The sequence below is a fragment of the Sminthopsis crassicaudata genome, chromosome 4 (assembly GCF_048593235.1).
Source record: "Sminthopsis crassicaudata isolate SCR6 chromosome 4, ASM4859323v1, whole genome shotgun sequence".
Classification (NCBI taxonomy): Eukaryota; Metazoa; Chordata; class Mammalia; order Dasyuromorphia; family Dasyuridae; genus Sminthopsis; species Sminthopsis crassicaudata.
In genome coordinates, this window is record NC_133620.1 from 28,741,173 (window position 1) to 28,808,547 (window position 67,375).

The 67,375-nt window shown below is 46.2% G+C and overlaps 2 protein-coding genes across 7 annotated transcripts; both read right to left on the minus strand.

The window, feature by feature from the left end:
- Positions 1-340: 340 nt before the first annotated feature.
- Positions 341-21,684, minus strand: NASP (nuclear autoantigenic sperm protein). 3 transcript variants are annotated; one of them, XM_074266076.1, is made up of 15 exons: positions 21,430-21,600; positions 9,753-9,803; positions 8,351-8,461; positions 7,586-7,666; positions 6,379-6,485; positions 4,710-5,693; positions 2,604-2,686; positions 2,405-2,481; positions 2,216-2,289; positions 1,762-1,950; positions 1,504-1,670; positions 1,084-1,137; positions 922-1,005; positions 600-743; positions 341-517 (listed from the first exon to the last, which is right to left on the minus strand). In XM_074266076.1, exons 1-15 carry the CDS (start codon positions 21,474-21,476, stop codon positions 461-463), a joined length of 2,310 nt encoding a protein of 769 aa, XP_074122177.1. In that variant the 5' UTR covers positions 21,477-21,600; the 3' UTR covers positions 341-460. The 3 variants fall into 3 exon arrangements, with proteins under 3 accessions (XP_074122177.1, XP_074122178.1, XP_074122176.1); XM_074266077.1 differs by lacking the exon at positions 4,710-5,693 and having other exon boundaries at positions 21,430-21,684; XM_074266075.1 differs by lacking the exons at positions 9,753-9,803; positions 21,430-21,600 and adding an exon at positions 8,818-9,718.
- Positions 21,685-44,623: 22,939 nt separating this feature from the next.
- AKR1A1 (aldo-keto reductase family 1 member A1) lies at positions 44,624-53,887 on the minus strand. Of its 4 annotated transcripts, none has more exons than XM_074266080.1 (9): positions 53,785-53,887; positions 48,496-48,582; positions 46,889-47,008; positions 46,486-46,637; positions 46,121-46,316; positions 45,679-45,878; positions 45,023-45,095; positions 44,850-44,936; positions 44,624-44,758 (listed from the first exon to the last, which is right to left on the minus strand). In XM_074266080.1, the coding sequence occupies exons 2-9, from the start codon at positions 48,574-48,576 to the stop codon at positions 44,693-44,695; spliced, it is 975 nt and encodes a 324-aa protein (XP_074122181.1). In that variant the 5' UTR covers positions 48,577-48,582; positions 53,785-53,887; the 3' UTR covers positions 44,624-44,692. The 4 variants fall into 4 exon arrangements, with proteins under 4 accessions (XP_074122181.1, XP_074122183.1, XP_074122180.1 ...); XM_074266082.1 differs by having other exon boundaries at positions 48,496-48,676; positions 53,785-53,839; XM_074266079.1 differs by lacking the exon at positions 53,785-53,887 and adding an exon at positions 51,388-51,528.
- Between the last annotated feature and the right edge of the window lie 13,488 nt (positions 53,888-67,375).

Consider the following 67,375-nt stretch of genomic DNA (forward strand, 5'->3'; position numbering starts at 1 on the left):
ATTTGTTCACCCAAGCTCTAGACAAGCACTGGAGAAAACACCCCACCCTCCACTGGCCCCTCCTCCCATAGGTCTCTACAGGTCCCATTGCTTTCACATTTCCTCCAGAGGAGACCAGACAGACAATACAGGAGTGGAAGTTGTGGCCCAAGTCAGCCAGCCTGCGATGTCCCCAGAAGGCCCGTTAGGGATCCTGAAGTACTCTCCAAGCAGAGCCAAGGCTGAAAACCCCCAATTGGGTGCCGAAATCCACTGGGAGCTTGGGTTCTGCACAACCCTCAGGATGCAGGTATGACCTTGGGCTTGGTCAAGGTTAAGGAAAAGCATCCGTGCTTCAACCTTTGCGTACAATCTTTATTGAAGTTATACAAAAAGAGTCCCCAAAAGTGAAAAAATACATTATATACAAAAGCATCGTCCTTTGAGAGAAGAGGGGTCCTCCCGCCTTCCTCAGGGAGGTTCACGCGGTGCTTTGTACAGTGGCAGCTCCGGGCTCAGCTGGTGTCTGGTTCTCAGCCTACAAGATAGGGATGAGTGAGTGGAGAGCAGCAATCTCCCTTTCCCTCCCCCCTCCCCTTCTCCCCATACAGCCCGCTTACCTCTGCCTCCATGGCTTCTGTGGCCTCCTTCTGAGTGGCAGCAGCATCCCCATCCCCACCCCCACCCCCACCATTGACAGCTGGCTCGGGCTTGAGCTTCTTAGCTTCAGCTTCTTTCCGGGGGCTCTCATCTTCAGGTTTCCTCTGAAGGCATAAGTGCAAAAACTTCAGAACCCATAGCAACAAAATGGCGCCAGGATCCCAAGGCGCAAACTTCAGGGCCCCGATTCTTCCAGCTCCCACTAAGACAGGAAGCCCCTGGTCCCCTAAGCTCTTGAGCCCCCAGGGTCTCTAGGGTCCCACTTGTGTTAGAGGAACTGACCTTTTTTCTGACTAAGTGGGAAATGTCAGTCACACAGTTGGAGGATGTTGTAGCAGCACCATCTGTGGGTCTCCGGGCCGAGATCTGTGGCAAATAAGGATTGAGTTAGGTCTGAGGGAGGCCTAGGTTAGCCCACAGCTACCAGCCAGGCCCCAGACTTACCCCTGAGGCTGAGGAGCTTCCACTGCTTGATGTGAAACCGGATGCAGCCTGAACCTGAAAAAAGGGGCCCCGTTCAACATCACGGGAGGGCACAAGGCCGAGGGCCCCCACTCAGCACAACGACAGGGCTCCCCAGCTTCACAGACCTCCCCTCCCTCAGCTCCATCCTCCATCCACCCTCACAGTGATCTTTCCAGAAAGGAAAGAAGACTATCAAGTAACTGGTCAATATCCCCCCCTTCCTACAGACCTGGCCTAAATCTCAGACCCAGAAGCTAAGCTGCTCCCACTGGTTCTTCAGAACCTTGGAACAGTGGCCATGTTACTCCATAGGCATCCTGCCAAAGGGCCCCCAATCCCCATGGGTCCCAGGCCTGGGGGAAGGTGGTCCACGGGGAGCTCTCCTTGCCATCAGCCTACCAGGGTGGCCTTCAGGGCCAGCTCGGCCACGTTCCCGCTGCTCTGGGACTCCTTGGCATCTTCAATCTTCTCCTTGATCTCGGGCAGCAGCTCCTTCAACTCCTCTACCTCCTTCTCATCCTCGGCAGAGGGTGTTTCAGTCGCCTTTATCCGCTCGCTCAGCATGGCTGCAAAGACACAGGCACGTGCCCCCTGCTGAGATGCCCCTCTCCCTACCACCTAGAGGGACCAGGGGTCTGTGGGGGAGGGGCCACTCACCCAGCCTCTTCTCAATGACATCCACAGACTTGGTGAACTGCTCCACAGCCTCCCCGTACTGGCTGTTGTAGGAGTAGGCCAGGCCCAGCTGATAGTGGGTTTCGGCCAGCAGCCGGTCGTGGGCCTCCAGGTAATTCTGTTGGAGAGCCAGGCAGGCCTGGAATTCCTCAATAGCCTGGCTGTAATTTTCTGCAGAATGGGAGAACCAACAGAAGCTAAACTTAGGGGTCATCAGGCATGAGACCTGTGACAGCCATTCTGACCACATGGTGCTCTCCTCTCCCCTTCAGCACCAGACTCTTGCCTCATTTGCGCCTCAGTGGCCAGGTGGCTCCGTAGGCATCCTGCCCTGGGCCCAGTTCTGGCTCAGTCATTCGGGTAAATGCCACAAGCCCCTAGGCCTGGGACCAAGGTGGCCCAAGACAGGGCTCTATGTGAGACGCTGCTTAATTACCTGATTCCACGCTCACTTCCCCCAGCTTCAGATGAGCTTGAGCTGCATTCAGTTGGGCTTCCTTTGTTTCCTGCCTGAAACGGGAGGAGTGAGGCCATCAGCTGGCAGAGCCTGGGATTTCCAGGAGAGGGGGCTTCCCCAGATTTCTCTGCAGATGGGAGAGAGCAGGAGGGTATGGGGGCTACTCACCTCTTAAAGATGATCTTGGCCAGGTCCAACATGTCCCAGGCAAGCTCCAGGTTTCCAATGTCCTCATCTTCATTCTCCTTAAGAGACAATGAAAGTCAGGGATGTCAAGTACAAGGGGGAGGAAAGGGGTCTGGCAGGTTCAGGCCCGGTCATTGGGCTGAAGCTTAATGCACACATCCTGGGCACCTGGAGAACCCACCTTGCTGTCCAGTTTGGAATCGCTCCCATGCTCTTCGGCCTCTCTCTCATTCTCCTTTTCCTCCTCTTCAGAGCCTTCAGTTTCTGTAGGTAAAAATCCCCTGATAATGAGAAACTGTCCCCGGGGCCAGGCCCTAGGATTCTATTCAGCCAATCAGTGGTGACCTCAAGCCCAAAGGTCATCCAATGGCAGCCACCCAAACACTTCAGCAAATTCCTTAGCTAAAATGGAGCTTACCGCTCATCATGGTTAAACTAAACTAAGGGGAGAGATTGGCCCCAAAGCTGGGGGCGCACTGGGTGTTTGGAGAAGCCTCCTGGAAGGGATGCTCCAGGGCCAGGCCTTCTGCCCTACCAGGACAGGGTGATGGACATGGCTTCAGCCCCCCTCGGGCCTACTTCCTTTGAGAAATGGCTCATCTAGGCACTGTGTCACCTACAGGCCCAGTGGGCCGGGCCCAAGGCTCCCCAGCAGGGAACACTAGTCCCCCCATAACTTCTTAGAGGGATAGGCCCCCCGCTCTATTCTGCGGAGGGGAGGAGAGGAGAGGCTAGCCTTCTGTCTCATGGTTCTAAAAGCTTGTTTCTGAGGGGCCAGGACAGAGCCCTGACTGAGGGAGAAGGGGCAGTCAGAGCCCCAATGCGTTCATTTGGGTTGACTGAACTAAGTGAGTGCAGGGCTGCTGGCTTTTTCAGCAAAGGCTCCCAGTCCTTCATTTGCAGGTGGAGCTTCTATTACTTAAGGATGTGTGTGATCAGCCACTATGGATTCTAGTCTTTGTCCCAAAGGGGTAACTGGATTTTCTTGTATTTTCTAGCTGTGAGCCCCTCTGAAGGAACCCTCACAGCTGTCCTCTGGGGAGCAGAGACCGACACTGCCCAAGTGTGAGGGAAGATCATGGTGCTTTGGGGGGGAGAGGGTCTTAAGAGAAACACACTGACAAGGTACCTGCAAGTGCCTCTGAAGGAGAGGGAAAGAGGTGTGGGGGAGGCAGGGGAAGGCCGAAGGAAGTGGCCAGAATCTCCAGCCACCAGTATTGCCACCCCCTCCCCAACTCCTACCCCAGAAATCTGAGCCAATAAGGACCCTGTCCTAAAGGCAGCAAGCTTTAGAGCTCAGGGTCAAGAGTCAGAAAAACTTAACTTGGCCACTTACTAACTGGTCCAAGTCAAGTCACTGAATCTGCCTGGCGGCTGTTTGCCCCCATTTTCCAGTTGAAAAATGTCACATGGTCACTAGGACTCTATGTGAAGCTGGCTGAGCAAGAACCATCTCCCTCTGTTCCTCTGAGGTGGCAAGGGCTAGGGACTAGGGCAGAGAGACCTGATCTAATCATTGTTCATAGGAAAAAACACTGTAACATACCCAAAATTAATGGCGGTGTTAGATGAACCATTAGACAGTAGAATCCTCAAATGACAACACACTGAAAGACCATTCCGAAGGAATGAATGTGATCTACGTACACTGTTCACTTTGCTCTTTTGCCAATTGTAAGGGTTGTACAAAACAATTCAAAAAAGAAGTTACCCAACAGCTCAAATTAAAGCGGGTGAGCAAGAGCAGGGAAAAGCAGGCAGGGAAGAAAGAGCAGCAGCAGCAGCAAAGCTCAAGGGGCTTGGGCCCCGTCGCAGGGCAGCAGTGTGCGTCTGCGCAGCCTGGCAGAGCTGGCCTTGACTCATTTGAATTCCTTCACAAAACAATACTCACTTTAAACCGCACCCGCCTATGTGCGCCCAATCTGTGGATTCTACTGTGCCGACCCTACTCCTAAAGCTGATGTTCAAGTAAATCTCAAGAACGAGAACTGTTGGGATACCCGAGGCATGCAAATGGACGTCCATTCAGCATTCTCTGCCAGCCTGTCCCTGCCGTGCCCGTGCCCTACCCCATCCCCCAGAGGGCCCAGTTGAGGCCTCAGAGCCAACCCAGGGAGTCTCTCTGCTTCCCCATTCCCCATTCTAGTGGGCCCAGAACCTGGCTTTAGCTCCCACTCCTAATCCAAAGGCAGACGGAAAATTCTGAATGGAAGGCTGAATTTCCCCGTTAGTGAGTCAGGTCCATCACGTCATCCCCCCACGGCAGTAGGCTTGGCCTCCCTGTTACCTTCTCCCTCCTCTTCCTCCTCCATGTGCTCATCTTTTTCTTCAGAGGGTGCTCCTAGAGCCTCTTGGTCTTCAGGGCCCTTCTCTGGCCCATCTCCAGCTGCTTTGGTGTCTTCTGGGGTACCCTCAGGCCCCTCCAGGGCAGGCCCATCCTCTGCTGCAGGCTTGGCCTCGGGGGCAGCCTGGTTTTCTGCAGAGTGCTCTTCTTCTGGGTCAGCGATGCTACCTTGACCCTCTTCCTGGGTGGCTGCTGGGGTCTGTTCAGGCTTCTCCTCGCCAGGCTTCTCTTCACTGGGCTTCTCCTCACCTGCTGTCTCAGGCTGGACCTCTGCAGGAGCCGCTGCCTCCTCTGCTGCAGCCTCCGCCGGCTCTTCTGTGGCCTGGGCAGCTTCTTCTCCTCCCTGTTCAGTCTCGGATGCCACTGCTGCTGGGGCCTCCTCAGCCTTTGGCTCCTCCTCTCCTACCCCATCTGTTTCTTTTCCTTCTGCCCCAACTTCAGCTCCTGTCTCTTCTGGGGTTGGGGCTGGCTGCTCTTCAGAAGCATCTTGGGGGCTTTCCTCTGTTTTGACTGCTTCTCCCTGTTTTTCCTCAACTGCTTCCTCAACTGCTTTCTCTCTGGCCTCCTCTTCTCCCTCTGGCTGCCCATCCTGGGGCACAGCAGCCGTAGCCTCTGAGCCTGTTGCTGGTTCCTCGGGAGTAGCCACAGCCTCGGACTCAGGCTCCTGGGCCATGCTTGGGGCCTTCTCAGGGCTTCTAGGGCTTGCTTCCGCCTGGTCCTCCACCTCTTCCATCTCCACGTCGGTTGTCCCACTCTTGGCTTCTATGGCACTTTCTTGAGCCTTCTCTTCGGGGTCGGCAGTAGGAGCAGCAGCCTCAGCCGCCTCCTTGACCTTTACCCCAGGGGCCTCGGCCTCGGTGTTCTGTGTTGGCGCTTGGTCCTTCGGGGCGTCAGAGGCCTGTTCTTTCAACACGCCCCTGGCTTCCTCTACATGGTGAAGGAACATTAAGCATAAACATTTCTTCCAGTTTAATGATAAAAGGCATAAATGGAAATGGAAATTACTCCCCCTTTATCCCTGGGCCTGGCTGATGAACTACAATGGAACTCTGCCCTGGACACAGTCCTAGTCAGGCAAGCTGCTCCTTAAGAAGGCCTTGCGCTAAGCTGCCGAGCCCAAGACGGCCAGGTTTTAAGCACAGGAGCCGCCACGGGATGCCAAGCCGTTCCAGGCTCAAATGAACAGTAAATGGAAAGAGTTTGGAAGCGTTAAGTGCCAAATCCATGGGCCGTTAATATGATTTATTATTACCGGTCTTACACCGTTCAGGCCCAGAGCCAACTCCTCCTTGCTCTCGCCTGCAGGACACTCAGGCTTTGAGGAGAGCGCATGGGGAGGGACCTCCCTCTATTCCGGTGCTGGTATTAAGCAGTCCCAGCTGGGGTGAGCTTTTGGATTGCAGCATTGCTCCAACAAGGAGCCACTGAGAGCCCTGGCTGGGGAGGAATTCAGGTACTTCCTCCAAAGGGAAGGGAGGCTGGTATGGCCCGCCCCAAGTGTCAGCCAAGAACGTCTGAGCATTCCCTGGATGCACAGCAGCAGAGACCCTTCAGGCAAGGCAAGAAAGCCAGTGGGGCAATTCTACCAGATGGGACGTGCAGCGCTACATACCCTCTACGTTATCAGTACTCTCTACCATAGATTGATCTTCTGCTCTCTCTCCATCTTCATCCACTGGGACTCCATCCAGGGCATTTCCTAACACACCATTCTCCATTCTAGGAGGAGAACAAACAGAGAAAGCACCAAAGAACAGTAGCTGGGTTCCTCCTCACACTTCAAGTCAGAGTGAGCTATACCCTGCCCTACGCTGAGCTCACAATACTGCAGAGCAGAATGCAAAGTGTGAAGAAAGCAAAGGGTCAATGGTCACAGAGGGGGAAGCCAGGGATGCAAAGCAACAGCAGGCGTGGATGGACTGCTGCCAGGACTTATCAAGGGGGTCAGCAGATTGTGGGCACTCCAAGGCCATGCCCACAAGCGAGCAGTACGTTTATCAAGATGTCCCTTCCCCTTTCCAGTGACACAGTGACGACCAGTATTACAGAGGCCATGTGTGTACATAATCAGGGGACTTAGAGAAAGGCTCCCAATTCTACTTTCACCGTGCCTTTTCCCTGGCTATAGTGAGGGGCATCCTTTGCATGGTAGAAATCTTAAGCTACTGCTGGGATCAACATTACAATTTACCAGAATTAAGTTGTTGGCAGATGACTTATTAGCCACCTGCAATATGAATATCCCCAGATTTCTAAGTTGTTCACTCTAACCTATTAGATTTTAAAGCCTTGCAAATTCTACAGGAGGCAGCACGGAGCGACAGACAGCCCCTGGCAGTGACAGACATCCCAGCCTGTTTGGCAGAAATCTTTCCCAGGAGTTCCCTATAACAGTGACACCCAAGGACAGCTGTCCCCAGCCTTCCAAGAAATCAAGGCTCTGGTTCTTATGGACTTGATTTTACCCCTTAATGAAGAAACCTTGACCTCTGCAGCCGCCTACTTACATCAAGTTTGTCCAGAGGGCTAAAGAAACATTTTCTTCTATTCTAGACCCATCAATTCCAATGACAGAATATGGCCAATTCTCAGCCTTCCATAAAAACACATCCACCTCTCCATTTTTATGACTGGTGTGCTCTTCTGACCCAGAACTAAGGATTTATGCTCCTGTTTGGATGCACCCACTCAAACACCCTGGCAACAACTCTGCTTGTCCCCCTAACTACCCTCTTCTCCCCAAGTGCCCCGTTGGGCGAGGACTGTCAAAGCTCCCGTGCCCTCCAAACATACCAGGTACTGGACCTTGCAAGACATACCTTGCTAACTCCAGAAGAGACTTTCCATAGTAAAAGAAGGCTTCTCCACACTCGTTAGCTGTCTCTCCATACTTCTTACCCCTAGAGCAAAGGACACAGCAGAAATGAGAGAAGCTGTCTGGCCTGGGGCTGCCCCCAACATCACCTGTGTCCCAAGCACCCATAATCTAAAGGGAACCAGAGCACCTGGGCCCTGAAGTGATGCCGAGTGTCTCGCCAGTGAGTCAATGTCTGACACTGAATTATGTGAGCTGACTTTTCAGAGTCCCTGGGCCCCTAACCTGGCTTCAATGGACATCACTGATCAAATGCCACACATAGGAAAGCCCAGAGTCACCCCAGAAAGATGGGAAACATTAAGAACATGAGGAAGAAAGGACCAAAAAGTTACATGATCAGGAGGCAAGGGCTCCGAGGGCCCTGAAAATCAGGAGCAGCAACAGAGAGAACTTGTGCTCCAGAGCTGACCCCACCACTGGGGCATCACAAAGTCTTTAAAGGCCAGGAGAGAGAAAGGATGGGCTTGGCCCTGGCCTGGAGGAAAGGAAAGGGAGCCGCCATTTACACAGAGGCAAGGACAGCTTTCCCCACTGGTCAGGGGCCTGAGTTCAGCTTTGGGTGCTCCTCTCTAATGGCCAGTCATGGGACAGGCTGGGGAAGAGAGCAGCTGGGGCAGAGCTCTTGAGACCTTCTGCCCTAGTATCCTTTGACTCGCTGCTCATGGCACATGTCCCTTTTCTACCAAAAGCAAATAGTGATACTTACAAGAGACTAGCCGCTTCCTGGAATGCATTAACGGCTGCTGGAATGTCTCCCATTACCAGATGTTTCTGCCCCAAGCCCAGCAGCTTCTTGGACTCACTGTCCACATCCAGGCTAGGGGTGGCAGTTATGGGAAGAGAAAAGAAAAATCAGAATACTATGGGTCAGAGGCAATGCACAGCCTAAAGGGCAGGATACTACAAAAGCACACAAAGTCCCCCGACCTCAGCTGTCATTTCTCAAAGCAGGACCATCCACCCCCACCCACCCCTGATCCCATGAGCCCTTCCCCCAAATCCTTAATCCTCCCCATTCTCACCCACCAATCCCCTTTACTAGCTTGCCACATTCATCAAATTTCAAGCCAAAAGCTTCTTGAAACCACCCAGCTCTGGTCACTAGGAGAGCCTGCTTAGTACAGTAGCCCAGCTCCGAGCCCTTCCCCTCTAGGGGGCAGACCCCACTCCTACCCCCAGTCTGCAGAACACACAGAGCGCAGCGCAGAGCTCTGCCCTTCCAGCTAGGTCTGTCATACAGTGCACCCCACCTCGGGAGCAGCAGCCAGAAGCTTCAGGCCTCTTCGACCCTGGCTGTGTGAATTCATGCATTTAAGACTGAATTCCTTTACTGAAGTCACCAAGTTGCATTAGGTGAACGCCAGGGCCTAGAAATTGAGCATGAAGAAAGCAGCTGTCCAATCACACTTAGAAACGACTGGACAGGGAGGACAACGTTCCACTTGACCCCTGAGACATTTAGGCAGCTGCTGACCTCTAGCTGAGACCCTGAGCCAATCACAACCTGGAACCTCTGCTTACTTACCGGACCAGGCTCACAGAGCTCTGGGGACTCCCACTACATTTGAGGCCAATGTCAGCTACGCCCTCATCTCCACAGTGGAAAGTGATTTCTCAACGGTGTTGGTAGATTTGGCATATAATTTTATTGCCCAAGATTATTAACTCCTAGTTTCCTAGGTTTTAGGGGTCAAGTTCATCCAACTATCCCTCAAAACTATTAAGTCAGAGGAAGAGATGGCAGCTCGGACTAGGGATGACCATCCTGTTCCTCTCTTCTCCTCAGTGAAATAAATAGGTTCTCAAGTTGCTATAGTTCCAGGCCAAAAGGCCTGGAGAGAAAAGCCCAATGCATGACGGGTCAGGTCTAAGTGAGAGTCTTGCACCAGTGCTAACAAAAATCCCAGACCAGCCTCAGAAAGGTCAACGTTCATTTTCCAGGCATCACCATTGCAAAAAAACTGAGGCAAGTGGCCCCCAATCTTTGGTTCCACCAAGATACACCCAGGCCTTTCCCACCAAATAGAACCAAACAAGGCATGCAGCGCTCAGGTTTCCATTCCAGCTCTAGACAGCAGCTGCCGCTTGGGAACTTTACTAAAGCTTACCTATCAGCCGTGTCTGCAGATGTGGATGGAGCTGGGGCCTCCTCTTCCCCTCTGGAAAAATTTAAGACGAGTAAAATTAGACTGGACAGTGGCTAACAGTCAACAACACTCTTAACCACTTCAAATTTACAAGAGAAAAAAGAAGTCCAGGGAAGGCAGCCACCATGAAATCTTCTGTTGAATCAATTACTTTCCAACAGAATTTGGGCATCCCCAAAGGACACTGAGTGGACAAGCACCAACATAATGAAGAAAGATGCCCAAGGTCTAGGACTTGTAGGCAAGGATAGCATACCTCCTGGGTTACAGAAGTATTTTTAAGGGCTTTTCAGCTCCAAAACTATGATCCTGTCTTCCTAAGGAGAGAGCTGCTGCTGCTGCTGGGTTTGACTGAAGGGGTAGAAAGCCAAGCCTCTCATGACTGGCTACCAATCCATCATCTGTCCCCAACTATAATCCAATTGCTCCTGCCATAGTACAAAAGCACCAACAAATCTACTCTTCACCAGACATGGTCTCTCATGAGTTGTTCTCCCTATGCACCTGCATGCCCTGGTTGACTTGGTACACCGGAGAGTCTCTTTAGTGCCTTTTCATCCATTCACTTATGAGAGCAAAGGCGAAAAAAAATAAAAATGGAGAACTGAGAGGGGAGCCTCCTATTCTTCTCAGACATCTTACTACCAGGTACCCCAGAAAAACAAATTCATGATTATTATGGAAAAATGTTTAAAAGGATTGCACATATCTAAGGAATATCAAAATTGTCCGCTGTCTCAGGAAGGGAGGGAGGAGACGAGAGGGAGAAAAATTTGGAACACAAAATCTTACAAAAATGAATGTTAAAAACTATCTTTATGTCTTTTATCTGCCATCCTGGGGAGGGAAAGAATCAAGCAGTTGTGGCCCTCCTCAGCCTAGACCTAACCAAAGCCTGTTCCTATAGTGCTGGGTGATCATGGAAAAGCAAGCTGTCTAGATTCAGCTCTAATTTATACTGAGGCCAATGCTGCTGCCTCTACCTACTCTCAGGGCTAGATGCAAACGGCTTACACCACCAGGTATTATAGCTTAGAAAGAATTTAGAGTAACACTTAGCCACCTTTACAGTTTTCTAGTAACATCAACAATCTGGAAAAGCATAGGGATGGGACCACAGCGATACCCTTAAAGCGAGGCCATTTAATTTTCAAAGAGAACCACTTTGGCTAAAATAGAGATGTACATTATGGTCCCAGAGTAAAACTGCATGCTCAAAACTGGCAATGGAAGAATGTCCATCACTGAAGGAATTGGGGTATATATGTATAACTGAGTAAGTACTATTGTATTACGATGAACAGGTTGGTTTCTGAAAAACCTGAAAACACATGAACTGATGCTGAGTGAAATGAGCAGAATCAGATCACACAGTAACAGCAACACTGGGCCCTGATCAACTTTGACAGACTTTGCCCTTCTCAGCAATGCAATGATCCAAAACAATTCTGAAACTCATTATGGAAAATGTAATCCACATTCAGAGAAACAACTATGAATCTAAATGCAGACTGTTTTTAATTTTATTTTTGCTCACGGTTTTTCCTTTTTATTCTAATTTTCTTTCATATCATGACTAGTATGAAAATGTTTAATATGAATGTGGACATATAACCTATATCAAATAGCTTGCCATCTTGGGAAGAAAATTATGTAGAACTCAAAACCTTATAAAAACAAGTAGACGGGGGCATCTAGGTAGTGCAGTGGATAGTGCACTAGCCCTAAAGTAAGCTGTGTAACCCTGGGCAAGTTACTTAATCCTAATTGTCTGAGCAAAAAAAACAAGTAGGCAATACACACCTGCTAAGAGTAAGGAGGCTCTTTAGATAATTAGGCTCACACTTTAAATAATTTTAAGTGGATTTTTCTCCAAGATATGTATGAAATTCCCAAACTTCTTCAGAGAACAGACACGTAAGACATGGCTGACAAGACATCTAAAATTAAAGTGGTCAGCCTTACTTTATCTTAATAAAGTCTGGTCTTGCCACACCCACCCTTGTTGGCTTGGATCTCTACACTACAAGATGAGGGGAAATGCAATGGCTATAGCTGACCTGTGTAAACACTTTCATATCAATCTTGTGGACAAGAAGGGGACACTTGGATTGGACAGTCAGATAATCCAACGATTTTAGAACTGGCTGGGTAGCCAGACAAGAGTTCTAGGCCAGCATGGCGTTCCATCTTGTGAAGTGAAATTCAATAGGGGCAAGAAAGCAACTTCACAATTACAAAATGGAGAAGTACAAATTGTTCCAAAAGACCTGGGAAGAGCAGTGCTACTACTGGGCTTATATCCCAAAGAAATACTAAAGAAGGGAAAAGGACCTGTATGTGCCAAAATGTTTGTGGCAGCCCTTTTTGTAGTGGCCAGAAACTGGAAAATGAATGGATGTCCATCAACTGGAGAATGGTTGGGTAAATTATGGTATATGAATGTTATGGAATATTATTGCTCTGTAAGAAATGACCAACAGGAGAAATACAGAGAGGCTTGGAGAGACTTACATGAACTGATGCTGAATGAAGTGAACAGGACCAGGAGATCACTATACACTTCAACAATACTATAGGATGATCAATTCTGATGGAAGTGGATATCTTTAACATAGAGAAGATCTAATCCAGTTCCAATTGATCAATGATGGACAGAATCAGCTACACCCAGAGAAGGAACACTGGGAAATGAGTGTAAACTGTTTTGCATTTTTATTTTTCTTCCCAGGTTATTTTTACCTTCTGAATCCAATTCTTCCTGTGCAACAAGAAATTTATTTCTGCACACATATATTGTATCTAGGATATACTTTAACACATTTAACATGCATTGGGATTACCTGCCATCTAGGGTAAGGGGTGGAGGGAAGGAGGGGAAAATTCGGAACAGAAGTGAGTGCAAGGAATAATGTAAAAAATTACCTATGCATATGTACTGTCAATATATATATATATATATATATATATATATATATATATAATATATAAAATTATAAAATTTAAAAAAAAAAAAAAGACTTGGGAAATTTAATGGCTCAGCGAGCCATGTGACAAGGCAGTCAAAAGCTAATGATCTTAGGCTAAACTATACTGATAAGCTAAAGAGTCTTGGGAAGACAGGAATAGAGCTTTGCGCTCATGAGTACCAAATCCAAGGAAATGGTCCTGTTTAGCCAAGAAAAGCCTCTGGGGCCATACAACAACTATCTTCAAGCGCTGGCCCACACTTAGGCTTGTCCAGCTCGGACTCAGAGAGCAGTGAGTGCCAGATGTAAGACAAAAAGTGAGAGCCCCAGAAGCTGATTGGCTGCCCTGCTCAGAAATCTAACCCATCTCTGGCCCAGGAAGTTTTCCTAAATATTCTTATCAACTTTGAGATAACTTCAACAGCACAAACAGAATTCCCACCAATGTGCAAGGCAGCCAGGGAGGTGTCACACTTAAGGGTGCAATCTGCATTAATAACATTTTCTCCATCTCTTTCTCAGGACCAGCCAAAGCAAAATCAAGCCCTGATTTCTGAGACATTGACATTCACACCAAAAGCTCTGTGTGCACCAACAGAGCACTGGACACAACTTGTTCTCTCTTCACTGGGAATGCTGTGATGGGGACTTTTTCCCTGGAACTGCAGATTAATTAAAATATCCCATACTTCTTTCCCAAACCCAACCCTCCTCACTTCTCGGTGTCTGTGGAGGACATGCTCATCCTTAGTCTCCCCAGGTGAACAAGCTGGGCACATTCCTTTTCCCTCAGCCCCAGAGCCAAACCGGTACCAATTTCCTCTCAATCTCTCTCAGATGCTTCCCAACAAGTCTCATGTGGGCTTCAGGTACATTACCATGCGACAATGTCACTTCTTGCCAGAATGTCAATTCTTTAAAAGTTTGCCCTTGTGTCCCCAGTGTTTCACCTACCACAGGACACAGTCAACCTGTTTTCTTGTCTTTTGACTTCATTGTGGCTACTTCTCAGGTATCAGGTAGTTTTTTTTTTTTACCTTCAGGTCTAAGCTAATGATTCTACTTCCCAAGTTCTGACCTTGTTCTTTATCTCATACTGGAGTTTTTCCTTTCCGAGTCCTGTTTGTGATAGATGTGCTTATGTGTCCCTTTTCTGAGTTTTCCTCTTGGTATTCTCTCAATTCACAGCATTTCTTCTTATTCCAGTCTCCCTTCTCAGTTCCTGCACTCTTAACACACTTTTGGACAGAGAGCAGCTAGGCCCAGGTCCAGAGCATCTCACTCTTGCAGGCCTGTGGGGAACCTACACTGTACAAGAGGGTTGCAGTTCTGGCTGGATGGTATACTTCCATCCCTATAGCAGACACATAATGAAGGAGTTGCTTAAAAGGCCCAACTGGGGCTGATTGCTTTGTTGATTTTTTGTTCATTTTCAATCATATCTAACACTTCGTGACCCCATTTGGGGTTTTCTTGACAGAGAAATTGGAGAAACTTGTCATTACTTTCACCAGCTCATTTTACACATATGAGAAAACTAAGGCAAACAGGATAAAGTGACTTGCCCAGGATCAGAGCTACTTAGCATATGAGGTCAGATTTGAATCCCTCACCTCAAGCCTGGCATTCTAACTCCTGTACCACCTAACTGCCCCAATCTAGGGGTGCAATTTCTGCCTAATCTCTTATGATCCCAGGTGGCCATCTGGAGAACAGAGAGCTAGGCACGCAGGAGCTATCAGCTTCTGCCACCATGGCAGGAAGAGAAAGAAATACAATTTTTTCAAGCAAAAGGTTATCTAAGCCATCCTTGAAACCCATTGCCTTTGAAACTGTTTTCTCCCTAGGAGCCCCAACATACTAAACAGGGCCTGGGAATAGTTCAGTGCATTACAGAAGGGGGAGGAGGGGAACACAGGGCTAGAGGACTAAGGGAAGGTATCTCCATAGCTTTTTTTTTTTTTTTTTTTTTTTTTTTCTGAGGCAATTGGTATTAAGTGACTTGTCCAAAGTCACACAGCTAGTAAGTATTAAGTGTCTGAGACCGGATTTGAACCCAGGTCCTCCTGACTTCAGGGTACAGGTCCCATTTGAAGGGCCCTTTGGGCCCAGGTTTCTGAGCCACCCATAAGTCTTATCTCTTGATACAGCCATATAGACAGCTATATCAGCTTCAGATTCCCCAAGTATAAGTGGATCAGAATATTTGCAGGTTCTATCTCTGGACTCAGTGGTCAAGTTCATTGGGGTTTTTCTTTGGAGGTAATTTTTGTTTAACCTGGGCACAATTTTTGCTTTTTTTCCAAGGTGTTCTTCAGAGGAACTGGGCATGGCTAGAGCATTTCATAATTTTTCAAGATTACCTTCATGCTGTAATCTACCTTCCTTCCAGGCTCACAGATGTTTCTTCTTCAGAATTACCCAAGAAGCATAATATTAAGGCAAGGCAAAGATCATCTAGTAGTTTATTCTAGTTTGGGATAAATCCCACCATTCTCTCAATCTAGGACTAGATAATCTCTTAAATCCCTTCTAGCTCTTTCCAAACAGTGCTATCTCTAATCTGCCAGGGCAACAAAGAGTAGTTAATTAATTTGCTCAAGGTCATACAGCTAATTAACCAGCACTGATAAGCAGTTGTAAGGTCAGCAAAACAGTTATTCCACTCAGCAGCTGATTGTCATTATTCCCACCATAACTAAGAGGTAACTATTGATATAGCAGTTTAAGTGACTGGCTCATTATTAATCACAGTTATTAAGTACTTGGGACCACTAGATGGGTGTCATAGTGCACAGAGTACCAGGAAGATCTTTCTAACCTCTGGATCCTAACCTACTAAGCTCCTACCTTAGTAACCACAGAAAAGTCATTTCACCTTGTCTGCCAGAGTTTCCTCATCTGTAAAATGAGCAGGAGTAGCAACCAGTAAATCTGTCCATTATCTTTGTCAAGAAAATTCCAAAGACATTGAAACAACTCAACAATAGAATAAACTCAGCCCAGAGTTCCTTCTATGACAGATAGCCCCATCAATTATTCTGTTCTGTTAGGCTTTAAATCAAAGTGGGAAAGTATCCAACTCATCTCCTCCTAGGCTATAGCTAAATCTACCCAGCTCATCTACATTCCCTCTCCCTTTATATTTTAAGTGCATAAAATAAGAGCCAGAGAACCTTCCCTAGTCTTCTGTCCTTTGTGCTCCAAGAGCCAGAGAACCTTCCCTAGTCTTCTATTCTTTGTGCTCCAAGGGAAAAACTACTTTTCAAGCCCTCATAATGGCTCTCATATCCAGCAAGCTAAAGACAAGTGCACTCCATCAGTTGGGCAATGCCTAAGTTTGGGTGTATGAATGTAATTGATTATTGTTCTATAGGAAAGGATCAGTAGGATGATTTCAGAAAAGTCTGGAGAGACTTATATGAACTGATGCTGAGTGAAGTGAGCAGAACCAAGAAAGCATTAAGAACAATAAGATCATGTGATTAACTGATGAATGTGGCTCTTTTTAAAAATGGTGTGATTCAGGGTAATTCTGATAAGACACATTGTGATGGAGAATATCCAGAAAGAGAACCATGGGGATGAAATGTGGATCACAACATAGTATTTTCACCTTTTTTGTCTGCTTGCTTTTTTTTCCTTTTTATTGTTTATACCCTTTTGATCTGATTTTTCTTGCACATGCATAATGAATACAGAAATATGTTCAGAAGAACTGCATGTGTTTAATTTATATTAGATTATTTGCTGTCTTGGGGAGCGGGGAGGAGAGGGAGAAAAATTAGAATGAAGTTTTACAAAGGCTAATGTTGTAAACTACTTTTGTATATATTTGGAATTACTGTTTAAGAAAATTTACTATTGGTGAAGCTGTGAACCAATCTGGAAAGCAATTTAGAACAAGCTAAGCAAGTGACTACAAAGTTCATATTTTCTTTTAACTCAAGAATTTCAAATGAGGCCAGTGAACCATAAGCATGCCATTTAATGCATTCCATAAAGATTCCAGATGGGAAGGGAACCTTTTTTTATTCACTCTCCTCGTAAGGGAAGGGCATATGGAGAAACAAAGATGATGTAAAAACAAAAGACAACAAGATTTGAAGCAAGAAAGCCCTTGAGAATTTGTGAAAGCTTTGCTCCAGCACTGGACTGTGCACAGTCCACAGAAGTTTCTTCTCTTGCTTGGAAGGGTTTTGAGGCATATAAGACAACTGACCAGTCACAAAACTGGCTTTCTAGTCAACTTGCCATTTGGTTCCTTGTCCCACTGAAACTACAGTCAAAGGTGACCACTGGCCTTGCCAGCCTTCTTCTCCAGCACACCACATTGATAAGCTCTTTCCTGGTTTGCCCACTTCCAAACTGGTCCTACCTACCTAACTCTGCCCTACTTCTAGTGTCAGTCTTTGTTATGGGCCAGAAGTTGAAACAAGGTATTAAGTGGAATTGAGGAGACAATGGTTAAATCTAGCTTAGCATTGATTGGGGCATGATGGCAGTTCAGGACTCTGATATGATCAGTCAGCAGAAAAGCAATCAGATAGTGAAAAGGGATTACAATTGGGTAGAATACAGGCTTTTTTAACCCAATAGAAGAGCAGTGCCCAGTGTGAGTAGCTCCAATGTAACTGCCAGGTGATGGGGAGAAATCTAGAAAGTGGTAAAAGAGAAGAGACTAGATCTCTACAGATGGAGAAGAAATCAGATGGGTGCCTATGAGCACCTGGAGAGACAGAAAAAGATAAAAACCTCAAAACAAAGGAGAAGATCTAATAAACATCTGACACTGCACTGAAAGAACATGGCTGATAATGATACTGTTAAAGAACTTTAAAACAAAGCAGGAATCATTAGATTCCCTGAAATGAAAAATTGTTCATTAAAACTGTTGCAGGACTTCAAAACTTGCAGGAATCATTGGATTTCCTGGCACACGAAGTAATGGACAATAGATTCCTTTTGGACTATTTCTAAGACTTATGGACATGTATAATTCCTCATGTTGATTCATGTTATTTGTTACATCACTACTAGCCTGTGTTATGTTACTATGTGCTTATGTAATTATATGTAATTCCTCCAATATTGATGAATTTATGTATACCTGGTTTAAGAGTGAGACCTTTCAGAAACCCACTAATCTGATTTGATTTCCCAAATCCTTTATTGTCTCCTTTCCAGGGGCCAGGTCAGCTTTCTTAGAGGCTTATCTCTCTCCTAGGTTATGAGTATAAACCAATAATCATAGCACTAGGAAACCATTATTTGTTGTAGGATTAAATCAATGCTAAACTAGATTTAACCATTGTCTCCTCAATTCCACTTTGTTTCAAGTTCTGGCCCATAACAGGTCTTACCAGGCTTTCTGAATCTTCCCCTCCCCGCCACAACCTTTTCCTGTCTATCCTTCCTCAGAAAACACTTTGGAAGGGTCCTCCTTCCTAGGTAAGGCCTATGATCGGAATAGCACATAAGAAAGTGTCACTTCCACAACTACGCCCATCATACATTGGATACCAGCTTTCTCCAAAGCTAGTTTGCCTCATTCTCACCTATAATCTCACACTTGAAAACCTTTATCATCACCAACAAGTGTGGCCTCATCCTTACAATCAATTAATACCCCAGTCATCTTCTTCATCCCACTTTCAGGCTTCCTTTCACCATCTTATAGTACAAAATCAACAACACTTCAGAACTGGCAGGTACATCAGTGGCCATTTAATCCTAGTAAACCTGAAGGAGAGATCCCCTGATCTATACATCATCCCTTTTATGACTAAATTCTTGAGAAAACATATATAATATATATACATATAAAATCTCACTTTCTTAACTTTGCAATATGGCTCAGCATCTCACCATCATTCACCTGAAAGCATTCTCCTCAAAACTAACAAGTTTCTCTAATCTCCAAATTCCAGTCTTTTCTCAGTTCAAACCTTTCTGCAAGGCAACTTCAGACAAAGTGAAATCTCTTATTCCTCCCCAATCTCTCTCCCTTAGGTATCCATGACATTGCTCTTACTAACTAAACAACTCATTCTCAGTTTCCTTTGTAAGAGCTTCAGCCACATTACATTCACTAGCAGTGGAGGTCTCCCAAAGTGGGAGTGGGCCACTAGGGAAAACACCTGACCACAGTGATCTTGCTTGGTGATCTTATTGAGTTCTATGGATTCAATTCATTCTCAGATTTATCTGGCCTTCATTTCTCTCCTGCCCTCTAATTTTACATCTCCAACAACCTAGTGGACATCTGGAACAGATACATGCTCACTTTAGGCATCTTAAATTCAACATGGCCAAAATATTCATTCGTTCCCTATATCCTAAACACTTTAACTTGCCAGTGTTAGTCCAGGACACCACCACCCCTCCTCTCCGGTTCGGAAGCTAGGTTCCTTTCCTCAGGACTAGCTCACCAATGTCATTTCAGCGCTCAGAAATGAACACGGGAGTCCAGGTAAGGTCCATTGAGAACCTCTCTCTTGCACAGTGACACTCCTGATACAGCTCCAGCTTCCATTTCAGTCTATGCCTCCACATTTGTGCTTAATTCTTACATTCAACTATAAGGCTTTACACGTTCACTTCTAAAGAATGTCACCTCTCTAGATTGTTTTTAGCCTATCAAGACCCTATAGCAACTTATCACCTTTTTCATCAGGTCTCCTGCTGTCAGCAGCAAAATGAGACTTACCAAGTATGCCTTTATTCAAGGCACAGCTAAAAATGTTAAAAAGCCCAGAGTCTAGCACCCAAGTCACAGAACTAAGTAACAACCACCGGAGATCTATTATCAGTTTGGAATCCAGTGAGTTAAATTATCACCCAATTCCCACCTCTCCATCACAATAAGAGTCTAAGCAGCATGCATACACACCCAGCCATCCACCCACACAACTGGATTTCTCTCATCTATCAGTAAAGATTGTTCAAAAAGAAAATGACATGGTGGTCTGCTACAAGCGCTGATTGAAGCCAGATTGGCTGCTGCTTCCTGAAGTGTTCACCATCTTCTTTACCCTCAGTCCTAGACTTTCCCCAGGAATCCAAGCTAGGCCTACAAGAGATCAGATTGCACCTTTTCTGCAAGCACTGAGGGCCCCTCAGGGCTTAGCCTCCAACAGGCTCAAGGACTTCAGACCGGCTCCTAGCAAGGTTATCACACCCTTCAGTCACCTTTGTTCTCACTTCCCTAGGGTCTTTGCAAGACAAGACTCGGAGAAAATACGACCAGAGGGCCCAGGGTCACCTGCCCCCAGCTTTAAACCCCATTTTTCTTCCAAAATAACTAAAAGGCCTCCGTGCTCCTGGCTTCCTTTGCCAGTCGCAGATGCTTCTGAACTTTGCTTATTTCTAATTTTGGAGGAATGTGATCTTTGCTTCTTTCTTTCTTTTCAAGACCAAGTCTCACTTTTCCAGATTCCCCCTCAGTCTCCAGGGGGGAATCTCCAGGACTGACTCCCCCCGGACATTTTAACTCAGGGATGGCCTTTCCGCGGAAATCAGTCCTAAAAGCCTGGGAGCCCAGTTTTCCTCTGCTGCATACACACACCTGGCGTATGGTGAGAAGGCGAGCTGAGTAGAGGCCCTGGAGAGGCACCGCCAGCTGGGGAGCCAGGGAGGGCCCTGGGGTGTCCAGACTGTAGCAGCCGGGGGGGGGGGGGGGGGGGGGGGGGCCGGCTGCGCTCGGAAACTTAGCACTCGAGCCCACGGACAAAACCACTTCTTTCTCCCGGGACGGACCGTAACTAGGCTCCTCACGCCCTCCGAGTGCCGCCGCCTCAGAGACCCCGGGGCCCTGGACTTCCTGCCCCACCCGGACATTTGTTCCACCGACAGGCCAGCCCCTCCCCGGGGCCTCAGGACACCTTAGGGGTGGCTCGGGGAAATGCCTCCTCAGAAGTCCCCCGGGGGGAGGGACCCAGCCCAGGGCCAGCCTCAGAGGCTCTGACTCCATTTCGCAGACTAGGAAACTGAGCCCCAAGGACCCGTTCCCAGGAATGCCTTTCCCTCCCACCTATAACACAGGAGAAAGCTGCCCATGCAGCTCCGTCTGAGTCGGGTCTAGCACATCTCGGGAACAGGGAAACTGAGGCTCCAAGCCCATGCGCTACAGCGCCACCTCCGCCCCCAACCGCGCACGCGCACGACATAGTATTTTCACACACACACACACACACACCCCTCCACCGCCACCCGGCAGCCCGAGACAATGGGAGTTTTCCCGCTCCCCAGCCGTCCCGCCTCCTGGCGGCACGCGCCCGCGCAAGCGCTCCATAAAACCAGGAAGCCCCACCTCCTCAGTTGCACGCGCCCGCGCAGGCGCTGGGAAGCCCCGCCCCCTCCGGGACAGCCTAGCTCCTCACGAGGGGACCTTTCTTTTGGCGCCAAATCCCCGGGAGCCGAAGGGACGAGGAACGAAGGGGGCGCGCGTGCACGTGCACGTGCCCCGCACCCCCTCCCCTCGCAGGCCTCTCCGGGACCCGGGCGGGTAAGATGGAGAAACCGCCGCAGCGACGGCAAGATGGCGGGCGACCAAAAGAAAAGCCCGAGAGAAAAAGAGATGGGAGGGAAGGCCGCCTCCGCCCACCACCCAGGTCTCTGGCTCGGACCCGGCGCAGACCCCGCCCCGCTCCCGCCCCTGACCCGCTCACTTGTCGGCTGGGGCGAGCTCGGCGATCGCAGCGGGCTCGGCGGCCATGGTCTCTCGGTGGCGGGAGGGCGCAGAGGACAGAGACGGGGAGGGGAGGAGAAAAGGGAAAGGGAGACAGGAGCCGAGGTGTCCCACGGCTCCCGAAGCAGAAAATGGCAGATTGGAGAGCCCGCGTCGCTCGGGCCGCTTTATATAGCGCGACCTTGGATCCCGCCCATCCACTTCCGTTCCGTGTTTAAAGGGCCAGCGCAGGTCCCGCCCCCTCCAGGTCCCTCTCCTCTATGGTCCCTCTATTTGGAGACTTCGAGTTCCCTGACCAAGCTTGGTGCTCCGCTGGCTAGAGGCCACCGATGGACCTCTGCCTGCCGGCCCAGGACCCTAGGGAGAAAATATGTTTCCCTGGGAAGATGCCATAGTGTTTCTAGGACTCCAACTCCCAGCAGTCTAAGCGGCCGGGCGGGTTCCGGAAGTAGGAGCCGCCGGGCTTGCTGGGAGTTGCAGTCTTTTTTTTTTGCATCCCGAGCCTTTGCCAAACGCTTCTTTAGACTACGAGGTGTAGGTGAGACGGCTCCGAAGCCTGAGCCGCCTCCTGTCTTCGCTTCCTCCATGCTGGTTCCGGATAAAGGTGTCGGCACCGACCCTAGGAGCTGTCCGCTAGGCTGCAGGGAAAGGAGGGGGAGGGAGCAGAACGGCTTCGGCCTCAGCAACGGGTGACGTAAAAGGACGCCTTTCGCCTATTGGCTAAAGCTGCTCCCGCGGCTCTCCATTCAAAGCGCCGCGGCCTCCTCCTCACGTGGGCTCACTTAGGCCCCGCCCCAAACCGTGTCCTCAGCCTATAGCCGTTCAGGCCGCTAAAACCCTCTGGTCCCTTTAACTCTGCCGCGCCTCCTTCTCGAGTTCATTCATTCCCTCCCCCTGCATTTATTCTGGCTGGACCCCCGGGCCGAGGGAGGGCGTGGAGCTGGGGCTACCAGGCTGACGTGACCCTGTCTCCGGCCCTGGACTTCAGCTTCCCGAGCAATGGGCGCTGTTGTGGAAAGTGCCCATAGCCGGGATCCTCCCGCCGGGTCCGCACGCTCCAAGCTGAGGCGAAATTACGGAGCAGCTCTGTGACCTCCCCTCTGCAGACTGGGGGCTTTCGTGTGTTTGTTAAAGGAAGCCCCCTTAAGCATCCGGACCTTCGGGGGTCCTCTTTTCCAGTGATCTCCCTCCGCCCTCACCCACACACCTTAGAGTCACCCTCCTCCCCCCTCCTTGACCGAGGCGGGCGAGCTTCCCCTTGCAGCTGCAGCAGGCACTGCATCCTCCGCTGCCCGGGCCTCTCCGGGTTCTCCCAGGCCACCGACAGTCTCCGATTTCACTATTCTCCAATAGTCGAGATCTTGAACAGGTTCATTCTTGATCCCGGGTCCTTGTCTCGCTGCTGCTCCTTTACCATCCAGCCTTCACCCTGGGTCTTTCCACCCCCTATCTGCCTTCTACCTTCCGCCTGAAATTCGGGCATCCTGGCACCAATTACAGCCTCGGGCTCAAGGAATGCCCCCCCCCCCCCCCGCCTCTCCTGAGCCCTGCCCACAAACCTCCGGGCCAGCCAAGGGTTCCGCGCCTGCTCCCCGTCTGAGGCCCCGCAGCCTTCCTTTCCTCTCGCCGCAGAAAACCCATCTCCTCTAAGGAAAATTAGGGCCCGGTGAAGATTTGAGCGCCATCATCCCCTCCCTTTCTTCCTCAGTGCCTCAAAATCTCTCTCCAGCTCAGCCTCTCCTCCTCTGCTGTAACCTTTCCTTGCCACAACCGGCCCAATCCCTCCACGGGTGGCCCTTCCGCCCACTCCGTCCCTTATTTATTAGACAGCATTTCTGAGTCTTACTACCCCGGCAGTTAAAAGCTATTAGGGAAGGAAGGAAAAGAAATGGGGCTCCTTATCCCCGGAGCATTCTCTGCTGCGAAGCAGAAGATTCTGGATAGTCAGAGTGGGGAGAGAGTTCTCACCGGCTAGGGTGGGGAGGCTAGGGACCCTCTGCGGGTCCTCCCCCTCCTGAGTCCGGAATGAGTCCCAGCATGAAAAAAGATCTCCCGTCAGCCTGGTAAGGCACGTCAAATTAAGACAAACCCCCCTGAAGAGATGTGAAGGGATGTGAAAATGATCCTCAAATATTGTTGATTATCCTATCAATAAAAGATATTTGAGTATATTACCCCAAATATGTAGAGGAAATAATTGTTAAAGAAATGAGTATGATAAGAAAAAAATCAGAAAAAGAGCTATGTCGTAAAATAGGGTACAACTATAGCAATCTAGTGTTTGACAAACCCAAAGATCCCAACTTTTGGGATAAGAATTCATTATTTGACAAAAACTGTTGGGAAAACTGGAAATTAGTATGACAGAAATTAGATGTGGATCCACACTTAACACCATATACCAAGATAAGAGCAAAATGGGTCCATGATTTAGGCATAAAGAATGAGATCATAAATAGATTAGAGGAACAGAGGATAATCTACCTCTCAGACCTGGGAGGAGGAAGGAATTTATGACCAGAGGAGAACTAGAGATCATTATTGATCACAAAATACAAGATTTTGATTACATCAAATTAAAAAGCTTTTATACAAACAAAACTAATGCAAACAAGATTAGAAGGGAAGTAACAAATTGGGAAAGTATTTTTACAGTTAAAAGGTCTCATTTCCAAAATATATAGAGAACTGACTCTAATTTAAAGAAATCAAGCCATTCTCCAATTGATAGATGGTCAAAGGATATGAATAATTTTCAGATGATGAAATTGAAACTATTTCTAGTCATATGAAAGCGTGTTCCAAATCACTACTGATCAGAGAAATGTAAATTAAGACAACTCTGAGATATCATTACACACCTGTCAGATTGGCTAAGATGGCAGGAAAAGATAATGATGAATATTGGAGGGGATGTGGGAAAACTGGGACACTGATGCATGGTTGGTGGAGTTGTGAAAGAATCCAACCATTCTGGAGAGAAATCTGGAACTATGCCTAAAAAGTTATCAAACTGTGCATACCCTTTGACCCCACAGTGCTACTACTGGGCTTATATCCCAAAGAAAACTAAAGAAGGGAAAGGACCTGTATGTGCCAAAATGTTTGTGGCAGCTCTTTTTGTAGTGGCAAGGAACTGGAAGTTGAATGGATGTCCATCAACTGGAGAATGGTTGGGTAAATTGTGGTATATGAAGGTTATGGAATATTATTGTTCTGTAAGAAATGACCAGCAGGAGGAATACAGAGAGGCCTGGAGAGACTTACATCAACTGATGCTGAGTGAAATGAGCAGGACCAGAAGATCTCTGTACACTTCAGCAATACTATATGATGATCAATCCTGATGGAAGTGGATATCTTTAACATAGAGAAGATCTAATCCATTTCCAATTGATCAATGATGGACAGAATCAGCTACACCCAGAGAAGGAACACTGGGAAATGAGTGTAAACTGTTTGCATTTCTGTCTTTCTTCCCAGGTTATTTTTACCTCCTGAATCCAATTCTTCCTGTGCAACAAGAAATTCGATTCTGCACACATATATTGTATCTAGGATATACTATAACACATTTAACATGTATGGGAATGCCTGTCATCTAGGGGAGGGAGTGGAGGGAAGGAGGGGAAAATTCAGAACAAGTGAGTGCAAGGGATAGTGTTGTAAAAAAATTACCCATGCATATGTACTGTCAAAAAAAATTATAATTATAAAATTAATTTTAAAAAAGAAAAAAAAAGCTATGTCGTGTTTATTTTTAATACGCATTGTTTTATGTTTAATGCGCATGTTGGGAGAGGAAAATCAGAAAAAGGGGAAAACCATGGGAGAGATTAAAAAAAAAAAAAGTAAACATATCATTTGATTTGTATTCAGTCTCCTTAGATCTTTTTCTGGAAGTCTATTGGGATTGTTTCATATCACTGAAGCACTGAGAAGAACCAAGCTTTTCATAGAACATCATTGCATGTTCTTGCTGTTATTGTGTACAGTATATTCCTGGTTCTGCTTGTTTTGATCAGCGTCAGTTCATGTAAATCTTTCCAGGCCTTTCTGTAATCAGTTTGTTCATTTTTTAATAGAACAATAATATTCCATGATCTTACTGATTTCAGAAAGGCCTTCAGAAAGAATGATTCAGAGACTTACACTATTACTGAGTGAGATGAGTAGAATCAAGAGAATGTTGTATATACATCGACAAGATCATGTGATGATCAATTCTGATGGTCTTGGCTCTTTTCAACAATGAATGGATTAGCACCAGTTCCTACTGACTTGTGACAGAGCCATCTGCAGGTAGAGAGGGAATTGGGACTGAGTGTAGATGACAACATAGTATTTTCACTTTGTTGTTTGCTTGTTTTATTTTTGATCAGATTTTTCTTGTGCAGCATGATAAGTTTGGACATATATTTAGAAGATTTGCACTTATTTAACCTATATTGGATTGCTTAATGTCTAGGAGAGGGGATGAGGGGAAGGGAAAAGAAAAATTTGGAACACAAGGTTTTGTAAGGTTGAATGTTGAAAACTATGTATTTTGAAGAATAAAAAGCTATTGTTTAAAAAGAGAGAGTTGGACATAGAATTCCCAATCCTTCTATTTTTGTCCACCTGTATTTCTGTTTTCCTTCACAAGCTAATTGTACACTATTTCAAAGTCTGATTCTTTTTCTACAGCAAAACAACTGTTTGGAAATGCATACATATATTGAATTTAATTTATACTTTAACATATTTAACATGTATTGGTCAACCTGCCATCTGGGGAAGGGGGTTGAGGGAAGGAAGGGAAAAATTAGAACAAAAGGTTTAGCAATTGTCAATGTTGTAAAATTACCCATGCATATATATTAAAAAGAGAGAGAGTTGGGCTCTGGTCCTGCACTGCCCCCCACTTTTTGGGCTGGGCCTTTGTGTTACAGCTGGCTTTCACTGGGCTCCAAGGTTTAGCCGCTTGCTTTCTGTGGCTTGAACTAGGTTTGGGGAAGTCCCTGTTGGTCTCCCCTGAGTGTGGGGCTTAGCTGCTATCCTGTTCCAGAGGTCTCCCTGCTGGTAGGCCCCAGGAGCAGGGCAGCAGTACTGGTCTGCCAAGGGGTCAAGGGCACTTTCCTGTGCTGTGGTGTGGCAAAGATTGCTTATTTGGCTAGGAAGCTTCTGACTTACCAGTTGGGTGGGTCTTGCAGGTGGATTGCCCCAAGGTTCGAACCTTGCTGCAAGTCCCCCATAAGGCTGATTGCTGCTGCTGCTGCTCCCCCTCAAATTCCAATGAGAGAGACCTTTTCGATCATGCTAGTACACTGCAGCCCTGCTCTCAGATCAACTATGAGGCACTTTTCTAGTTGGTACAGGGGAATTTGGAAAGCTACAGAGAATTCCTTCCTCACTCTGCCATCTTAGCACCACAAGAAATTGATTTTTTCTAACCCTCATCTGCCAAATATGTTTTTGTTGAAATTCAGATTATAAATTGTTTTATTGTTTTTTAATCCTCTCCTCACTTCCTGACAAAAAAGGGGAAAAAACAAACAAAAACCTTGGAACTAATATGTATAGTCTAGCACAATAAATTCCCATAGCAGCCATGTCCAAAAAAAAAAATCCACCAAATAAAAAATTGTGACTCACTTTGAACCTTGAATCCATCACTTCTCTGTCCGGAGGTGGATAGTATGTTTCATCATGAGTCCACTGGAATTGTGGGTGGTCATTGGGTTGATTGATTTTTCTATCCCTCTCTATAAAGAAGGAATATTCTCAAAAGCAATGATGGAGATTTAATGCAAATTCTTTCTGCTCCTCAGTCCCTCTTTCCTTTTGGTCATCAAAATCCCAGGTTTTCCTTCCTTCCTTTCTTTTCTCCCCTTTATAATCTCCCCTCGATTTCAAATTTATTTGGTTTAGGAAAAATATCTCCTTTAATCTATTTTCTTATTTCTTTCTTTTTCTTCACCTCTTTCTCCTCCTGTTATCCTTTTGAGTGAAATGTATGTCTGTAGCCAACAATGTAGTATTCTTCCCACCTTTTCAAATAAAAGTGAGGTTCTTTCTCTTCTCCTCCCATTCCATTCTTCTTTTAAGATCATCAAAACATAACAACCAAAACCAAACAAAAACTAAAAAACAACAGAAACACTCTCAGCCTGTGAGACTGCTTATGTTACCATTTATCCATATCAGACCATAAACAGTTAATCTTTTTTTAATCCCTTATGAGTTTGCTGATCTTTACTTTTTTGCTTCTCTTACCTCTCTCCGTTTTTTTTCTTTCAAAGATGTTATGTTTTAAAATTTTTATTTTAAAAATTAAGAAAAAAGAAAGATAGAAAAGGAATACAAAACAAAATAAAGCAAAACAAATAGAACATTGTCATGGGCCCAGCAGAACATCAGGGAGGATTCAAAATATATAATAGTTCAAGAAAGTATATATTAGTAGAAGAAATTATATTCATTTGCACATTTAATATATTTTGGATTACTTGATGTCTTGAGAGGTTGGGTTGAAGGGAGAGAGAAAAAAGTTTGGAACACAAGGTTTTGCAAGAGTGAATATTGAAAACTATACATATATTTTGAAAATAAAAAGCTAGAAAAATAAATTATATTCATCCTTTTCCTCATCATAAATTGTTCTTTTGTTCTCTGTTGTGCACCTTTTAAATTTTATTTTTCCCCCTTTCATCACTCCCCATCTTCAAACAAGGTATAGTTAAGAAAGGATATATTTATGTATACATAGATATATACATACACATATATATACACATCCCCTCCTCCCCGCATATACACATAGTCTTTGCTTTAATTCTGCTCCTTAATTTGTCTTGCTATTAATTTGTCTTGCTATTAGCTATTACTTAACTTCTCCTCACCCATGGATCCCTCTCTTATCTTCTTTCTGAACTCTTTCCTACTGTCTGCCCATCCTTATCCCCTTATTTCTTTATAGATTTTGGAGGGTATTATAGCTTTATGGCTATATAATATATATATATATATATTTATATATTTTTTATATTTATTATATATATTATATATATTATATATTTATATATTTATATATATTATATATATATATATTTTTCCCCCCCTGAGGCTGGGGTTAAGTGACTTGCCCGGGGTCACACAGCTAGGAAGTGTTAAGTGTCTGAGACCATATTTGAACTCTGGTCCTCCTGAATTCAAGGCTGGTGCTCTATCCACTGCCCCTATGGCATATATATTTAATGTTGCCTATTTAACCCATTCAGGATGTGAGTAGATTTCCAGAATTACCAGCCTTATTTCCTCCTCTAATGCCTCTGTGTCTGTTCTTCCTCTGCACCTCATTTGTATGACATAATTACAATTTTTATCTTAACTCTGCCCCAGTCTTTCTTTTGAGCTACCCTGTTATGGGCCAGAACTTGAAACAAGGTGCTAAGTCAGTGGAATTAATAGAGACAATAGTTATCTAATTTAGCATGGTTCAGGATGATGGATTTAATCCTACATGGAGATGTTATGGGCCAGAACTTGAAACAAGGTACAGAGTGGAATTGAGGAGACAATGATTAAATATAGTTTAGCATTGATTTAATCCTACAACAAATAATGATTTCCCAGTGATATAATGATTGGTTTATACTCAGTGTGAAGCATAAAAGCAAGAAGTTCTCAGGGCCAGAAGGACAGGGGCACTAAAAGCTCTCAGAGGCTGAGAGATTCATTCCATCTTCTACCTTTGTTGTGGCTGGAGGCTCAAGCACAAACCTTGGAAGATCCAGAAGCCAGAGCTCAAGCTCACAGAACCAACGAGAGAGACAGGCCTCTAAGAAAGCTATCTGGGCCCCAGGAAAAGAGACAAGTCTTGGAAAGAGACGATAACAAATTTGGACTTTAATACCTGGCTGTGTTTGGGGTGATTACACTGAACTGAAACAAAGGCTGCCTGCAGAAGCCCCCCAAACAACCTGCTCCCAGAGAATATTACATTTTAGAGGAGAATATTACACTACCCTGTTGATGATGTCGATCTTAAACATGTGGTATATATTTTCCATATAAAAATAAAACAAACGACTTGTCCATGTTCCTTGAAATTGAGGTTTAATAGTGGCTCTTATATGTTAAATTTTCTATTAAGTTCAGGTTTCATTGATAGAAAGCCCTGAAAATCTGCAAGCTCATTGAAAGTCCATTTTTTCTCATTTAATGTTATAGATAATTTTGCTGGATATGATATTTTTAGGCATTGGTCTAGTTCTTTTGACTGCCGATAAATATAATTTCGGGACTTGTAGTCTTTTATTATATCGCTAAGTCCTGTACAATTCTAATTGTAGCTCCAGCAAATTTGAATTGTTTTTTCTTGTTTCTTACAAAATTTTCTTTTTGATCTGGGGATTTTGAAATTTGACAATAATATTCCTATATGTTTTCCACAAAGAATCTTGTTGAGATGGTGATCAATAGATTTTCTATTTCTACTTTCCCCTCATGTTCTATCACTCCAGGACAATTTTCTGGGATTATTTCTTGCATCATTGTGTCAATGTTCTTTTTTTTTGGTCACAACTTCCAGAAAGTCCAATTATTCTTATATTTTGTCTTCTTGATCTGTTCTCCAGATCCATCATTTTTTAATAAGATGTTTCATATTACGTTTTATTTTATTTTTTTTATTCTTTGTAATCTGTTTTGTTATTTCTTGGTCTTTCAGAGTTTCACTTTGCCAATTCTAATTTTCAAAGAGTTATTTTCATCTTTGAGACTCTGTATCTCTTTTTCTAGTTGGTTACCCTTTTTTCATAATCTTGTTTTTCTTGGATGGTTTTTATTTTTATTTTTAGTCTTTTCCCTCAATTTCTCTCCTTTGGTTTTGAAATTCTTTTTTGAGTTCTATAAATTCTCACTGGGCTGGGAGCCATTTCATGTTACTCTCTGGGGTAGAAGCTATTTGTACTTTAGTGTCCTCTGAAAATGAACCCTGGTCTTCCTTGTTCTCATAGTAAGATTCTATGGTTTTCATTTATAGTCATATGAAAAAATGCCTTAAATCATTGTTGATCAGAGAGATGCAAATTAAGATAATGCTGAGATACACATCTCAGATTGGCTAAAATGACAGAAAAAGATAATGATAAATGTTGGAGGGGATGTAGGAAAACTGGGACAAAGATACATTGTTGGTGAAGTTGTAAATTTGTCTAACCATTCTGAAGAGCAATTTGGAACTATGTCCAAAGGGCTATCAAACTGTGCACACCTTTGACCCAGTGTTTTTACTGGGCTTATCTCCCAGAGAGATCTTAAAGAAGGGAAAGGGACCCACATATGTAAAAATGTGGCAGCCCTTTTTGTAGTAGCAAGGAACTGGAAACTGAGTGGATGCCCATCAATTGGAGAATGGGTGAATAAGTTGTGGTATATGAATGTTATGGAATATTATTGTTCTGTAAGAAACGACCAGAAGGAGGATTTCAGAGAGGCCTGGAGAGACTTATAAACTGATGCTGAGGGAAATGAGCAGAAGCAAGAGAACATTGTACACAGAAACAGCAAGATTATACAATGATCAATTCTGGTGGACGTGGCTCTTCTCTCTCTTTTTTTTAATAGCTTTTTATGTACAAAATATATGCATGGGTAATTTTCCAGAATTGACCCTTGTAAAACCTTTTGTTCCAAATTTTCTCCTCCTTCCTCCCCACCCCCTCCCCCAGATGGCAGTAGACCAATACATGTTAAATATGTTAAAGTATATGTTAAATACAATATATGTATACATATACATACAATTATTTTGCTGCACAAGAAAAATAGGACTTAGAAATAAGGTAAAATTAACCTGAGAATGAAATAAAAAATGAAAACAGATAAAAACAGAGGGAGTGGAAATGCCATATTATAGTTCACATTCATTTCCCATAGTTCTTTCGCTGGGTATAGCTGGTTCTCTTCCTTATTGAATAAATGGAACTGAATTAATTCATCTCATTGTTGAAGAGAGTGATTGAAGAGTGTTGAAGAGTGTTAACGAGTGATTCAGACCAGTTCCGATGATCCTGTGATGGAGAGAGCCATCTGCATCCAGAGAAAAGAATGTTGAGACTGATTGTGAATCACAACACAGTATCATCACCCTTTTTTTTTATTATGGTTTGCTTGGGTTTTTTTTCTTTTTGATCTAATTTTTCTTGTGCAACATGATATTTGTGGAAATATGTATAGAAGAGTTGCACATGTTTAATATGTTGGATTACTTGTTGTCTAGGGGAGGGGATGGGAGGAAGGAAAGGAAAAAAATTTGAAACACCATGTTTTGCAAAGATGAATGTTGAAAATTATGTAAGCATGTGTTTTGAAAATAAATAGCTTTAATCAAAATAAATATTTCCCCCAAAAAAGTTTGTATGCTTTTTCGAAGATGTTAAAAAGCAATTCTGATTTTTTCATCAGGAATATTTTGTTGATATTCTCCCACTTTTCAGTTTTGTCCAATTCCCCATTTGGGATTTTCTAGGCAAAGATAGGAAAATGGTTTGCCATTTCCTGATTCAGCTCATTTTACAGTAAGGAACCTAAGGCAAACAGGTCAAATGACTTATCCAGGGTCACACAACTAGTAAATGTCTAAGAGCAAATTTGAACTCAGGTCTTCCTGACTGCTAGGCCAGCATTTTATCCACTGAGCCATTTATCTGCCCCAAGAATGTTTAAGAATCTTCTGTTTCATTCAAGGTCCATTCCTCCCCACCTCTCCTATCCACACCTCAGTCCTTCCCCCATACGTTACAATAGTTTGCTGGTAGTTATTCATGGCTATAAGCCCATATGTTCTATGCTTTCTGAAATAGCATCTTCCAAGCTCTCTACTTCTTCCTAGTGGTGACTGCTAAATCATGTGTGATCCAGATTGTGAATCCTTGGTACCTGAATTGTTTCTGACTACTATTTCTCCTTTGCTCTCTGATTCTAAGATGCTGGGCAGTTTTCACTTAAAATTTCTAGAAATACTTTCTAGCCTTTTTTTTGGAGACGTGGCTTTCAGATAGTCTAGTGATACTTAAATTATCTGTCTTTGATCTGTTTTCCAGGTCAGTTGTTTTTTTCTATCATATATATATATATATATATATATATATATATATACATAAACCCCCATATATGTATATGTGGGGGGGTTCTATTTTTTCAGTCTTTTGACTTTGTTTCGTGGAGTCATTGACTTTTGTTTTTTTCTAATTTTCAAGGAAATCTGTTACTTGCATAGTCTTATACTGTTCATTCACTTTCAAATTCTTTCTCCTTTTTTCTTTTGTAATTTTTTACCCTCTATTCTCATTTCTTTTTCAATTACTTCCTCTTTGAACAACCTATATCAAATTTCTGGGTGTCTTGAAAAAGGAGGGAGGGGAAGAAGAGAGAGAGCAACTTAAAATCTTACAAAAATGAATATTGTAAGATAAGAACATAGCAAAAGATATGCTATCACCAAGTGTTCAAGTTTCTTTCTAAATTTCCTAGACTCACATAGTGAAACATACACACGAACAAACGGATGCCAATTGTGCCTGGGGATAGGCCCTCCTTTTTGATTTTGCTCCTTTAAAATAATTAGGGCTTAAAGAGACAACACAGCATACTAGAAAGTACACTGAATTAAGATTTTTTTTATTTACAAATTATTTTAGCTTTAATTTATGGAATAAAATAAGCGTTTCTATAAAACACTATAATAAAAAGGATGTTTGCACATGAAACTGAAAATCTATTATGTACAATTTGCTATTCCTTTTAAATATGTAATAAATTTATTGTGTTAAAACAAATTGTCTTTACGTGTAATTGGAAAAAAAATACTAGAAAGTGCAAAATTAAACAAAATCCCATCTTCTACTAGTTAAAAAGAAAGAAATGAAGAGGATGCACTCAGCAAAATATGGAAAAGACTTACATGAAGTGATGCAAAATGAAATGATCAGAACCAGGTGAACAGTGTACACAGTAATAACAATATTATAACTCTCTCTACTACAAATAACATAGCTTTTCTCAGCAATACAATGATCCAAAACAATTCTGTAGGACTTATAGTGAAGGGTGCTGTCCATCTCCAGAGAAAGAAATGGTAGAGAGAGCCTTTATACAGATCAAACTTTTTCTTTACTTTATTTTTCATGGGGGGGTTTTCGTTTGTTTTTTTTTCCCCACAGAATGACTTTCATGGAAATACGTTTTGCATCACTACATAAATATAACCTGTGTTAAATTGCTTGTCTGCTCAATGAAGGGCCAGAGGAGAGGAATAGAAGTTATTTGCAACTCAAAATTAAAATTGCTTTTACGTCCAATTTGGAAAAATAAGACATTAAAATTTAAAAACAATATATCTCCTAACATAATTGTGAGTATATGATCTGTTCCTCTTGTAAATTTTTGAATAGTATGATCTTTAATATTAAGGTCACATCTCCATTTAGAATGTACTGTTAAGCTGAGTTTTCCTCTGAGGCTTTGCTTTTCATTCTCTACTCTTGTATTTGTGTCTTGGGCATCCTTGTCACTATAACAGCTTTTTATGGGTTTGTTCATTCTTCCATCTTATTTCCTGACTTAGAACTTTGTGTTGGGGGAGCTATTGATGTAGCCGCCTGGGTACATGCTTCAGTACACAAGTAAAAACCCATGGCCACTCCTTGTCTTGAACTCTGACCTCCAGGTTATGTTCCCACTATATCTGTGATCCAGCACTGGAAAGTAAGGGACAGAACAAGTTAGTACCTGTTCTTGCTACTAGCCAAAGTCCCCCAAGGAGAGGGGACCTCTTGTCTTGATGCAGTAGTTCTTGTTCAGTCCCTACACTGTAATATCCGGTCCAATTATTCTTTTGCCAGACCCCCTCCCAGTATCTGAAGTTCTGTCTTTCAATCTCTCTGAGTTGGAAATGGATGGAAAAATGACTCATTGTATTTGACACGGTGCATTTTCTAGATTTTTTTAGAATTAAGAAGAACTTAGCTATACTTAATTCCAGCTCTTCTACCATCTTGGCTAATTTTAACTCATAAATTACCATCTTCTCTGATGTTGAGGGATTGTTCTTTTTTTTCCCTTTTTTTTTAATTAAAGCTTTTTATTTTCAAAATATATACATGGATAATTTTCAGCATTCACTCTTACAAAACCTTGTGTTCTAATTTTTTCCCTCCCTTCCTCCCATTCCTTCACCTAGATGGCAAGCGGATGTTAAGCATTTGCAATTCTTCTATTCTTATTTCCACAAATATCATGCTGCACAAGATCAAAAAGAAAACAAAATGCAAGCAAACAGCAACAAAAAGAGTGAAAATATCATATTATGGTTCAATTCAGTTAAGTGATTGTTCTTAAAAACTACTAAGAAAATGTTGCATTTTTATCTTTTTACAAATGGGTTCAAAACCCACTGAAACTCTTTTACTTAGATGATATTTAAATAAATGGGATATTTTCCTTTTTTTTAATTTTATAATTATAAAATTTTTGACAGTATATGTGCATGAGTAATTTTTTTATAACATTATCCCTTGTATTCATTTTTCCAGATTTTCTCCTCCCTCCCTCCACTCCCTCCCCTAGATGACAGGCAATCCCATACATTTTACATGTGTTACAGTATAACCTAAATATAATATATGTGTGTAAATCCAATTTTCTTGTTGAACGTTAAGTATTAGATTCCGAAGGTATAGGTAACCTGGGTAGATAGACAGTAGTGCTAACAGTTTACATTCACTTCCCAGTGTTCCTTCTCTGGGTGTAGTTGTTTCTGTCCATCATTGATCAAGTGGAAGTGAGTTGGATCTTCTTTATGCTGAAGATATCCACTTCCATCAGAATACATCTTCATACAGCATTGTTGTTGAAGTATACAGCGATCTTCTGGTTCTGTTCATTTCACTCAGCATCAGTTGATGTAAGTCTCTCCAGGCCTCTCTGTATTCCTCCTGCTAGTCATTTCTTACAAAACAATATTTCATAACCTTCATATACCATAATTTACCCAACCATTCTCCAACTGATGGACATCCATTCATCTTCCAGTTTCTGGCCACTACGAAAAGAGCTGCCACAAACATTTTGGCACAAACAGGTCCCTTTCCCCTCTTTAGTATTTCTTTGGGATATAAGCCCAATAGCAGTACTGCTGGATCAAAGGGTATGCACAGTTTGATAGCTTTTTGGGCATAATTCCAGATTGCTCTCCAGAATGGCTGGATTCTTTCACAACTCCACCAACAATGCATCATTGTCCCAGTTTTCCCACATCCCCTCCAACATTCATCATTATTTGTTCCTGTCATCTTAGCCAATCTGACAGGTGTGTAGTGGTATCTCAGAGTTGTCTTAATTTGCATTTCTCTGATTAATAGTGATTTGGAATATGAGTGGATATAATTTCAATTTCATCATCTGAGAATTGTCTGTTCATATCCTTTGACCATTTATCAATTGGAGAATGGTTTGATTTCTTATAAATTAGGGTCAGTTCTCTATATATATTTGGAAATGAGACCTTTATCAGAATCTTTAACTGTAAAAATATTTTCCAAATTTGTTACTTCCCTTCTAATCTTGTTTGCATTAGTATTGTTTGTACAGAAACTTTTTAGTTTGATGTAATCAAAATCTTCTATTTTGTGATCGATAATGATCTCTAGTTCTCCTCTGGTCATAAATTCCTTCCTCCACAGGTCTGAGAGGTAGATTATCCTCTGTTCCTCTAATCTATTTATTATCTCCCTCTTTATGCCTAAATCATGGACCCATTTTGATCTTATCTTGGTATATGGTGTTAAGTGTGGATCCGTATCTAATTTCTGCCATGGGATATTTTCTTTACAAGTTTTCAAAATTAAAGAAATGAGAATTTTTACAAGCTAACACTGAGGGATGGCTGTTGGGTCCGAGAGAGCTGAAGTATTGCATCACCCCTTCTCCCTATGGTGCTCCTTTGCTCTGGATTGAGGCACAGGAACTCATATTAACTTCAATCTGATAAAGCCTAATTTCTGACTTTCTGTGAAAGGGTTTTGTAATTATATTCATATAGTTCTTGAGTTGTCTTGGCAGGTAGACACCAAAATATTTTATATTATCTATAGTTATTTTAAATGGAATTTCTCTTTCCATCTCTTGCTGCTGGACTTTGTTGTTAATATGTAGAAATGCTGATGATTTGTATGGGTTTATTTTAAATCTATAGCAACTTTGTTATGAAGACTGTTTTCTAAGGAGAAAGTAGGGTTATTCTTCTTATACTCCTAATGCCCATAGATTATTATAGCTTTGGTTTTGGCTCATGTCTAGTTCTTCCCAAAGTCAGGAGTAAAATGGGTTGATAAAAATGTGAAACTATATAAAATCAATCATGTGTCTATTATCTATCATTTCTCCACTCCCCAGTTTTCTCCAGGTTAAACACCTCCATTTTCTTTAGCTAATCCCCTTGCATCAAGAACTGAAAGTGCTTCTTACTATCCTGGCTACCCTACTATGGATAGTCTCTACTTTACTCCCTTATTTGGGATTTCTGTCCATGTATATACCTCATGTAACTCCTGAATTATCAGGACCCATAGAATTAAAAGGTAATTATTGGTCCTGATACAAGGGATGAAGTGCTGGGCCTGGAGACCCACAGACCTGAATTCCTACAGTTATTGGCTGTGTGAGTTGGGCAAGTCCCTTAATCTCTATCTACATCAGTTTCCTCACACATAGAGTGTCCATCTCCCAGAGTTGTGTGCATCAAATGAAATAATTTATTCAAACCATTTAGCACAGTTTTTGCACAGTGTGGTATGTAAATATTAACTATTATTATTGTTATTAAGGTGGTCCAGATGCTGATATTGATGATGATGTGTCAAGAACTTTGGTACTCTAGAGTGATTGGAGGGGAATAGAGTAGGAAGAAAGCAGCCTATGAAGAGCTTTTTTATTGAAGTTTTTTTTTAATTTTCAAAACATATGCAAGGATAATTTTTTCAACACTAACCCTTGATAAACTTTGTATTCCAATTTCTCTCCCCTTTTCCTCCCATCCCTTTCCCTAGATAGCAAATAAAATATATGATAAAACCAATATAGCCATATGTATTTATACAATTCTCTTACTGCACAAGAAAAATCAGATCAAAGAGAGAAAAAAATAAAATGCAAGCAAACAACAAAAAGAGTGAGAATATTATGTTATGATCCACACTCAGTTCCCACAGTCATCTCTCTGGATGCAGATAGCTCTCTCCATCACAAGATCATTGAAACTGATGAATCATCTAATTGGGTTTTATTATTATTATTATTATTATTATTATTATAGTTTTTTATTTACCAGATATATGCATGGATAATTTTTCAGCATTGACAATTGCCAAATCTTTTGTTCCAACTTTTCCCCTTCTTCCCCCCCCACCCCAGATGGCAGATTGACCAATACATGTTAAATATGTTAAAGTATAAATTAAAAATACAATATATGTACACATGTCCAAACAGTTGTTTTTACTGTACAAAAAGAACCAGACTTTGAAATAGTGTACAATTAGCCTGTAAAGGAACTCAGAAATGCAGGCAGACAAAAATAGAGGGATTGGGAATTCTATGTACTGGTTCCTAGTCATCTCCCAAAGTTCTTTCACTGGGTGTAGCTGGTTCTGTTCATCACTGAACAATTGGAACTTGTTTGAATCGTCTCATTGTTGAAGAGAGCCACATCCATCAGAATTGATCATCACATAGTATTGTTGTTGAAGAATATAATGATCTCCTGTTCCTGCTCATTTCACTCAGCAGCAGTTCATGTAAGTCTCTCCAGGCCTTTATGAAATCATCCTTGGTCATTTCTTACAGAACAATAATATTCCATAATATTTATATACCACAATTTATTCAGCCAGTCTCCAATTGATGGACATCTATTCATTTTCCAGTTTCTTGCCATTACAAAAAGGGCCGCCACAAACATTTCTGTACATGTGGGTCCCTTTCACTCCTTTAAGATCTCTTTGGGATATAAGCCCAATAGTAACACTGCTGGATCAAAGGGTATGCAGAGTTTGATAACTTTTTGGGCATAGTTCCAAATCACTCTCCAGAATGGCTGAATGTATTCACAACTCCACCAGCAATGTATCAGTCTCCCAATTTTCCCACATCCCCTCCAACATTCCATATTATCTTTCCCTGTCATTCTAGCCAATCTGGCAAGTGTGTAGTGGTATCTCACAGTTATTTTAATTTGCATTTCTCTGATCAGTAGTGACTTAGAGCAACTTATGAAGAGTTTTTAATTCTGAACAAAAAGCAACCACAAGATTACGTGATCATCTGTGATGGACCTGGCTGTTAGTTCTAGAGAACTTCTAAATTTAGTTCTCTATACCATTAATTTTCTTTTCTTTTCTTTTCTTTCTTTTTTTTTTTTTTTTTTTTTTTTGAGGCTAGGGTTAAGTGACTTGCCCAGGGTCACACAGCTAGGAAGTGTTAAGTGTCTGAGATCAGATTTGAACTCGGGTCCTCCTGAATTCAAGGTTGGTGCTCTATCCACTGCTCCACCTAGCTGCCCCATAATACTAATTTTCTAATTTTTGACAAAGATGCACTGGCTCCAGCAGGCAGGTTTTATAACCCGCCAGAAGGTCAGTGTCAATGCAAGCAGCTCTCCTGTCCTTAGATAATCGCCAGGTGATGTGGAAAGTCCCAGAAAGTGGTGTATGGAAGGGAGCAGATAGGTTAACTGCCTGGGGGAGAGGGTTTACTTGTTGTAGTTCTTCAGCAGGAGAAGGAATCAGATGGGTCCAATGAGTCGTATACACCTTGTCTATCAGAGAGAGACAGAAAAAGAGAAAGACCTCAAAACAAAGGAGAAGATCTAAGAAGCATCTGACATTGAAGAGCATGGCTAATAAGAAGACTGTTAAAGAACTTTAAAACCAGCAGGAATCATTGGACTTCCTCACACAAGATGAGACTAATGGACAATGGACTTATGGATATGAATAAATTTTTAATTTATGATTATTTGATCATGTTATTTGCTACATACTTCTAGCATGTGTTATATTACTATGTGTTTATATAATTTATGTAATTATGTATAATATCTCCCATTTTGATGGATTTATGTTTCAAGGCCAAGATCACCTTATGTTCTAAATCAAAAGAAAGGGGGAGATGGTAGGATTACAAGGTGATAACTCAGGTATGCTAAACAATTCTCTAGCTCAGAATTCACACCTTTGGTTTGGGGCCTTTAAGGTGAGTTTACACCTTTAGACTTCTGAAAAGGAGTTTACACCTTTAAAAGGAGCAAGTTCATTGGCTGCAGGAGTTCTCACATGCCCATTCTATGGGAGGATAAAAGAGGCAGCATTGAGCCTGGAGAAGAGTCTGACTGGGAGATTGAGTTGAGACTGCAGTCTGGAAGGATAATTTAGAGACGACCTGACCTTTACACCTGGCCCTTTGCAACAATGATTCAGGCCAATTCCCATAGACTTGTGATGGAGAGAGCCATCTGCACCTAGATAGGGGACTTTAGTGACTGAATGTGATTTACAACATAGTATTTTCACCTTTATTGTTATTGTTTGCTTGCTCATCTTTTTCCTTTTTGATCTTATTTTTCTTGTACAGTATGATAGATATGTTTAGAATTACACGTGTTTAACCTATTGGTGAGGGAGGGAGAAAAAAATGTGGAGCACAAAGTTTTGCAAGGGTGAATGTTGAAAACTATCTGCATGTATTTTGAAAAATAATAAGTTATTATAAAAAATTAAAAAAAGAAAAATTCTGAACAAAGATTCTAAATTGATAACAGGGAGCTACCAGAATTTATACGAGGATCTCTAGTTTAGGATATCACTGACAGCTGACTGGAGGACAGAACAGAGCAGGAACATACTGGAGGGAGACCCCCAAGAGTATTGCACTAGTCGGACTGTGCATAGGGGCTTGAGGGGGGGGTGAGGAGGAAAGGGACCGTGCACGGACGCTGCGGCTGCAGGGGTGACCATCCTTGGCACCTGCGGGAGAGTGTGGAGGCAGCCTGGCTGACAGGAAGGCTGGATCCGGCCTCCACGCTGGCAGGGAAGTTAGGGAGAGGGGAGCGTTTGGAGGCCATGTTTGGACATGGTGAATTACCCGCCGCTCCCCCCCAATCTGCCTCCTTGGCTGGGGCTTTTCCTCCCCCCGCCCCCACTAGTACCTGCTCTCTGGGCATTATCTGCCGCTCATGCTGGGTAATGCTTATTTGGACGTGGCTGTTTGCAAGTTTTTCCGGCACCAGAAGCAAAGGCCGGGCCTTGGGGGGTTGGTTTTGCCTTTTTCTTTGTACCCCTCGTGGTTGGCCCACGTGATACTTCCTGCCTTTCTCCTAGCTCAGGGGGTCCGGCGGGGCCGAGGATGAGACCGGACAAGGGGAGGTGCGAGAACGGTCTGCGGAGAGATGGTCCCGGACCCACGGGGGCCTCTGGGACCCTCGAGACCTAGAGGCAGAAGGGTCCGGGACGGTTTGGGAGGACCCAGATGTCCAGGGGGCGGGACACGGGCGACGATTCCGCCCAGTGGGGGCCGGCGGAGCGTCCCCCAACTGAAGGTTGGGTAACTGTGGCAGCGCGGGCTCTTTTCCGGCCTATTTCCCGGCGATCGGGATAATCCCTCAGGTTCGCTGCAGCCACAAGGTGGCGCCGCTCCCCCTCAGGACGCAGCATGGACCACTCACAGGGATGGGGAGGGCAGCAGGTGCAGAGGATGCTGGGGCTTTCCTCTCCACATCCATCTTCCTCATCAGACCCCAGGGTCCCCACAAGCCCAGAAATGCAGGGAACACAGTGGGCGTTCTCCAAGGTGCTCCCAGAGGTCCCATCTCCTTGGGACTCCCCAACCTAGGGACCACTGAGGCTCGGGAGCTCAGAATGTGACAGGGGAACAGCCCCTCAGCCGCGAAGTCCTACTTGTTCAGATTCGACCTACCCCTCCTCCCTGCTGTGACCCGCACCCCAAGGGGTCTGCCCTTTGCAGGGAAGCAGCTAAGACCTTTCCCAGAGCCCCAACATACATGGGGCAGATCTGTCTCCCTTCCTTCGGCTTTTCTCCAGAATAAACATTCCCTTTTCTTTCAACTGACCTTAAGCCACACAGCCTCCGGGCCTTCCCCTTCCAGGCTGCCTCCCGGGAATGCCCTCCCGCCCACCAGTCTGACAAGAACCTCCCAGCACTCCAGATGCAATCTATTTGTTTTTACAGTACACTCGAGGGAAATGCAGGTTAAAATTCCCAGGTAGATTCCAGTAGATATGGAGGGGAAAACCCCTGAAGGAGAGCGATCCAGAGACGGAGCGGATGCCGCTCATTCCACGTTCTGACCCTTTGCTCCAGTAGTCCCAGAACACGTCCTTCTGGAGGGCAGGGTTCTCTTTTTACTAGCACTGATTTAGCCCAAATGTCCCTGGGCCATTGTGGCTGCATTCCCTCAGATAATCAGGATGGGATGATCCCATGTGGCAGACAGAGGGAATGGGTTTCCTTTCAATTCCAACTTTCTGTGTTTTGGGAAGCTGACTTCCTCCTGGGCCAATCCCAAATAGAGGGAGAGAGCACAGAAGAATGGGGGACAGGGAAGGAAGGCAAGGAGAAGGAACCCCAAAGGAGCCCTGAAGGACAAAACACAAGTTGCGAAGAGGACTTGAGTGTTCCTCCCAGGTAGAAAGGAAGGTGGGGAATGCTACTTTTGGGGAACTCCAGAAGCACAGGAGAGAGGTGGTACCCAGCCATCATTCCTAGACACAGCCAGGGAAGGGCTCCCCCATGTTATCTTGTGTCCTCCTCCCTCCTCCTACTTCCAAATGCCAAGCTGTCTGGAGTCTGAAGACCTGAGTTCAAATTCAACTTTAGAATTATTGGCTGTGAAACCCTTCTCAAGTCACTTATAACTCATTTGCCTCTGTAAAATGGGAGTAGCACCCAGGGTTGTTGTGAAGACCAAGAGAGAGTATTAGGCGCTGAGCACAGTGCCTGGCACATAACATACTGGGCACTGTAGAAATTCTAGCCATGATTATTGTCCCACAGACTACCCAATCTCTATTGATAGCACTGGGAAAAATATGAAGGTTTGACCTCTCTAACCTAAAATCCTCTCCTTTAGGGAAGTACTCGAGACCAAGGACAAAGGCAAGTCCCTGAAATGGGATTAATGTGGACACCAGCCTTTAAACAAAGGGTGGCTGGCTTCGGCCCCATCCCTCTGTCCAGTTAAGATCCTTGCGTGTCACGTGACTGACATGAAAATGTTTTGCATGGCTACACATGAATAACCCTTATCAAATTGTTCCCCTTCTCAATGATGGGGAGGGGGGGGAGAGGAGGGGAAGGGATTTAGGAACTTGAAATTTTAAAAAATGAATGTTAAAATTGTTTCACGTGATTGGGGGTGGGGGGAAGAAAAAAGAAACTTTTGAGTCTGGCCCAAATTTTGTTCCCAGAAGCTGCCTGCCCTCCACTCAAATAAGGGATTAAGACAAGGTAAACCCATCGGGTCACTCTCCCATAGCCAGGAGTGGCCAAGGAAGAAACTGAGCAACTTTAGCTGAGGATCTCAGGCCCCTTGTTAGTGATTCTTTCCCGCAAATTTGGTTAACCCAAGTTGTTTGAAAACACAGGTGGCTTTTTCTTTTTGATAATCATACAAATGTTGTCTCAGATTGTCTTGGGGTAGAGAAATGTTGGGGATGGCTGGATGGCCCAGCGGGTAGAATACCAGGCCAGGAGTGAGGAAGACTCATCTTCATGAGTTCAAATCCAGCCTCAGACACTCCTAGCTGTGAGACCCTGAGCAAGTCACTTTAGCCTGTCTGCCTCAGTTTCCTCATCTGTAAAATGAGCTAGAAAAAGAAGTAGCAAATTGCTTCATTGTCTCTGCCGAGAAAACCCTAAATGGGGTCACAAAGACCTGGACGTGACTAAGCAACCACAATAAGAGAAGTATCTGAGGGTCCAGTGGGGGGTGGGGGAGAAACAAGCTAGAAAAATACTGATCTAGAACAATAGATTAATAAAAATTGTTGTTGGCAGGTTTTGCCCCAAATCCAGAGCTCAGTATCAGTGGTTTTCTTTCCTTTTCCCTGGCAGATCAAATAACCTTCTTCCTGGTCCCCGAGATAATTCCTTACCCCAAAGTACCCAGAACTCTCTGCCTCTCCTGTCCTTACTCCCTCCTCCCAACGACACTAACTCACTATGTGATCGAGCAGATCCCTTCCCCTCAGCCATGGAAGGGGAGACCTGGGGAGGTTCCTTTTTATCTCTGATTGGACTGGGCTCCTTGAGAACTGGAAGGGATTTTTTGCTTCTCTCTGTATCCCCAGCAAGCACCTGGCCTGGTGCCTGGCATACAGTAGGAGAATAATAAATGCATGTCAATTGACTAAAACTGAGCCTAGAAAATACTTTTTTGTGGGGGGGGAGGGAACGGTGAGCCGAGGAAGGTTATGATTACTTTCCAAGAAAAGAAGGTAGATATGAGCCCCACATGAATGAGAATAACTTAATTAGAACTGTCCAGAAACAGGGGGGCTGCCACAGGCCACAAGTGCAAGGGGGGCACAGGTGACTTTGGCCTCCTGGCCAAGAAGGCTCCAGAGGGGATTTCTGCCTCAGTGGGGGAGGGGAGAAAGGGGACAATGTGTCTGCAGTGAAGGCCCCTGCCAATGCCCAGACACCATCCCTTGGCTTCCCCTTACCCAAATAAGGTTCTCAGACCCTAGAACTCCCCTATTCCTGGTAACAAGAGAAACTGAGGCAGGCGGTATTTTCAGTGCTGTTTGGAAGTCCGTGGCAGGGCTGCCCCCCCCACGTTGGTACCTGAGCACAGGGCACAGCCCCTGCCCCCACACCCTGCCCATGGATACATGTGCACCTAAGTGCCTAGGGCTCCTTCCCCAGCAGGAGCATGGAGGGCAGCCTGGCCTCCAGGTCCGCCTCTCAGCCCCTGCCCTCAGTTTGGGCTTCGGAGGCACTCCGGGCCGCGCAGCTCGGTCTCATGAGCCCCTGTGCCTCTGCCCAGGGCCACCGAGGGCCAGGTGAGCGAGGGCCAATGTGTCAGCGCAAGACAAAGAGGCACAGAGCGGCCGGAGTCAGGGAGGCCATGAGGCGTGTATTGATTCCAGCTCCCACCAGGAGCGAAAACCCAGACAGGTCAGGCCCTAAAAAGGCTCGTTGAAGGGGTACAGAGGATGTCCTGCGTCTCTTGGGACCCGCTTCTCACCCACCTGCAAAGACGGAGAAGGACGCCCATCTCAGAGGAGGGGTCATCAGCCCCACACCCCCTTTCCCCCCCTGCAGCCCCCAGCTGACTCTCACCGTTATCATGGGCACAATGTACCGCCAGTTCTTGTTCAGAGCCCCCAGCTGCTTCATCTCCTCTGGGGTCAGGACAAAGTCAAAAACCTAGTCAGGAAAGCCAGATGCCTGAGTCCAGGCCCCATCCGCAGGTTCCCCCTCCTCAGACCCCTGTCCAGAGCCCACTTCCTTACCTGGATGTTCTCAAGGATCCGGGAAGGAGTGATGCTCTTGGGAATACAGATCACCTTCCGCTGCACTTGCCATCTGCGGGAGGGAGAGCAGGCCAGGGGAGGTCAGGACCCTCCCCCTTCCCAGTGCTGGCTCCTACTGCAGCTTAGTGGTAATCTCCACTCAGAGGACCCCCGACGGGAAAACGAGGGCTCCGTGAAACCATGCACCCTTAATAACAACTAGCAGTCATGCTGCGCTTTTACCTTTTGCAAAGCATTTACTATATTTCTTTTTTATCCTCATTTAAAGCCCTGGGAGGTCGGGGACATGACTATCCCCTGTCTTATTTTAGGGGTACAAAGCATCCTGGGACCCAGAAGTTTGAGAACTTCTCACAACTGGGATCCCAAGAGCTTTAAAAGTTAAAAAGCACTTTATGAACATGACCTCCATCCTACAAAAACCATCTGTGGCTGGTAACAGGGATATAATTGTTCCCATTTTTCAGGCTGAATAGCCTTCCCTGAGAGTTAGCATGGGGCCTACACCCCTCTCCCCACCCCCAGCCATGTGGCGGCCTGGGAACTCCAGCAGCAAACAGCCACTTGTGAGCGCACACCCCCTCTCCCCCAGCTGCTACCCACCGCTGCTAAGCCCGGTCTCCACCACGCCATACCTGAGCAGGATCTGGGCTGGCGACTTCCCATACTTCTTGGCCAGCTCGTGGATGAGCGGCTCCTCTAGCAAGACTGGCTCCAGTGGGTCTCGCCAGGCTCGGTCCGAGGAGCCCAGGGGGCTGTAGGCCGTCACCTCCAGTTTCGACTTGTGGCAATGAGCAATGAGCTCATTCTGGGCCAGGTAAGGGTGGCTCTCCACCTTATTTGGAGAATTCAGAGTTGGTGGGCGGTGATCTGGACAGCCCATGCCCAGGGCCGGCCCAGACCCTGGAACATATGCAATTTATCATCTTGTCATCCCATTGGCTGTACCAGAGCCCCACCCCCAAAGGCCAGGGGTCTCCTGTCCCCCAAACCCAGGGCCCCCTCCCCCAGAGCTCAGGGGTCTCCTGCCCTGGGGTACCCCAGCTGCAGCAGCCTCCGTGGCCAGCCTGGGCTCACCTGGAGCACCGCAGGGCGCACGGTGGCAATGCTGAGAATGTCGTCGATCTGGCGGCTGTTGAAGTTGGAGAGCCCCAGGGCCCGCACCAGCCCCTTGGCCACCAGCGCCTCCATCGCCTTCCAGGTCTCCTTGTAGTGGATGGTGTCATAGCGCACGGTGCCGTCTTCGTTCTTGGGGAAGGGGTTGTCTCCCCGCCTGTGGATGGGACAGCCCCCTGTCTTTGGCCTTCTCTGAACCCCCTCCCCTGGTCCTTCTGACCCTCCATGACCAGCCCACGCCACCTGGATTCCTGGTGCCCAGTTTAGCCCACAAGCCCCTAGGGCCATCCCAGGAACACTTGTGTGCAGCCCCCTTCCCTGCTCACTCAAAGCCATAGGGCCAGTGCATCAGGTAGAGGTCCAGGTACTGCAGCTGCAGGTCGGCCAGGGTCTTCCTGAGGGCGGGCTCCACGTCCGCCGGCTGGTGCTTTGTGTTCCACAGCTTGGAGGTCACAAACACATCTTCCCGGGAAATAGTCTGAGGAGGGGGGGGTAGTCAGGGTGGGGGGCCCAGCTGGGGTAGTAGCCAGTAGGGTGGTGGCCTAGCAGGAGGGACCCAGCAGGGGGTGGGGTGGGGGGGCTTAGCCAGGGGGAACCCAGATAGGAGGGGGTAGCCAGTAAGGGGGGCCCAGCTAGAATAACCAGTGGAGTAGGGGCCTAGTGGGAGGGCCCAGCAGGGGGACCAGTGGAGGGGTCTCCCTTGGGCTCTCCAGGGCAGACCTCACTCACCTTGCCAGGCCCCACACTTTCCTTCAAGGCCTCCCCGATCTCCACCTCGTTGCCATAGATGGCGGCACAGTCGATGTGGCGGTAGCCAACGCTCAGCGCGTACTTGACAGCTGCCTTCACCTGCCGGGGGAGCCCAGAATGGGAAAAGATGGAGGGGGCCGGTGCCCCCTGCTTAGGGAGAACGTGTCTCCTCAGACTGCCCTGGGGACGCCCTTGCAGGCACCTCTCCCTGAGCCTCAGTTTCCCAGGAATGGGGATGGGGAAGCCGGACACTCCCGCATTCTCAGTGAGCTGCTCAGACCACAGAAGTGGCTCCAATGGGGCCGTTGCCCCTCTCAGAGGAAGTGGACCCCAAGGATGAACCCCAGAGGTGGAGGGGCCGCCTGCTTTCCCATCTCCGTTAACCCTATCAGACTCATGCTGCTCACTCCCAGGCCCCAGGGAGCTGAGGCTGGACCCTTGGCTCACTGGCAGAGTCCGGGCCCAGGCAGCTTCCTACCCGAGCAGATGGGGCTGGGGCCACCCATGGTGACCCTCGGCAGCCCCTTGGAGCCCTCAGTCCCTCTGCCCCCTCCCCCATGTCTTAACTACACTCACAAGTGACATGGCCCTTTACAGCTCAGACTCCCAAACTTTACAACTTTATCCCCATTTTACAGATGGGGGAGCTGAGGCTCAGAGAGGGAAGGGGCAGGAAGCCAGCACGCAGCCACTAGGCCAGGCCCCTCCTTCCCAGTCCTTCCCAATGGCAGCTGCCCTGGCCAGGGCCCTTCCGAGGGCATCCCTCCCTTCCCTATTTCCCAAGTGCTGTACCCCTCACTAGGGCCCGTGGCTCCTCGTCTGCAAGATTAGGGGCACCATGTGCTGGCAGGGGTCCCCCATGGGCGGGGAGGAGAGGGGACCAAGGAGCACCAAGGGCTCTCTCCCCCTCCCCCATAAAGCTAAGCTGAAAAGTGAAAGCTGAGCTCTCTGGGCTGTAAGCAGCTCCTGCACCCCCACGTACCCAGGGAGCAGGTGCCCGCTTCCTGCCTTGCCACCCCCACCCCTTCCCGAGAGCTGGGATTATAGAACAGGTTTGGTACCTGGGCGCCACGTCTCACGTGCACTGGCTGCGGGGGAGGGGAGAAGGAACCAAGGTAGCTGGGGCCTGTGCCCAGTCACAGCAGGGCTCTGGGAGTCCCGATCCTGCCCTCGTGCCTCCTTCCCTCTCCGCAGGCCACCTACATCTGACTGCTCTGGGACAGGGCCACGGAAGGCGCCCCCCACCAGACTCCCTTTTTTTCCTGAGAAAGTCCCCTCTGCCTCAGGCGCCCCAAGTTCCCAGCTGTGCGATGGGCACTCGCTGCCTCCAACCTGCCCCAGCCCCAGGGCTGAGACCCATCAGTCCAGCTTCTCCCTCCTTCCACCATAAGGGGCTGTGGTGCACAACAGTCTGCGAACCTCGGAGCCGCTCGCAGACCCCGACAAGCTTTCCCAGGCCCACATCGGAGGCTCACCGCGCCGGCGGCCCTGGGAAGCTTGCTGGCCGTTTTCTGGGGGCAAGGACTATGATTCTCAGGTCCCCTACTTCTCTTCCCACAGCCCCCCAGCACCCAGCCCAGTCCCACCTGCCCGGGCTCACTCTTCCAGGTACCCAGCCCCAGGAGAGGCATCTTCTGTCCAGTGTGGAGGACCAGGGAGGACGCCATCGTTGTCTGAAACACAGGAAAGAGAGAGCTGGACAGATGCCTACCCAACAGTGCCGGCCCCGTGGCGGGGGAAGGGACAGTGACGCGGCCGTGAAGCCCACTGAGAAAACGGAGGAGACATTGGGATGGGCAAGCAGCACCCCAGGGGACAGGGCACCCCAAGAACAACCCCGAGGGACCGTGCACCCTGATACCAGAGCACCAAGAACCGCACACCCCAAGAAAAACATAGCCAAGGGGCAATGCATCCCAGGGACAGAACTATGGGCACAAATCCAGCCACAAAACTGATGAAATCATGGCCGACATCAGGGGAGGCCCAGAAACTAACATGAGATGCACCATCTTGTCAGTGACTACAATCAACTCCCACCTTCTTTTCTTCCTTTTTCATTGTTTTTTGTATTTGAAGGATGAGTTAGAAGGTGGAAAGGAAGAGTCAGAAAAACTTAGAAAAGAGCTATAGCAAGGAGCAGCTAGGGGGCCAGTGGAGAGAGCCCCAGCCCTGAAGTCAGGAGGACCTGAGTTCAAATCTGGTCTCAGACACTTAACACTTCCTAGCTGAGTGACCCTGGGCAAGTCATTTAACCCCAATTACCTCAGGGGAAAAAAAAAAAAAAGCTACAGTGAAGAGGGCAGGAAAAGAAAGGGAGGTGGCGGCTGGCCACATTCCCAAGGCCGGAAGAGAGACCCAGAGCCGGCATATTCAGGAAATGAGGAGGCATCTGGGGACAGGCCTTTTTTTGTCCCGGTTTTGACCCCACAATGAAAAGGGGGTCCGAGATAGAAGACTCCTCAGACCTCATTTTACGAATTAGGACTCGAGGGCCAGTGTCACAGGGTAGGAAGCTGCAGTCAGGATGAGGGGTGCATGGCGGAAGCATGCCGCCCCTACAGCCTACAGCCCTCCAGCTCGCCCCAACCCTTAAGTCTTCCAGGAGTGAGTCAATGTAGGGAGAGATGGAAAGGGCAGTAGGTACGGAGTCAAGGCTGTGACCTGGACCGATCTGGCACAGCAGGTGGAGCACTGGGCTAGGGCTCCAGAAGCCCCCTTTCCTGAGTTCAAACATAGCCTCAGACACTTATTAACTGTGAGATGCTGGACAAGTCACTTGACCCTTTGTGCCTCAGTTTCCTCATCTGTAAAATAAGCTGGAGAAGGAAATGGCCCATCCCTGCAGAGAAAAGCGGGGCCGTCCCCTTCCTGTCTGTGGGGTGAGGGAAGCAGGCTCCTCTGGGAAGGCTGATGGGGCGCAGGCAAGCGTGGGGGTGCCCGACATCCCCTGGGAGCTGGGATGAAGTGAGGCGTGTGTCCACCTCGGCCCTGGATCCTCCCTCCCATAGTTAGATAAACAGTGTTAAAGCTTGTTCGGAGTCAGCTCCCGGAGGACGGGATCCTGCTCCACGTAGGTGCTCAGTGGGGTGCGAGCCCTAAGCCCCTCAAGCTTCCCGCACATGCGTCGGACCGAGGAGGCTGGAAGCTGGAAGCGATGCAGAGGAAGGAGGGGTGGGGGGCCGAGGATCCGGAGGCCCTGCGGCCGATTCCTCCACAGCGCAGCCCCCAAGTGGCCGGGCTGCTTCAGGAGCGGGGACCCCTTAAGGGCAGGTCTCCAGGGACTGGATGACCACATGTTAGGAGACTCGGGGACCTCTGGGAGCCGATCTAGCTGTGTCATCCTGACTCATTCCCTTCCCATTCAGAAGGAGGGGCTGGGAGACTCCCGGGAGGCTGAACCTCTCAGGACTCTCAGTTACCCCAAGAAGGGTTCTAGAATTACAGCCAGAAAGAAGGGGGAGGGGGACACCCGAGAACGCCCTCTCACCCGGACAGGTAGTCAGTAAGACCTTAAGGCAGCGTAAGTGGCGGCAGCCGCACCATTACCCCAGGCCCAGGATGGAGGCAGGGGAAGGAGGCCCTTCTCCAAGAAGCCCCCATCCTTCCCTGCAGAGGCCGGCTCAGAGGTAGGTCTCTGTAAGGCTGCCCGGACTACCTGCGGGTTGCAGGGCTCTCACCTGTGGCTCTTCCCTGGGATAAACTGCAGCCCCAGGCGGACTGGAAGTGCCTCACAGCAGGCTCCAGGCCGCCTTTTCTGATCTGTCCCGTCCCTCGTGACCCAACTGGCTGACTAGAGCTGACCAGCCTCCTCCGCCTCCGGGCGGCGAAGCTTCCCCTCCTCACGGGGGCCTTCCCCTCCGGTCCGCTCCCGATGCCCGGGGTGCCAGGGCCGGCTCTCCGGCCCGAAAGGGGGAAACTCAGGGCCAAGACCGGCTCTTCTCCAGAACATTCTGGTGGGACAGTCTAGGGTAGGAAGGGTGTGTGGGGGGGGGGGGAAGGCACAGGGTCAGGGGTCACCTCGGATAAGAGAGTAGGGCCTGAGGGGCTAATCCCTCCGCCGGAAGCAGAGGACAAGGAGCCCGAGGCGACTGGGGGACCTGGAAACTGCAAAAAGGGAAGGCGGAGCTGCCGGCCTGGCCCGCAGCCCCTGCTCCCCTCCTGGAGGAGGAGGAAGATGCCAGGGCAGGGAAAGCTCCGTGTGCAGCGTCAGCGGCGGCAGGAGGGGCGATGGCCCCGAAGGGTTAAAAAAAGGGGGCTCGGAGAAAGGGGCAGGGGAGAGCTGCCCCGTCCAGCTCAGCGAAGCCTCCACCGGCCCCATGCTAAGGCAGGAGCTGCCAGGCGCCCTTCTCCGGAGCCCGGAGAAGCCGGGGCGGGGACCCCCGCGGAGGCGCTGCGCCCAAGCCACGAATGGAGCCGGGCACGCGCATGGCTGGGGGCGGGGGGCGGGGGGGAGGGGGGTTCAGGCAGCTTCCCACCTTACTCTGGCGGCTGACTCTGGATTCTCTGCAGAACGTTCCGGGGACTAGAGTCGGGGAGATGGCGCGCGCGCAAGGATCTACCCAGCCTGTGACTTCCTAAATCAAAGCCCACTCTGTGCACGCTCACACCATCCCGCCCCGAACGGACATTAGCCCCGCCCCCTGAGTTTTGATCCCGCCCCCTAAGACTCTGCGGCACGCCTCTCGGGACATGAGCCGCCCCCTCCGGTCCTTGTAGGCACTACGCCGTCCCTCTCGCCCAGAGCCCTCCGCTCCGTGTCCGCCCCCCTCGCCCTGGGCCCGCCTCTCCGCTGTGCGCCGCCTCCTCGCGCTGTGCCCCTCCCACTTCTCCTTCCACGGCGCCTGGAGGCGGCCGGAGAGGGGATCCCAAAGCTGGTGGAGAGCAGCGAGTAGCCTCGCTTTGGCCCTTTCCTCGTGCCCGTCCTGGGAGGGGCGTGGCGCCGCGCTGACGCGAGCGCGCAATCACACCCCCGTGGCCACATGACTAAGGTTCGGCTCCCGCAGCTCTCCGTCCTGCCTGGGAGACCGGGCCGCACCTGGGGGCGTCTGGGTCCTAGCGCCAGGCTGCACGAGCTCCCACGTCTGACCGGAAGGTGTCGCGGCTCCCACGACTTAGCCGCCGAGGCTCCCCTAAATATCCGGGACCTTGCGCGCGCGTGCCCCACTCGTGAAAGCGGCCCGAGCTTTATCTCCGAAGATCGGCCTGCCCTGATCCCGCTGCGGACACAAACGGGCCCATCTTACCCAGCCTCCGCATCCTTCAAATAGAGAACACAATACCCGTGGGCTCTACCTGGGGCCCGGGGCCCAGAGACCCTGAAGGGCCCGGAAAGTTGGGAGGGAAAACAAACTCTTCCGGAGCCGGAGCTTGTCTGCCATGATGCAGACGGCCGGGGTGGGGGTGGGGCGCCCAGGGCCGCAGCCCGACTAGGGTTAAGCAGCCCAGGATGATTGTGAAATCAAATAATGTCCTTAAGTGCTTTGCTTAAAGGGCGGGAGCCGCCCCAGCCGCCACCTGAGCTGTCGGGGAGCCGGGAGCCGGGGCTTGAGCACGGGAGCTGCTGCCGCAGGGTCACCCAGGCGCGAGGAGGCCGCTGACCCCAAGGCTGCTCCCTCTGCAGCCCCCCGCACTGCTCACTGCGAGAGCTCTCCGAGCCCGCGCCTCCGCTTCCATATTGAGAGGCCCCTTTGGGAGGGGGACTTTCTTTTTCCTTCTGTTTATATTCCCAGCACAGAGTATGGTAACTGACACACCGGAAATAATAAATGCTTCCTCCTCCTTCCTCTTCATTTCCCCCTTCCTCCTTCCTTCCTTCCTCTCTCTCTTCTTTCTCTTCTTTTTCTCTTCTCTCTCTCTGTCTCTCTGTCTGTCTCTCTACTGTCTCTGTCTCTGTGTATGTATGTGTGTCTCTCTGTCTCTGTCTGTATCTCTCTGTCTCTCTCTCTCTCTCTGTGTCTGTCTCTGTCTCTCTGTCTCTGTCTCTGTGTGTGTGTGTCTCTGTCTTTGTCTCTCTCTCTCTGTCTCTGTGTGTCTCTGTCTCTGTCTCTGTCTCTCTCTGTCTCTGTGTGTGTGTGTGTCTGTCTGTCTGTCTCTGTCTCTCTCTCTGTCTCTGCCTCTACTCTTTCTCTCTATCTGTCTCTGTCTCTGTCTCTCTCACTCTCTATCTCTATCTCTCTCTGTCTCTGTCTCTCTGTCTCTGTCTCTCTCACTCTCTCTCTGTCTCTACTCTCTCTGTCTCTGTCTCTCACTCTCTCTCTCTGTCTCTGTCTCTGTCTCTGTGTGTGTGTCTCTCTGTCTCTGTCTTTGTCTCTCTCTCTCTGTCTCTGTGTGTGTGTGTGTGTCTGTCTCTGTCTCTCTCTCTGTCTCTGTCTCTCTTTCTCTGTCTCTCTCTCTCTCTCTCTCTCTTATTCATGCATAAAGTCATTCATTCACAATTAGGCTTCACCAAGGTTCAAAGAAGAACAGGATCCTGCTTCTGCCCCCTTATCGTTTAGCCAGAGAGATAAGACCAAATAGACAAACAACAGGATAATTCAAAGGTTAAGGACAAGTCCTTTGGAGGCCGTGGACTGGAGGGCATCCAGAGCCCCTTCTCATCCTCAGCGAAGGACTCCATGATGTCAAGGGCCTGGGACAGACATACCAGGAGCCCAATGTTCTAAGGCCTTCCTGAGCCCCGTAGTCCTAGGAAGCTCCCCAGCCTCTCTGCCCCGTCCATTGTAGAATGACCTTTCTCCTTTCGAGGCTTTTGCTGGTCTGAGACCTGGAAGCCCCGCAGCACTAGGAAAATCTGGGGAGATGTGGGCAGTGCTTCCTGTCCCCTGTACCCCTGCCTCCCATCCGCTCTCCTTCCCAATCCCAGCATCCCTTACCTCAGCCAGAGCCCCGCTTCTGCCGCGACACAGTCCTGCTCCAGCCTGGCCCTTACCTCTGGCCCGGGCTCTCCGCCTGCAGCGGGCGTCAGTCCAACTCTGCCTCCAGTGGCTTGCTAAATCCTTAGTTTTTCTGCTCAGCTACACACGGAACTTCAAAGTCCAACTTGGGCATACCCAGAAATGACCTGGAGGAGCTGGGGATGCCAGGAGTCGCCGGCAGGGCCTGCTTTCTGCCAGGTGGAAGGAAACCTCAGGGTCCAGGTATAGGGAAAGCTGGTGTTTGAGAGAATGCCAAGTGAACGAGGGCAGCCTCACCTCTGGCTACAGGAACACAAGGCAGCAGAAGGGAGCTTTCTGTATATATCACCCTAGTCCCCCGTCATTCCTGACTCCCCGGCTCCAATCAAGTCCAAGGCAGTTCTCTTCCCAAGAGCCTCTGGAATATGCTCCCCTCTCTCCCCTGACACTGCCATCTTCTACCTGGAGTTTGAAAATAGCCTCCCAGCAGATCCAGTCCCCACAAGTTTCTGGAGAGAGCCCTGGACTAGAAGAGGATTTTCAATTTGACCCTGAAAGTGATAGGGGGCTGGGACTGAGAGGTGACTCAGTCACTGCCACGAGATTGGGGAATGCTTTGGGCCTTCTTCCGAGTCAGTCAACAGTCTCTTATTAAGCATCTGTATCCTAGTTACTGTGCTGGGCCTGGGGATGCAAGGAATGTTCTAGACAGGGGGACAGCATATTAGCAAGTAAGTTAAGGCAAGATCTAGAGTACATAGAAGATCATCTCCAATTAATTATTAAGGAGGTAGGTGAGTAACTTTTCTCTCTCCCCACCAGAAAAGGAAAAAATGGCGATTTCAGAGAAGGAGACTTTTTTTTTTAAACTCTGCCACTGACTGAGCCCTGGAGGGGGCCTGCCTATTTACTAGTCTTTAGAATCCTGTTCTAAAACACACTCAGTCTTGCCAGTGGGGCCCCGATCTGGGAAGGGTGCAAACAAACCCTCAAGCCAGGGAACTGGGCGTGTGCCTGGGCAAAAGCAGCGGTTCATTCAGGTGAGCTCATTCCCTCACCAGCCAACTACCCTCCCTAGGGAGTGGCCCAGGTATTAAACTGAATTCACTGAACAGATATTTAATTAGGGCTGGTATGTGCATTTCTTCCCCAAGGACTGTTATGAGAGGAAGCTGGAAGAACACAAGGCTTTAGAGCTGTAAGGAATCTTAGAGGGGCAGCTAGGTGGCGCAGTGGATAGAGCACCAGCCTTGAATTCAGGAGGACCCCAGTTCAAATCTGGTCTCAGACACTTAACACGTCCTGGCTGTGTGAGCCTGGGCAAGTCACTTAACCACAGCCTCAGGGGGGGAAAAAAAAAAAGGAATCTTAGAATATGGGGAAACTGAGGCCTAAAGAGGTAGACAGGGTATAAGAGGGTAAAGGAGGGTCAGGGCTGAGGCTGGGGACACCCCAAAAGGAAAGAAACAAGCATTTGTCTCTACTCTGTGCCAGGCACTGTGCTAAGTGAGTTACAAATATTACCTTTTCTAATCCTCATAATAGCCCTGGAGCTAGATGCTATTATTATTACTGAGGAAACTGAGGCCGGCAGAAATCCAAGGCTACTCACCTACTCGGTGAAGGGACCAGTTCCCAAATTCACTCAGGGACTCGGTGCCAGGCTGGGAAGATAAGCCCTGACTCTGCCCTCTACATGCTGATTTTAGTATCAACTATAATAAGGATAAACTCAACATAAATTGGGCAATTAGGCCTGTGGTCATAAAGTCCTGAGAGATCAGCCTTAAGTGAACTACAAGGTACCTTATATTTACTTCAGGACTGAGATAGCTGCTTCCTCAAACTCTGTCTGACTGTATCCCTCTTCCACCTTCTGTACACATCAGGGGAGGTCTCCCAAAGTGGGAGCCCTCTAGGCTGGCATCTGGTGCCATTCTTGCCAGGAATCTGCTGCTCCCTGGGGAAAGGTCCAGGCTCTCAGACTCCCAAAGAGTACAGATTATTATTGTCCCATTTTAAAGAAAAAAAAAATTGAGTAAAGTGAATCACTTGCCTTGTAAATGTTAAATCTTGGATAGGAAGGTGGCTAGTCTGAGCTAAAATTCAGAGTGTTTTCCAAATATACAAGTGAATAAATGAATAAGTGGCTCTGACATTCACAGTCTGAGCTGGATCTGGGTAGGCTGGCAAACCTAGGGCCCACCAAGGGGCAAAGATGGAAATGGGGAAGCTCTGCTTCTTCTCTTTTGTGTCCCTGTGGGAAGAAGAAGGGCCATTTAAAAAGATGTCCTACTTGGTTCTACACCCTCATGGTTAACAGCCCTGGGCCTTCTTTTGAGTCAGTCAACAGTCATATATTAAGCATCTGTATACTAGTTACTGTGCTGGGCCCTGGGGATGCAAAGAATGTTCTAGACAAGGAGACAAATATTAGGATAGAAGTATGCATTCTTCCCCTGCCTAGGTCCAGGGCAGAGGCTGCATGTATGGGAGTTGGCAAGACTGTATAATGCCAAATGGACAGGTCTTAACTTGGTTCTCAGAAAGAGAGAGTGGAGGTAAATACCCAGTGCCAGACCAGAGATTCAAGAGTGGGGCAATCCCCCTCCCTCAGCCAGGCCTGGGCTTATTTAACGACCTTGCCAGTCCCTCCCCTGTATATATATATATATATATAGCCCTTAAGTAGAGTTCTACTTCTTGAATTCCTGACATCAATCTAGAATGAATTAAATAAAAGGAAATATTGGGAGGGGGAGGGAGACAGCATGGGGCAGCAGCATGCTCTGCCAGCTTAGAAAGCTGACCGGATCATTAAGAAGGGCATGATTTTCAGGAAGAAAGGGGACAGTCCCGTTGCTCTGCCCTTATCCTGATTGGGCTGAGCCAACACTGGGTTATGGGGTACCACTTTGTAAAAGAGTAGTGATAAAATGGAGACTGTCCAGGAAGGGGCCCCCAAGATAGAGAGGTCCACAGGTCCAGGCTTGGTGATGATTTGTTGGAAGAGATTCAGGAGGGCCCTAAACACTGTCTTCAGCATTTGAGGGATTGCTATGTGGAAGCCGGGGACTGCTAGAGCAGATCTAGAAGCATCGAGGAAAAGCTGCACAGAGACAAAATGTCAGTCTTGGGTCGGGTATCCGGTGCTTGCTAGGACTTAATGGCCAGAGTTAACAGCAGCCAGTTTCTTGAATTGCCTTTAATTCTTTAATTGTATTAGCAGTAGCCTCATTAGGAGAGTATAGGGGAGAAGCCCATATACACCATGGCCCGATGCACCGAAATAAGAGAGAGCCAAAGGGGAGTCTGGAAGGCTGGAGACACAAGGGCTGTCACCTAATGCAGAAGTCTTTGCCAGGGGCTGCCCTCAGGCCTGAAGGGGGTGGGCCTCCTAGGTCCTAGGTCCAGTCAAGGCCATGCTGCCTGAAATTGAGGGCAACTGAAGCTGGACCGAGGTTGGTTGGAATGGGGGGGGTTATTCAGGTCTATCTGATTGCTCTCTCAGACAGGGCAGGAATCACATGCCTCGTAAATGTTAAATCCCATATAGGAAGGTGGTTCTTCTGGCCTAAAATTCAGAGTTCTTTCCAAATATACCAGTGAATAAAGGAATGAGTGGCTCTGACATTCACAGTCTGAGCTGAATCTGGGTAGGCTGAATCTTACCACTTAGCCTAGAAGGTAGAAAGGTAGAATCTGGGCATAAATGTTTCCAGCAATGAGAGGTTCCAAAAGGGAGTAAGGCAGCAGGGAAGGAGATGAGCCCCAAATCAGTGTAATCAAAGCTCTCACCATCTTTACAAGAGAGAAAGGGGAGACCCCATAGGACCGGATTTTCTAGATTCCAGTCAATAGCTAACAAGCTTTTATAAAGTACCCACTGGGAGGGTGGGAAGGAAGGGAGCCATGGAAGTTTTGATGCAGAGGTTTGGAAGAGTTTGTGGGATAATGAACCAATTAGGGAGGTGTTCCCGGATTGATGATGAAATGCATCGGGTTTCCTAGTTTTCTTTAGCTTTAGGACTGAGATAGCTGCTTCCTCAAACTCTGTCTGACTATGTTCCTCCTCAACCTTCTGTACACATCAGGGGAGGTCTCCCAAAGTGGGATCCCTCTAAGCTGGCATCTGATGCCATTCTTGCCAGGAAGCTGCTGCTCCCTGGGGAAGGGTCCAGGCTCTCAGACTCCCAGATAGTACAGATTAGTATTGTCCCATAGCTTGAAGGAATAAGAGCTTGGGCCTAGGCTTGTGATGAGATAAGGTCACTAGGAGCTAGAAGGAAAAGGCCAGTGAAGACTTGAATTGATTCCCCAGAAGGTCAAGGTGGGGAAGGGAGGAGAGTGTAAGATATGTATGAGTGATGACGTGGGAAGGAACTGGGGTGCAGAAGGATTGGAGGTCTTGGGAAGATGAAGAGCAGGGTTTGGGGATGAAGGGCAGAGGAAGGGTGGAATGACAACAGATTGTGATCCCAGAAGGGAATTTCGGCCCTCTGGAGTGTGGAGCCAGAGCCCGGGGATGCTGAGTGACCATCTCTGAGTGGAGGTGAGCAGGGGCTCATGGGAAGCAGGAGGAGGGGAAAATGAGAAATGAGTAAGTTGAGGAGCTTGAAGAAATATGATGAATATTGAGCTCCCCTCGTCTCTGAGCAGAATTTGGGGAAGTGAGAGAGGTTATGAGCTGGTTATGAGCTCTTTGAGGAACGAAAGAAGGGGACTGTTCCCTCAGAACCTCAGTGTCTTCAAAGGGGAGTTAAAAAAGAAAGAAACAGGTTGGGGTGGATCTTGAAAAGGGAAAGAGAAGGAAAAGTAAAAGGAAGACTATAAAAAGGAGGACAAGAGGTACAACTTGTTATTTCTTATAATTAGGGCATGTAAGAGGTGGAGAGAGTCAGCATCCCAAGAAACTCTTTCAAAATGGACAAAGAAAGGTAACAGAGACAGAGAGGAAGAGAGAGAGCTTGATGTAGAAATATATCAAACTCAAGCAGGAAATAAGTGAAGGGGCAGCTAAGTGAATAGAGCACTAGCCCTAGAGTAAGAACAGAATTCAAATGTGACCTCAGACACCAGCTGTGTGACCCTGGGCAAATCACTTAACCATAATTGAACGAGAGAAAGAAAGGAAGGGAAAAAGAGAGAATAAAGAAAGGAAGGAAGAAGGAAAGAAAAAGTATTGGAGCAAGGAAATGGGGGAGGGAGGAATACAGGGGAAGGAATACCAATAAGAAAGACAAACTTCCTGATCCTGATGAGGGGAAGGAGGAGGAGGAAAAAGCAAGAACTAGAAGACAGAATAGTTCATATAATTAATTGCAATAATATTTTATAAGAACAAGAGTTTGGAAAGACATATGAGCTCTGGTCAATGTAATGACCCACCATGTCTCCAGAAGACCTATAATGTCCTGTATTACTTGCCTCCTGAGAGAGAAGGGCTGAGAGACTCCTGGGACAGAGACAAATATTTTTGGAGGAGGCTAAAATGTAGATTAATTTTGCTCAGTTAGGCTTTTTTTTTTTTTTTTTCTTAAACAAAAGCCTTTTTCCCTTTTTCTCTCCATTAATTTGTTGGGGGCAGGGTGAAAGCTAGCAATTGTGATGTTCCCAAAAGAGGGCCATTCAAATACTTTAAATTTATGGAAGAGAACAGAAGGAAGGCCAGAAAGCATAGCCAAGCTGCTGGAGTCTCGTTTAGCCCATCATTAAAAGTGGGACAGTTTGAAAGTAAACTGTAGAATTTACTATATGCTTTTAAATATGAAGATTCACAGTTTCATATAGGAACCTTTTTAAAGTGTTCTGCTGAGTGTGCGAGAAAATACTCCCTTTTTGGTTTTTAAGTTTCGAATGGAAAGTAAAATAAAAAATTAAAAGAATTCAGTGAAAGAGGAAGAGGTGGGAACAGGAAGTAACATGACCTTCTCAGGGAGTTTAGGAAGAGAAGAAGGAAAGACAATCGTTAGTGGGGATTAAGTGAGAGATTTTTAAGCACTAAGGAAACCTGGCAACATTTGTAGCCTTAGGAAGCAGCCAGGAGGTTGGGAGAGAAGGAAGATTAGTGAAAGTAGCGATGGATGATGTGACTGAGGGGACAATCAGGTGGACAAGATGAGATGGATAGGAGCCAATGTGAATGGAGGGGCTATGGGAGAACAGGATACTGGTGGAACTCAGGAGATCCCTTTAGTCCCCACACTCCCATAACATTATCCTGGGATCTTGTGAGCAGAGATGCTATTCTGCAGACCTGGGGTCATTTACGTTAACTTTTCTTTACATATATAATTCTGGGTCAGCAGTAAGCCAGAGACAGCCCTGGTCAGCTTGCGCCAATTGTTAAATCTACATGAGTGTTCAGAAATGAAGAATCCCAAGAAATCTGGGCTTGATTTATTATGTTGTTATTGACTTAAGTGATCTTGAAAAAATTCCTACCTCAGATTAAATTTAAAATGTGTCACACACACTTCTTTTGTCTTCCTTCTTTCCTTTCTCATTCCCTCCCTCCCTGCCTCTTCCTTTCTTTTTTCCCTTCCTTCCTTCCTTCCTTCCTTCCTTCCTTCCTTCCTTCCTTCCTTCCTTCCTTCCTTCCTTCCTTCCTTTCTCCCTCCCTCCCTCTCTTCCTTCCTTTCTCCCTCCCTCCCTCCCTCCTTCCTTCCTTCCTTCCTTCCTTCCTTCCTTCCTTCCTTCCTTCCTTCCTTCCTTCCTTCCTTCCTTCCTTTCTTCCTTCCTTCCTTCCTTCCTTCCTTTCTTTCTTTCTTCCTCAGTTGTTTATTTGGGACCCAGTTGTGGGCTCTATGGGCAAGCCAATATAAAATGCTTTTTAGAATTTTAGTGAGGATCTCCTGCCATACCAGTGAACCTCCTCACTACTTTTAATTTTCTTGCAGTAATTTTGGGTGTTTTTTTTTTGTTTTTTTTTTTAGCTTTTTATTTTTGTGTGGTACAGAAATGGTGAGGGGTCACCATTTAATAAAAAAGCTGGAGAGATCTCTAGAGTAAAGCAAAGTTTATTTTACATTCTCAAGGGAAGGGCGTCCCATCCTTGGAGCAGACAATTGAAGAGAGGAAGCGCCTCCGGTGGGCAGGATCAGCACCTTTAATCTTTACCTCAACACCCCCTCCCACCACTGACCCTCATCCTCATTGGCTGAGAGTCTTACATTCTAAACTCGAGATCTACTCACGAAATTGAACTTGACCAATAAGTACATAGTTGCCCATATTTGACTGAAAAAGGGAGGAAATTGTGTCATGGGAGGATAGCAGGAAGGGGACCTGATTATGCCCTTGAATAAATGCTCAAAGTCCTTCAGGCCTACTCAAACTCTGAAGTAGATGAAGCCTGACTGGATTTTCACAACTGTCTTGAAAGATCTCACCTCATCTCATTCATTCTCAAAATATATGCATAGATAGTTGTCAACATTCATCCTTGCAAAGCCTTGTGTTCCATTTTTTCTCCCTCTGTTCCCCCCACTCCCTCCCTTAGACAGCAAGTAATCCAATATATGTTAAATGTCTGCAATTCTTCTATGCATATTTACACATTTATTATGTTATACAAGAAAAATCAGATCAAAAAGGAAAGAAAATGAGAAAGGAAACAAAATGAAAGGGAACAACAACAAAAAAGTGAAAATACTCTGTTGTAATCCACATTCATTTTGGGGATGGTTTTTAACCAAACTATGAACACTTTCTTATTGTATATGAAACTTTTTTCATATGTATATGCAGTATATAAACACTTTTTTTTTTTTTTTTAATGGATTGTTTATTGGAATCCTCAAGTCCTGGGATCCTGGGTATTGGAAGACTACTCGATTTTTCTTTGTCTGAGAGCAGACTGGAGAGAAAGAAGAAATAATGGGGAAAGGTATCTGGGTGATAAGAGGTGAATAGGAAGGAGAAGGGGGAGCTGTTTGCTTATGGCTTCAATGGCTGGGTGGGGAGTATTAGGTTAATCCTGAAGCTGAGAAAGTAAGAGGAAGAGTTTCTGTGGGAGGTCTGAGGAGAGATGATAAAGTTTGCAAAAAGTCTGTGAAAAGAGCAAATTGATTTTTTTGTTGCTGTTGTAGGGTATTTCAGTCTTGTCCAACTTTTCATGATCTCATTTGAAATTTTCTTGGCAGAGATACAGGAGGGGTTTGCCATTTCCTTCTCCAGCTCATTTTACAGATGAGGAAACTGAGGCGAGCAGTGTTGAGGGATTTGGCCAGATTCATGCAACTTTTAAGTGTCTAAGGCCAGATTTGAATTGAAGAAGATGAGTCTGCCTGACTCCAGACATTCTATCCACTGTACCACTTGGCAAATGGATGGGAGATAGCAGGGGCAAGTACTGACCCCCTATGAGTGGTGGGAACTGCACAAAGCAGGGCAGAAACAGGAGGTTCAGGACACAAATAGAAGTTTAACTAATTTCAAAGTGAAGAAAATAATGCTTACAAATAGAAGCCTCCCCTCCCCACCCAAGAAGGGGAGTTTTATGCTGCTAAGGCTGGGGCCCTTTATACACATGAAAGGGATTGGCCCACAGCACAATCTTTCCTGGATCTTGAGATAGTTCTCATGGTTAGCATTTCTTGGCACCACACAGGTGTTCTTGGCTCCTGTGGGAACACAGTCTCAAGTTCTGGGGGGAGGTTATAGCCACCCTGAGGGGCATAGAACCGGATTCTGTAACTGGAATAAGAGTACAGTCCCAGTGAACAAATGATGGATGGCCCTGGGAAACTGGGGGAACCAAATTCCTTCATGAACACCTATCCTGGTCCAAGCAATACATTTTGCCAGAAAGTGAAGTCAACCTGAGAGCAAAGAATTATTGTTATGCCAAACTATCTCCCAAATATCTTGTGAGTACTTACTTATTCCAACAAAAGAAGATGCTTCAATTGTAACAGAGGAAAGAATATCCTTGTTAGCATAACTTTCAAGAAAACATATTTATTATTCAGTCCATAAGCATTTGTGAAGCCCCTAGTACAGGTTTTATTTCACAGGGTAAAGAGAAAAGTACAATTTCCTTGAAAGATCAAAATGTCAAACCTTAAACCTGCAGTATTCCTGGGGGCAGTGAAAACAAATTAAACTGCAATTAGGAAATATAAATAAATAAAAATATTCTAAAACTAGATAATGTTAATATCTATAATCTTTTTATTATCTATTTATTTAAGATATCTATAATATCTATTAATTTGAATATATAATAATTTTTCCTGTGGGTCTCTGGAATGGTAATGGCCCCCCAGCTCCTGGAGTTTGACACTGTTTTTTTTTTTTATCATTTTTCCAAATTATCCCCTCCCTCCCTCTACTCCCTCCCCCCGATGGCAGGTAATCCCATACATTTTACATGTGTTACAGTATAACCTAGATACAATATATGTGTGTAAATCCCATTTTCTTGTTGCACGTTAAGTATTAGATTCCGAAGGTATAAGTAACCTGGGTAAATAGACAGTGGTGCTAACACTTTACATTCGTTTCCCAGTGTTCCTTTTCTGGGTATAGTTATTTCTGTCCATCATTGATCAACTGGAAGTGAGTTGGATCTTCTCTATGTTGAAGATTTCCACTTCCATCAGAATACATCCTCATATAGTATTGTTGTTGAAGTGTACAGCGATCTTCTGGTTCTGCTCATTTCACTCAGCATCAGTTGATGTAAGTCTCTCCAAGCCTCTCTATATTCCTCCTGCTGGTTATTTCTTACAGAGCAATAATATTCCATAACCTTCATATACCATAATTTACCCAACCATTCTCCAATTGATGGGCATCCATTCATCTTCCAGTTTCTAGCTACAACAAAAAGGGCTGCCACAAACATTCTTGCACATACAGGTCCCTTTCCCCTCTTTAGTATTTCCTTGGGATATAAGCCCAGTAGTAGTACGGCTGGGTCAAAGGGTATGCACAGTTTGATAACTTTTGGGGCATAATTCCAGATTACTCTCCAGAATGGCTGGATCCGTTCACAACTCCACCAACAACAATGTATCAGTGTCCCAGTTTTCCCACATCCCCTCCAACATTCATCATTATTTGTTCCTGTCATCTTAGCCAATCTGAGAGGTGTGTAGTGGTATCTCAGAGTTGTATTAATTTGCATTTCTCTGATCAGTAGTGATTTGGAACACTTTTTCATATGAGTGGAAATAATTTCAATTTCATCATCTGAGAATTGAGTTTGACCCTGTTTTTAAGGCTCTCTTTCATAAGAGGAAGGTTAAAGACCTGAGCTTTAAAAGGCCAAGGCCTCCCACTGCATCCAAGGTCAAATCCAGTTGTCCTGATCTCTTTTTGGCCATTGAACCCAGATGACTCTGGAGGAGAAAGGGAGTTGGGTGATCTTGTTCAGGCCTCCCTCACTTCAATCCAGTTTACTTGAATGTCAATGTCATGGTCTTCTTCGAGAATGACAGACAAATAACAATAACCAAAAGGTAGATTTTGAAGGAGAGCCCTTTGACTTTAAGCTGATCCTGCCGTGTGTGTGTGTGTGTGTGTGTGTGTGTGTGTGTGTGTGTGTGTGTGTGTGTATTAAATATCCCAAAGACAGACACAGAACGAAATGGAGTGCCTTACAGGAATTCTTAACAGACCACTTTGAGCCCTAAAAAAGTCCTCTTTCAACCAAGTATAAGGGATTGTGAGTGCAGGTCAGAGTAAATTCATCTGGGCCCTCTGTTCACTGAATGTCCATCATGGTGCTGTTCCCAACCATTCCTTCAGATTTTTAGGGTCGTCGGATCTGTATCCCTAAAAAAAGAAAAAAAAAAAGTAAAGAATTTGATAAAATTCCCCTTTCTCACTGCCAAGAGTCAAGGACAGCTCCTTGATCGATAACAATGGAAAACAGGAATGCTTGGTGACCAACAGGTTGAGCAGGAAGACTGACTAGGATGTCTAAGGTAACCAGGGGGGAAACAAAGGGCACTGTGGGTGGGTCAGAAGAAAGAGGGCTCTTTAGTTGATCTAAGAAAGTCAGATGGAAAAACTTCATGGACCAGAAGTTGAGCCTTGAATATAATTTGGGAAATTGAGGACAAAGGAAGAGGGCGTTAGACGCAGAAACAGGATACCCCTAGTTTAAATTTTTTTTTCTTTTGCTGAGGCAATTGGGGTTAAGGTACTTGCCCAGGGTCACACAAGCTAGAAAGTAAGTGTCTGAGGTCAGATTTGAACTCAGGTCCTCCTGACTTTGGGGCTGGTGCTCTATCCACTGCGCCATCCAGCTGCACCCCTAGTTTAAGATTATCAGGAATTCTAATAATGAGAAATTTGATCAGCATTATTAATTGTAGATAATACCAGATCCACCATGGTTCATCATATAAGAACTCATTATATAAGAATGTGAGGGATAGAAAAATCCTATCCAAAAATGACTACTCAGAGACTTCTCGAATTAAAAAGCAGAAAAGTTGTTTTATTTAATAAATTTTCATGAGAATGAGCAATTCCACTGTGAGGAGGGAAAAAGAGAAAGCTCACGGCAGAAGGGCTAAAGAATTAGAAGATATACAGTTTTTATAGGTTTTAATTACAAAGGATTACAGCTGTTAATTGGATGTTATTATTTGTGCCAAAAACAGCAGATTCTCTGATTCAGAGAGGAACCATACATCAAGCAACTAGTAGTCTTAACACTGATAGTTTGAACAGAGATAAATGTCATCATCTTGGGTTAAATACATATATCTAAAATCTAAGTGAATATTGGCTAATACTCAACATACTTATGCATAGTATTAGAGAAGATAGAATACAGAAAAGGAATTTAACATTCTTGTAAGTTCTTCACCATATCTTACTCCATACTTGCTCCACACAAGAACATAGCAAAGGACGTACTGAGATGTGTATCATAAAACTCGGTGCTTGGTTTACCATCATATCTTTGTGTTGTTTGCTCTTAGTTCTCAAACACAACCAGGGCAGTGATAAGTCAGAGAGGGTAGTGCCCTTTCTTCTCCCGAGCCATCTGGGTTCAAGGGCCAGGTATAGAGTAAGATGATTGCAGATGGCCCTGATGTCATACCTTTAATTTAAAGATTTAAAGAAAGAGAAGACATTTCAATCTAAGCTGATAAAATATTTTAAATGACAAGAAGGACATTTTTGCCATGTCATTAGTTATGTTTATTTTTTTTTTATTATTGTTATTTTTGGTTATACATGTAACTTCATTTTTTTACATATTTCCTTTTGAATCACTCTTACTCATTTGGGGAGAGAAAAATCAGAACAAAAGGGAAAAATCACAAGAGAAAAAAAAATCACACACAAAAAATTAAAGGGTCAGCTAAGTGGCATAGTGGATAGAGCACCAGCCCTGAAGTCAGGAGGACTTGAGTTTGCCCTCAGACACTTAATACTTCCTAGCTGTGTGACCCTGGGCAAGTCACTTAACCCCAATTGTCTCTGCTAAAAAAAAAAAAAAAAAAAGTCACCATAGCATGTGTTGATTTATATTCAGTCTCCATAATTATCTCTCTGGATGTGGATGGAAGTTTCTTTCCAAAGTTTATTGGGATTGGATCACAGAACCACTGATCTTTATGCTTACATTTTTTTAAATTTTACTTTCAATTGGTGAAATAGCAGATGAACCTAAATACAGTGACTTTTCAGGAGAAACATCTCCCCAGAAAAAAAGTGATCTTACAAGTCAAAGAAGCAGTCAGGTTGGCAAAGACAGGATGAGCCCTTACAAAAAGCTATCTTGGAGATCTTTATCTTAGAGATTTCCTGCTGGGTTATCTGATAAGATTTACTACAGAGAAAACATTCTACTGGAGCAAACCTGACTTGTAACATGTTGTTCCTGAAATCCCAAAGTTAACATCCCCCAAATCACCTGCAATCTTGTCCCTGCTACTCAACCTCTCCAATAGGAAAGCAGCTAAGCAGTCTTTCATAGGTTCCTTTAGCCACCAACAATGTCACTGTGAGGCTGTGTAAAATACTCCTTAGTGTCTTTCAGGTCATTCTGTGCATGGCTATCCACAACTGCCTATCAGCTGATGCTAAATTTTATCTTCTAGCCTTGCCTCTTGATCTTCAGTCAAGTGGACCAAGGTGAGAAAGTATTCTCCTGAAGAATCTTTGGACCTCAGGGTTGAAGAATCTTCCACTAAGATAAGTATCTATTGTAATATTTGTAATAAATAAATCCAAAATATATTTATTTTATTTTTTGGGGGATGTTAATAAACAGATTTTTTAAAACTTTAAAAATTAATTTTCATTGCATATGTCCATGAACTGCAACCAATGACCACATTTTATTTTATTTTGTTAATTTTAATAGTTTTCATTTAGCAGATATATACATGGGTAATTTTACAGCAGGTGGATAAATGTGGCCAGAGCAGTTTGGCAAATGATTGGAGAATGGATTGGAGAGGGGAGAAACTTGAGGCAGGGAGACTCCCCCCTCCCCCCCAGCTGGGGCAAAGGTCAGGCAGGAGGCGATGGGTGTAGGGCCAGGGGCCTATTGGAGAGATGCTGCAAAGGTGATATCAAGAGTCCTTGGCCACAGGTG

Excerpts from the sequence above, each read along its gene's own strand:
- NASP (XM_074266076.1), bottom strand. The coding sequence starts at position 21,476 with ATGGCCGCCGAGCCCGCTGCGATCGCCGAGCTCGCCCCAGCCGACAA. Across the intron at positions 2,290-2,404 it reads GCCAAGATCATCTTTAAGAG|GCAGGAAACAAAGGAAGCCC; the intron begins GTGAGTAGCCCC and ends CTCCCGTTTCAG. Across the intron at positions 1,006-1,083 it reads GAAGCTCCTCAGCCTCAGGG|ATCTCGGCCCGGAGACCCAC; the intron begins GTAAGTCTGGGG and ends TATTTGCCACAG.
- AKR1A1 (XM_074266080.1), bottom strand. The coding sequence starts at position 48,576 with ATGGCGTCCTCCCTGGTCCTCCACACTGGACAGAAGATGCCTCTCCTG. Across the intron at positions 47,009-48,495 it reads GGAAGAGTGAGCCCGGGCAG|GTGAAGGCAGCTGTCAAGTA; the intron begins GTGGGACTGGGC and ends CTCCCCCGGCAG. Across the intron at positions 46,638-46,888 it reads AAAGTGTGGGGCCTGGCAAG|ACTATTTCCCGGGAAGATGT; the intron begins GTGAGTGAGGTC and ends CCCCCTCCTCAG.